The sequence below is a fragment of the Macaca nemestrina genome, chromosome 13 (assembly GCF_043159975.1).
Source record: "Macaca nemestrina isolate mMacNem1 chromosome 13, mMacNem.hap1, whole genome shotgun sequence".
NCBI classification, from domain to species: domain Eukaryota; kingdom Metazoa; phylum Chordata; class Mammalia; order Primates; family Cercopithecidae; genus Macaca; species Macaca nemestrina.
The window spans coordinates 75,220,009-75,280,956 of record NC_092137.1 but is presented as its reverse complement, the minus strand read 5'-3'; the positions used below and the strand labels follow the sequence as shown (position 1 = coordinate 75,280,956).

General features: G+C 41.8%; 1 protein-coding gene across 1 annotated transcript; it reads right to left on the bottom strand.

The window, feature by feature from the left end:
* Positions 1-24,449: 24,449 nt before the first annotated feature.
* Positions 24,450-31,079, bottom strand: LOC105465315 (DNA polymerase epsilon 4, accessory subunit). Its single transcript, XM_011713719.3, has 4 exons — positions 30,829-31,079; positions 30,304-30,388; positions 29,583-29,624; positions 24,450-24,773 (listed from the first exon to the last, which is right to left on the bottom strand). Exons 1-4 carry the CDS (start codon positions 31,039-31,041, stop codon positions 24,760-24,762), a joined length of 354 nt encoding a protein of 117 aa, XP_011712021.2. The 5' UTR covers positions 31,042-31,079; the 3' UTR covers positions 24,450-24,759.
* Between the last annotated feature and the right edge of the window lie 29,869 nt (positions 31,080-60,948).

The window sequence follows — 60,948 nt, the reverse complement described above, 5'->3', positions numbered from 1 at the left end:
TGAAGAGAAGCAAACACTAGTAATTTTCATGAAGCCCGTCTGGGAATCACTGAAATACCTTTGACCAACCAGGAAGCTCCCACACCTTGCCATATCTTGGCTAAAAGCTGCCAGGAGTAAGTGTAGGTGACTTACCAAGGGTCTTGGCTTCAAGCTCAAAAGGGAGCACCCACTCAACTGGAACTCAAGCCTAGTACCAGATCAATTGTAAAGTCCTAACAATATGGGGGGCACTTCTGCATATACATGTATCTGAAAACATCTTCCCCTAGGCAGCATGTTAATCTGCAATTTTTGGCATGGGGTACAGAGCGTAGATTCTGATGGGGAACTTAGGCAATGCTGGCTACAGAAGTTTAAGATGAAGTAGGAGAGGCAGGTACTTCAGATGGCTCAGTGACAGACCCCCAACCAGAGGAAGCCGCAGATGGTCCAAGGAGGGGTGCACCAAAGGCTACAGCAATGGGAAACAGACTGCATCTGCTGTTCATTCTTCTCACCCACAGCCCCACACAGGGGTGATCTCCGTGGTGCCTCACCTGCAGGGTATGGAGTATCCATAAGTCTCCTATGAGTGTGGTTTTTATGAGACTGTCTCTGAATTTCTGGCACACAAAGCAAAGACCCAACCATGGAACTGGAACTGATGCACCTCTGGGGCTCTACCCTGAGCACCTACATTCCTTCCTCCCTCTCTCCTCAACTTCTGTCCTCTTGAATGTCAATACAGAACAGAAAACATTTAAACAACACTTTCCAATCCAATTCACGTTTTAAAAAATATTTTAATCAACCCAGGTTTTTGTCACCTGAAGTTGGGCACAGCTTTATTATTGTTATGCAAATATTCCCAGAAACACATTTCCTCCTTAAACTACCACAGGAAATAAAACATCTAGGAGGCCTTTCATTTGTAACTGTCACTCAACCTTTCTAAGTCCAGCAGGATAAATGGGTTATGGAGAATTTTCTTTGTTTATGTTCTGCACCCTTAGTGTGTGCTCATCTAAAAGAATTTTTGCTCTATGCTTGTAAAACATGAAGAAGGATAAATTTCTGGTTATCTTTTAAAGGGAACTTCTGGTGATGTTCAATATGAAAATCCCTAGAAGAGTAACCCCCCAAATTTTTGACTGGAGCCCTGAGTGACATTTAAAATCACCCTCCATCACCCCTGGTCCTTTATCACTTATCCAACTTTGGTAGAGGCAGGCGCTGTGGCCATTCTTGTCATCGGATTCATAACTCTCTCGTCTATTATTTAAGGGAATGGCCAACAGGATGCACAAAGCTTCATGTGTTATGTGTTTACAGAGTCTGGATTTTTCTATTCTATCAAGTAATTTTGAAGTGGTTTCCTTTTTTTTTTTTTTTTTTTTTTTTTTGAGACAGTCTTGCTCTGTCATCCAGGCTGGAGTGCAGTGGTGCAATCTCAGCTCACTTCAACCTCCACCTCCCAGGTTCAAGCACCACCATGCCCAGTGAAGTTTTGTAATTTAATAGAGACAGGGTTTCACCATGTTGACCAGGCTGGTCTCAAACTCCTGACCTCAAGTGATCCACCAACCTCAGACCCCCAAAGTGCTGGGATTACAAGTGTGAGCCACCATGCCTGGCTGAGGTGGTTTCTTCAAACCAGCTAGAAAGCCGATTCTTTGTGACGGTGACTCAGACAAAAGCCAGCAACAACAGGGAAGCCATGAGAAGGAAGCTCATTCAATCCAAGGCAGGCTTTAATCAGCAGCACTTTACCTGGCCCAGAAGAAAGCAGAAAGAGGCCCTTACTTTGCATCTAAAGAACTCTTAGAAGAAAAGAGAGAGAAGAAAACTCCAAAGAAACCTCTTGGCCTCTACACTCATACTCTCATTGGCCAGAGGGAAGCTTTCTAATGCAACCCTCACTTAAAATCTCTTAGCACAGCCTACAAAGGTGGTTGAACTCATGGAAGTATAAGGCCTTTATTTTGTGTCCAGTCTATTAGGCCTCACCCAAAAGGGAGAAAGAATATCATTTCAACAAGAAAGAATATCTTGTTACATACACATATACCCATGTATAAGTCACAAAAGAAAAAGCTCTGGGAAAATTATACAAGAAATAACCCACAGTGATAAACTCTAGGGGCGAACTGGGGACCAGGATGAGAGGAAATTTTACTTTTCATTTGTTAATTTTGTTTATAATATCATGTATTACTTTTAAAACTAAGCCAATATCTAGTGAATACATTTTAAGATATGGGGGAGATTTATATACAACAAGATCAAAAGACCTCATTGATAGGATGGTAAGTGAAACACCAAACAGTTACAAAGTATATGGGAAGAAATGATCTCATTTACAACAACAACCAAAGAGATAAAATTCAAAACACGGGCAAAATCTACAAGAAGTAAATTTTAAAATTCTACTGAGGGACATAAAAGATAATTGAATAAATGAAAAACCATACCCTGTCTTTGAAAGACTCAGTAATTTAAAGATGTCAATTCTCCCCTAAATTAAACTATAAATTTAATATGATCTCAACAAAAATGCCAATAGATTGAAGGGGGGAACCTATGCAAGCTGATTATAAAGTTTCTATGAAAAAATAAAAATAAAAGATGGGCCAGAAAAACTCTTTTAGCTCCAGCAGAGAGCAGAACATTTTGTACTGTTCTGGTAATTAAAACCATTTGGGGCACTCCTGGGCAAACACAACCATGGAAACTTCATTAAAAGGACAGTGAAATAATAAAAGGGAAAACCAAATATCCAAAGAGAAGGGGAGGGGCAGAGGAAGCTGTAAATGAGCTGCCTTTCTAGCCTTTATTCCTAATTAAGGAAGGCAGTAAGGATGGTGCACCTCACCATCCCTATTGCCTTCCTTAATTCTGCCCACGCCTCCGAAAATTGACTCTTTACTAAAGTCTCCTGAATGGCCTGAGTGCCTGTGTTTCCTGCCAGAACCCTTGTTGATACAAATAACAATTGTGTGACTTTTTAAAACCTTGTACAAACCCACGTTACAGTCTTTAAAAATATTAATGACCTGTTTTCTTTTTAAAATGTCAAAATCATGGGAAACAAAGAATGTCTGAAGATCTGATCTAAATTAAAAAAGACAAAAAAGACATAAGCCCTAAATAAATGGTGTGATCCTGGATTGCAATTGAACCAGAAAAAAAAAAAAAAAAGATTACTATGAAATTACTGTAAAGGACTTTATTCAGAGTAGAAGATGATATAACAATGAGGACAAGATCACATTGCCCCTTCAGATCCCCAGAAAGTATCAGGACAATGTTCCGAGGGAGGCAGGAATGAGGCGAGGAGCTGAAAACAGGGAGACAGGTGGGAAGTCTATTTACAGGGTACTGAGAAACCTTTGTCCCTTCTCCAACTCTGTGAAGTAAATAATGTCCCCAACTCTCCCACTTGATACCATTGATTTATTCTCTGGAGAAACAAAAATGGAAAACTATAATGATTAGCCACCTAGCATCTAGCTTATACCCAGCCAAACTACCAAGCCAACATGAGGCTAGAAGAAAGGAATTTTCAGACATGTAAGGTTCCCAGAATACTGTTCTGGCTAGAAGCTACTGAAGAAGTGCCTCCCAAACTTCCATGAGCACAGGAGTCACCTGAGGATCTTATAAACTGTGCATTCTGATTCCGAAGGTCTGAGATTCCACATTTCTATAGATCTCGGATGATATCGTTGCTGCTAGTCCCTCAGCCACATTTTGAACAGCAAGATACTACAGCAGCAGTTTTCAAAGTGTGGTCCAGAGACTTCTGGAGGCTCAGAGATCCTTTCAGGAGTCAGCGAGGTCTTCACTTTTCCAACTACATATCTGTGTGAGAACAGATTTTCTTCACATACCTTGATTAAAACAATACATCAGGCCGGGCGCGGTGGCTCACGCCTGTAATCCCAGCACTTTGGGAGACCGAGGCGGGCGGATCACAAAGTCAGGAGATCGAGACCACGGTGAAACCCCGTCTCTACTAAAAATACAAAAAATTAGCCGGGCGCGGTTGTGGGCGCCTGTAGTCCCAGCTACTCGGGAGGCTGAGGCAGGAGAATGGCGTGAACCCGGGAGGCGGAGCTTGCAGTGAGCCGAGATCGCGCCACTGCACTCCAGCCTGGGCGACAGAGCGAGACTCCGTCTCAAAAAAAAAAAAAAAAAACAATACATCAGGCCGGGTGCGGTGGCTCACGCCTGTAATCCCAGCACTTAGGGAGGCTGAGGCGGGTGGATCACGAGGTCAGGAGATTAAGACCATCCTGGCTAACACGATGAAACCCCGTCTCTACTAAAAATACAAAAAATTAGCTGGGCGTGGTGGCGGGCGCCTGTAGTCCCAGCTTCTAGGGAGGCTGAGGCAGGAGAATGGCGTGAACCATTGAGACGTGAATCATGGGAGACGGAGCTTGCAGTGAGCCGAGATCACACCACTGCACGCCAGCAAGGGTGACAGAGCGAGATTCTGTCTCAAAAAAAAAAAACAACAACAACAACAATACATCAAACCAGATCTGAGCATCCAGATGTCTTCTTTTTCTTTTCTTTTTTTTTTTAGAATGTGATGTATGCTGAACCCCTACAGCCCTCTTCTAATAAGCCAGACATTAAAGAGATTTGCAAACATGTAAAGCAATGCCTCTCTTCTCAGTAATTTTTTTGTCTTTAAAAATATTGTTGTTTTTCATAAAGAATGTTACTTATGTTAATATGTAATGTGTTTTATTATTATTTTGAAATGAATAAATATTTTAATGATTTCTCAGTTTTAATTTCTAGGATGGCAAATAAATGTCAATAAAGGTAACCTCATCAACAAAAGTTATTTGGGGCCCCAAATAATTTTTAAGAATGTAAAAGGATCCTGAGACCACAATGATTGAGAACAGCCGTACTAGAGAATATGCTCCAGGAGGAAGATAAAGGACCTAGAAAATAGGGACTTCAGTACAGAAAACGGAAGAGAGAAGCCATGACAACAGCTGTACTAGCTTTCTGTGGCTGATGTAACAAATTACCACGTAATGGCTTAAAACAACTCAAGTTTATTACCTCACAGTTTCCACAGCCAAAAACCCAAGCACAGAGTGGCTTAGCTGATTCCCTGTTTCTAGCCTCACACTCTATCAAGATGTTGATAGAGCACATTCCTTTCTGGAGGCTTCCAAGCTCATTCAGGTTGTTGGCAGAATTCAGTTCCATATAGTTGCGGTAAGGTAGGAGATCAGCAAGACTCATCTTCCGAGTAGTGGTCACAAGACCCCACTGAACAAAACAGGAGCTGATTTAAACCAGACAAGACCAGCTAGGACTAGCAATTATAACACATTTGCATAAGACACTCCCACCAGCACCATGGCAGTTTACAAATGCCATAGCAATGACCCGGAAATTACTTTATATGGTTCTAGGAACTCCCTGCCTCTTTTCCAAAAAGGTTGTGAATAATCTGCCCCTTATGTAGCATGCAAGTAAGAGTGGGTATAAATGTAGCTACCAAGCAATCTGCAAGTGCCCCTCTGTGCCACCCTATGAGACAGCCCTGTGCCCTCTATGGAGCAGCCATTTTGCTGTACACTATTGCTCTAATAAATTTGTTTTCTTTCACTGTCGGCTCCCTCTTGAATTCTTTCCTGAGTGAAGCCAAGAATCTTCTCTGGCTGAATCCCAATTTTGGGGTTGGCCTGTGTCAGTAGGATGCAGGTCCCTATTTCCTTGGGCTCAGTCTCAGCAGCTTCTAGAAGCCACCCCAGTCCTTGGCTCATGATTCCCTTCCTCCATCATCAAAGCCAGCAACAGCAGGTCAGGCTTTCTCATGCTTCAAATCTCTCTCACCTCTCCTTCCACCTCATCTTTCCAACTACATCTCCCTGGCTGACTTTTTTGCCTTCCTCTTCTGCTCCTAAGGGCTCATGTGATTACACTTGGCCCACCAGGATAATCTTCCTATGTTAAGGTCAGCTGATTAGTAACCTTTCTAACATCTAGAGAGTGTCCCACAGTAGAAACTAGACCAGTGTCTGACTGAAGAACCAGTATATGGAATCTTAAAGAACATCTTTAGAATTCTGCCTACCACAACAGCAAACTTCCAGATAACAGCAGATAGCAGGTGTAGGGCCCGACCAATCCTGATTGGAGCAGGCTGACAATCCTGATTGGAGCGGGAATATAAAATAAAAGGAACAGATATGTTAGAGCATATGAAAAATATTTCTAGAGAATTTAGATGAGCTTAGCAAGAAGTTTGTAAAAAGCTAGACAAATTAAAAAACAATGTGCTTATTACTCCAGAAAAAAATGAGAAATTTAAAAAGAAAGGAAGCTCAACCATCATGAAGCCCTTGGCTTAAACAATATTTGCAGTCACAACAATGTAAACACTGACTATTGATTTAACAACAACAAAATATGTAACTGTGATGGGAGTAGAGGAAAGGAAAATAGGAGGAGGAAGTCAATTGATAAATTGAAAAATAGCAGTATATTGTTTAGAAATATGCAAGGGCTCAGTAGAACACGATGGAAATGAACTAGAACAGCTGGAGGTGGTTGTCTCTGAGCTACAGGACAGGACTGGGTAGGGGTGGACAGTGTGTTCCTCATTTGATGCTGTTAGCATGGTGCCCAGTGTTGTGGCTTTGCCCTGCACTCCCACTGTCCGTTTCCCCATCCACTCTGCCGTCTCTGCCCTGCCCTGGGCCCCAGGAAGCTGACCTTGCTACTCCGTTGCCCCTGGGGCCTGGCTGAATTCACCCCATAGGAGGCACGGCAGAGATAAAGGGGTAGAAGGAGGGAGAGGGGCTCCTGCGACATCCTGCACTGGGTGGAGCTCCCAGGCAGGGGCTTCATTTCTTCTCCAGACTCCGGATCTCTCCTGACTGTTGTCCTGTGTCCACTCCCCTTACCGCTTCAGGCCTAGAAATGGGATTGGCTTCTGCTGTTGCCCTCCCCTGAGCACCTCACCGTCCCTATTGCATTCCTTAATTCTGCCCACATCTCCTAAAATTATCTCTTTACTAAAGTCTCTTGAATGGCCTGAGTGCCTGTGTTTTCTCCCAGGACCCTGGCGGATAAAAATAACATTGTGTGACTTTTTAAAATATTGTTCAAACTCAAGTTATAGTCTAAAAAAATATTAATGGCCTGTTTTCTTTTTTAAAAAGTCAAAATCATGGGAAACAAAGTCTGAAGATCTGATCTACATTAAAGAAGACAAAAAGAAAAAGACATAAAAACTAAATAAATGGAGTGATCCTGGATTGCAATTGAACCAGAAAAAAAAAAAATGACTATGAAAATTACTGTAAAGGACATTATTCAGACAACTGAGAGAATTTGAATAAATTCCTTAGATTAGATAATAGCACTGTAACAATGATAAATCTCCCGATTTTGATCATGGTACTGTGGTGATGTAAGTGAACGTCCTTGTTCTGAGGAAATAGTTACTACAGTAGGCATAACAGGATACCATGTCAGCAACTTCCTCTTAAATGGTTCAGAATAAAAATTTCAGTAATAATATAGTATAGGTAATAAAGAGAGTGAGAAATTAAGCAAATGTGAATCTAGCTAATAGAAATTCTTTGTACTAATCTTGCAACTCAAGTTTCAAATTATTTCAAAGTACAAAGTTTCAAAAAACATATATTGATTATTTTGACATTAACAGTAAACAGTTTGGTACTAGTCCATGAATAGACAGATCAATGGAAGAGAACAGAGAATCCATGAATACATATATTCAAGCACACAGAGATTTAATACAGTAAAAGAGTGGCATTGCAAAACATCGTGTACCAATGGCAGGGTGGGAATGGATTACTTTTTTTTTTTAATTATACTTTAAATTTTAGGGTACATGTGCACAACGTGCAAGTTTGATACATAGTATATATATGTGTCATGTTGGTGTGCTGCACCCATCAACTGGTCATTTACATTAGGTATTTCTCTTAATGCTATCCACCCTACCAGCCCCTCACCCCCTGACAGGCCCCTGTGTGTGATGTTCCCCGCCCTGTGTCCAAGTGTTCTTATTGTTCAGTTCCCACCTATGAGTGAGAACATGCGGTGTTTGATTTTCTGTCCTTGTGATAGTTTGCTGAGAATGATGGTTTACAGATTCATCCATGTCCCTGCAAAGGACATGAACTCATCCTTTTTTATGGCTGCATAGTATTACATGGTGTATATGTGCCACATTTTCTTAATCCAGTCTATCATTGATGAACATTTGGGTTGGTTCCAAGTCTTTGCTATTGCGAATAGTGCTGCAATAAACATACGTGTGCATGTGTTTTTATAGCAGAATGATTTATAATCCTTTGGGTATATACCCAGTAAGGGGATCGCTGGGTCAAATGGAAGACAGTGTGGCAATTCCTCAAGGATCTAGAACTAGAAACTTGAGGAATCGCCACATTGTCTTCCACAGTGCTTGAACTAATTTACACTCCCAACAACAGTGTAAAAGCCTTCATATTTCTCCACATCCTCTCCAGCATCTGTTGTTTCCTGACTTTTTAATGATCACCATTCTAACTGGCATGGGATGGTATCTCACTGTGATTTTGATTTGCATTTCTCTGATGGCCAGTGGTGATGAGCATTTTTTCATGTGTCTGTTGGCTGCATAAATGTCTTCTTTTGAGAAGTGTCTGTTCATATCCTTTGTCCACTTTTTGATGCAGTTGTTTGTATTTTTATTGTAAATTTGTTTGAGTTATTTGTAGATTCTGGATATCAGCCCTTTGTCAGATGGGTAGATTGCAAAAATTTTCTCCCATTCTGTAGGTTGCCTGTTCACTCTAGGATGGTAGTTTCTTTTGCTGTGCAGAAGTTCTTTAGTTTAATTAGATCCCATTTGTCTATTTTGGCTTTTGTTGCCATTGCTTTGGGTGTTTTAGTCATGAAGTCCTTGCCCATGCCTGTGTCCTGAGTGGTATCGCCTGGGTTTTCTTCTAGGGTTTTTTATGGTTTTAGGTCCAACATTTAAGTCTTTAATCCATCTTGAATTAATTTTTGTATAAGGTGTAAGGAAGGGATCCAGTTTCAGCTTTCTACTTATAGCTAGCCAGTTTTCCCAGCACCGTATATTAAATAGGGAATCCTTTTCCAATCTCTTGTTTTTGTCAGGTTTGTCAAAGATCAGATGGTTGTAGGTGTGGTGTTATTTCTGAGGCCTCTGTTCTGTTCTATTGGTCTATCTCTCTGTTTTGGTACCAGTACCAAAGCTGTTTTGGTTACTGTAGCTTTGTAGCATAGTTTGAAGTTAGGTAGCATGATGCCTCCAGCTTTGTTCTTTTGGCTTAGGATTGTCTTGGCAATGCCGGCTCCTTTTTGGTTCCATATGAACTTTAAAATAGTTTTTTCCAATTCTGTGAAGAAAGTCATTGGTAGATTAATGGGGATGGCATTAAATCTATAAATTACCTTGGGCAGTACAGCCATTTTCATGATATTAATTTTTCCTATCCATGAGCATGGTATGTTCTTCCATTTGTTTGTGTCCTCTTTTATTTCATTGAGCAGTGGTTTGTAGTTCTCCTTGAAGAGGTCCTTCACGTCCCTTGTAAGTTGGATTCCTAGATATTTTATTCTCTTTGTAGCAGTTGTGAATGGGAGTTCATTCATGATTTGGCTTTCTGTTTGTCTGTTATTGGTGTATAGGAATGCTTGTGATTTTTGCACATTGATTTTGTATACTGTGACTTTGCTGAAGTTGCTTATCAGCTTAAGGAGATTTTGGGCTGAGATGATGGGGTTTTCTAAATATATAATCATGTCATCTGCAAACAGGGACAATTTGACTTCCTCTTTTCCTAATTGGATACCCTTTATTTCCTTCTCTTACCTGATTGCCCTGGCCAGAACTTCCAACACTATTTTGAATAGGTGTGGAAAGAGAGGGCATCCTTGTCTTGTGCCAGTTTTCAAAAGGAATGCTTCCAGTTTTTGCCCATTCAGTATGATAATGGCCGTGGGTTTGTCATAAATACTCTTATTATTTTGAGATACGTTCCATCAATATCTAGTTTATTGAGAGTTTTTAGCATGAAGGGCTGTTGAATTTTGTGGAAGGCCTTTTCTGCATCTATTGAGATAATCATGTGGTTTTTGTCACTGGTTCTGTTTATGTAATGGATTATGTTTATTGATTCGCGTATGTTGAACCAGCCTTGCATCCCAGGGATGAAGTCGACTTGATTGTGGTGGATAAGTTTTTTAATGTGCTGCTGGATTCAGTTTGCCAGTATTTTATTGAGGATTTTTGCATCGATGTTCATCAGGAATATTGGTCTAAAATTCTCTCTTTTTTGTTGTGTCTCCACCAGGCTTTGGTATCAGGTTGATGCTGGCCTCATAAAATGAGTTAGGGAGGATTCCCTCTTTTTCTATTGATTGGAACAGTTTCAGAAGGAATGGTACCAGCTCCTCTTTGTATTTTTGGTAGAATTCGGCTGTGAATCTATCTGGTTCTGGACTTTTTTTGGTTGGTAGGCTATTAATTATTGCCTCAATTTCAGAGCCTGTGATTGGTCTATTAGAGATTCAACTTCTTCCTGGTTTAGTCTTGGGAGGGTGTATGTGTCAAGGAATTTAGGGAATGGGTTACTTTTAAAATGGTATATTGAAGCCAGGCCCGGTGGCTCACACTTATAATCCAAGCATTTTGTGAGGCCGAGGCAGGCAGATCACTTGAGGTGAGGAATTCGAGATCAGCCTGATCGTCTCTGCTAAAAAAATACAAAAATTAGCTGGGTGCAGCAGCAGGCACCTGTAATCACGGCTACTCTGGAGGTTGAGACAGGAGAATCACTTGAACCCAGCAAGCAGAGGTCACAGTGAGCTGAGATCACACCACTGCACTTCAGCCTGCACAACAGAGTAAGACTCTCTCTCAAAACAAAACAAAACAAAAGAATAAAAAATAAAATGGCATATGGAAAACTGAATACTCAGAAAATCAGTAAAGCTGGATCCCTATGTCACTCTATGGGCCAAAATTAATCCCAGATGGATCCAAAATTTAAACATTAAAAGAAAACAAAAGAATATTAGAAAAAGAAAAGCTTGGGAGGAAGGAGAATTAGTAGGAGGGATAGGCTGCCTGTCTCCAGGCACCTGTGCGTTCAGCCCCTCTGCAACCGGCTGCAGTCTCCTGCCTAGCCCTGACCAGTCCTCTGACTGGTCCTTCGAGTCAAAAACTAACAGTGCAAAGACCACTGGGTGTCGGGGTGGACTGGACTTCATCATAACACTAGCGGTAGCATCAATCAGCATTTGCTGGTCAGCAGTAAGCTACCCTGCTGGAGACAGTCAGGTGCCCCCTGAGGAGCTCAGGGCTTGCAAGACAGCTGCAGGGTCCTCATGGGACCTGCTCTGTGGGGAAGTGTAGCTGTGCTGCTGGCTGTCCAGCTTCCTGTTCTTCCTGCCCATTTTTCAAATCTGCTTATTTAGCCTTCCTGCTTATTTTATGAGCTAATTTACATTAAATTATTTTTCTGTTTAAAATCAACATGGTTCATTTGTTGCTTACAACTTAGAATGTTAACTACACACACATATTTTTAACATAAATTGGGCGTGTCAACATGTGTATGTGTTTAACTTATGTACCGTTATATGGCTTGCTTTTTGCCTTAAAATTATATATCTATGATTATGAAATTTGCATACAAAAAGGTTGGAAGGTTAACACAGCAAACTCGTAACAGTTGTTACCTATGGGGATGGTGAAATTGACTGTGGAGCGATAATAAAAAGAACTTACATTTTTTAATCTATCTTCTGTGATTTTAATTTTCCATAGTAATCATAGATTTACATACTACTCTTTTAAACCAAAAACATCTTAATGAGATTTTTAAGATCAGTCTTCTATTTGTCTTACAGCAGACCCTGAGTGGGGGCACTGAGGCTGCAATGACAAAGCGGACAGACTCCATCACTCCCTAATGGAGTTGGTGATCCAATGGGAAGCTCAGACTGGGAAACACGCAGTTACTCAACAGTGTGGTGAGCCCTGTGTCGGGAAGAGACAGGGATATGGGATCCCAGAGTAAGGACATCTACCTGCCTCTAGAGGGTGGACAGGAAAACCTTCCTGGCCTCAGACTTAAACAGTGATTAGGAGTTAGGTAGGCAAACAGGGGAGAGGAGAAAAGGCAGAAAGTACACCAGGCAGGGGGAACAGCATCTGTGAAGCTTCAGACCAGGGCTTCCTCGGTAGCTCCAAAGTGGCTGAAGCACAGGGAGGGGAGAGGGGAAAATCATCATAGAAAGGTGGGCAAGGTCCCATCACAAAGACCTTTAGAAGTCTTACTAAGCAGTCTGGACCTTATCCAAGGGCCCGAGGGCAGTCACAGGAGGACTGCATTCCCTTTAGAATGATTCCTTAACTGTCTTTTCTCCACCAGATTTCATCAGCTGTGAAGCAAGCATGCTTTTTCTCAGTGTCTCACAACTGCAAAATTCTCTTTTAAAATACTGGGTAGTGTTTTCCTAGCTTCAACTGAAGGGGGATCCTCCATCCATCTGTCCCTAGCTTTTGAATCCTGGCTCTCAGGGCTAACTTAAATAGATACTTTCCTTCAGGACAGACTATACCATCATTCCTAAACCACCAACTAGATAGAATTGTGAGAATCAGACCCTGGGAGAAATCTCGCCCTTTATAGAAGTTGAGTGCAGTGGAATTCCCTTGTCAAATCCTCCACAGGTCTGTTCAGCGGTAGATCACAAGCTGTCTTGGAAATCTCTCTCCAGTTCAGTTACGTCTGACATTTTTCTCTACTAGGATACTTGTTCTGAATTACAGACCTTCTCACTTTTACAAACTATGTCATGAAATCATTGTAATTCATGTCACTCATGATTATGAGGGATATTAAGAGAAAATGAAAACCCAATTTAGCTTTTGTTTTTAACATGTGCCATGTAGTAACAATGAAAAGAGGAGGAATCTAGAAATTATCCCTAAAATTTTCATCCAGCATTCACCAGATTAGTATTTTATTATTTCTAAACACAGAAGGCACAAAGTTGCTTTTTAGCCGGTAAGACAAATGAGAAATACTGTCACACAACGTTTTGAAATACAGTTTCACAGATGCTTATTCTGAAATGACACATTTATTTAAAATGCATTGTAAGTCTCTAGTGAATTCATTATCTTTACTCATGTAAATTTAAAAGCTAAATGTTGAGCTCTGTTTTGTGACACTGGTGTGACATTCCTGAGATGAGAGCAGATAATTTCTACAGCTGTCACTGCCCTGCAGCATCCTGGTCAGTCTCTGTTTATCTTTTCTAATAAGGTAGAGATGTGCTCATTATCGGCTCATCAAGAAACACCACCAGCTGACCAGCACAGACATCTTTTTAAAAGCATGTCTTTCTCCTTTTGCTATCCTGCACTCTATTAGGGAGTGGGGAGTGCAAGGGACAAGTTGTCTGTCTTTGGCTGTCCAGCTCTCCAGCTGTCTCCAAAGAGCCCTTTCATGGTAACATTAATAATCTCAGTGAATATTTCTCAGGCCAAGAAACCTAGGATTGTCAGCACATCAAATGAACCTTTTTCTCAGAAACAAATTCTTATTAGCCTAGCTCAGTGTCTGATGTACATGTCTGGTGTTTCCCTTATGTGTCTTTGAAATAGCCCTCATTACTTATTTAGAGCTTTTGTTACCATAGGCAACCCACACTCCGAACAGGAAAGTCTGGAAGGCTCAGTATGCATTACTGAAGGCCAAGCTTATAGGTAAGAAAAGCTACGATAGCAATGTCTAATGGTGACTGAACACGGTGTGCCAAGCACTATGCTGAGAGTTTTAGTAGTATTATCTCATGGTGACCCTCACAATAACCTCATGAAATTGTAATGGTTATTATAAAGCAGGCTTAGAAATGCTCATGTGAGCATTCTACACAGTCACACAGTTAAGAGTTGCAAAGATGAGATACTGTGGCTGAGGCTTCTGGATGTCCACTAAAATCTGTCACTTGACCATAATAACAGAGTTGTACCTGGGCACATGGCCTCCTGGCCAGAGATTGTATTCCTTCGCTGTTTTTGAAGTAGGGATTGGCCAGTTAACTAAGTGTGGTCAATGGGATTTGAATTAAAACAATGCATGCAACTTCTGGGTCATTGCCAACTTAAAAACATGCACCTTGCCCTACTAACACTCTCCTTTCTCTTCCTGTGAACTAGAACTAGACTTGGAGACCTCCCACCTTTGATCTAGAGTTGCTCTTTAAAATACAGTAACCACTAGCCACTGCAGCTATTTACATTTAAATTAATTAAAATCAAGTAATATTAAAATTTTAGTTCAATTTTTATTTTGAACTAATCACATTGGTTCAATCACACTAGCCACATTTCAACTGCTCAATAGCCAGATGTAGCTGCTGACTGCCATATTATACATCATGGAGGTAGAACATTTCCATCATCACAGAAAATTTTATCAGACAGTGCTATAGTAAGGAAAGACAAAGCAATAAGATGAAAAGATCCTGGGTCCCAGTAATACGCCATGGAACACAGCTGCCCTGCTAGTCTAGATCAGTTGAAGTGTTACATGGAAGAGAAATAAACTTCCACTTTATTTAAGCTAGTATGTTCTAGGCATATTTGTTACAACAAATTAATCTTTACACTAATACAGAAAACCATGCCTGTCATTGCCAGGTAATTCAGCACAACAGCCAGTGAGTGGCAGCGCTGTCTGTCTTGTGTTGAGACTGGATATTTGTGTTTCAATTATTTCGGACCTGGTCCACGATGCCCCACACCTTCAATGTGGTCAGATCATCTCCTCCTGATTCTACAGCTTTTCCTTTCTCTTTCTTCCTCCACCAACTCATCTGAAACATTGAAACATTTATAGAATTTTCTGAATATGGGCATAATGCAGTCTGCAGTCTCCCAAGTATGAGTGACCAAAATGCCTCAATTCCTTCCTATAGCACTTCCTGTGAGAAATTTTCTTTTAATGTATGTGTTTTCTGGTAGTATAGAATTTTCTAAGAACATATTCCTTGCCCGTATCCCTTGCTTGTCTGTGGCTTGGCGAATCAGCAATCTACAAGTGGAATCACTCACAAGGACTGAAATATTCCAAGTACATATGGCCACCACATCCTCTCATCTCCCTACAGTGAAGCAACAAGGATCGATAAATCATAGCCAGAAATGGCCCCATTCATTCACAAAGAGAAATCAATGTCACAGTGAATGCAAATAGTCCAACTTCCTGTAACAATCACCTTCTCTCCCTATAGAGAGAGCCACGTGGGAAGCCAAGTCAGCATCAAACTGTTGCTTGGGAAAGGTGGGTTCAGAACAAAGGAAGTTGGATATATGATTGCGATGTTTAAAGGTACCTGAATGGGACAGGCTGACATGTCTGTCTTGCCAATGGGACCATAGCACTATACACAGAGGCACTGGCTAAGGCTCTAGTGACCCCATGTAGTACAGAACAAGCCCTACCAACATTTGTCTCTGGGACTCCTTCCTCACTTTCATCACTGACCAGTGTCCCCTACTACTGATGCCTTCTTTTAGATATATTTTATCAGGTCAAGATGAGTCGGAGGCTGAATCGCTTTACTTTAAGGTTCTACTCTCAAGGGATAATCTTCCTACCTCTTGCACCAAATTCTTGGGGAGAGCCCACCACAGCTTACATACTAGAGCATATTATTAGGAGCAGAAGGCTCTTGATTATGGTATTCTGAGCAGATGCTCACGCATTTCCTTTCCACTGCAGGAAATTTCTCAAGCAGGGACAATACATTTCTGAGGTTCATATAACTTGTAGTGAACGATACATGAGAACTCTGTGTATTAAACTCTGTACGTGGCTTGAAGAAAGTCTGGGAGGCTTCTGGGCCAGAATCTGTTGAAAAGTGTAATTGTCGGCCGGGCGCAGTGGCTCAAGCCTGTAATCCCAGCACTTTGGGAGGCTGAGACAGGCGGATCACGAGGTCAGAAGATCGAGACCATCCTGGCTAACACGGTGAAACCCCATCTCTACTAAAAAATACCAAAAACAACTAGCCGGGCGAGGTGGCAGGCACCTGTAGCCCCAGCTACTCGGGAGGCTGAGGCAGGAGAATGGTGTAAACCCAGAAGGCAGAGCTTGCAGTGAGCTGAGATCGCGCCACTGCACTCCAGCCTGGGTGACAGATGGAGACTCCGTCTCAAAAAATAAAAAAAAATAAAAAAAATTTTAAAAAGTGTAATTGTCATTTCTCAGAAAACTCAGGGAAAATTTCTAAAATCATCACAGCCTAACCCTGATTTTGAAATCGCCTTTGCAAAGATTATAACAGTGAGATAAATATGGCATGGTTGACTCCATCTTGCCTCTAGCCTCACAGGCTCTCTCCCAAGCAGCTTTAATTACAGGTGAGTGCCACCATGCCTGGCTAATTTTTGTATTTTTAGTATACATGGGGTTTCACCATGTTGCCCAGGCTGGTCTCGAACTCCTGGCCTCAAGTGATCCACCCGCCTTGGCCTCCCAAAGTGCTGGGATTATAGGTTTGTGCCACTGTGCCCAGTCCATGTGTAATTCTTTTAGTGGATATATGTTTTCATGTCCCTTGAGTAAGTGCCTAAGGCAAATGCTGGTTTACAGGAAAGGTGATGTTTAGTTTTTATTGCAGCAATATTTCAAATGTTGTCTTTAACACATGAAAACATGTACATCACATCCTTGGACAAAGTTAGGTGAGGATGGACAAGACACACAAAGGTATTTACACTTACATGCACACGCTCTTTAAAGAGAATATGTCATTAGCATGATTAATCATTGGTCACTATCCAGTTCTGTGTTTGTGACTCTTCATGGAGAAATGGAGATCTGGGATAATGGGCGGATTTTGTTTTTAGGAAGTCTGACTTCGGAGGGAATGAAATTGAAGGCCTCAAGTGATTTGCTAACTGGGGAGAGAAACCAAGGAGTGGGTATGGCCAGCAGGCTGCTAGCTGCTTCCTCCACTGCCACCAATGAAGGATTGAAGAGATGGTCCAATATTGGCTTGTGGTAAGCCCTCACAGCACCACCCACAGAGTCAGCCCTACTCATGTCTGGAAACGTCATTTTGAGAGCTTTCAGGGATCTTGGAGACCATCACAGTGTAGCTTGCTGAAAATATAAGCCCTGGAATCACATCGACTGGATTCAAATCCCAGCTCGAACCCTAATTGCTATGCAACCTTAGGTCTAAGCCTCAGTTTTCTCATTCGTAAAATGGAGATAATAGCACCTTCTGCACAGAGCTGTCAGGAAACTTAAATGAGATCTTGCACCTCAAGTGCTTAACACAGGGCCCAAAACAATGGATGCTCCAAGCACACCCTCTATCATTATCATGTCTACATCCTCATTTTAGAGAAACAGTGGCCCAGGAAAGCAGAGTGTCCCACCAGTGCTAAACAGCAAGGAAAGAGCAGAGTGAGAGTTAACTTAGGTCTACTGACTCCAATTCCACGCCCCTTCTGCCTCAGCATGCTGCCTTCTTCAATATACCAGACACGAGCCTAGGGGCTCAAAAAGGAAACTTTCCCCAACCTATCTGGGCACAACGCAGTCTGTGCAGACAACCTAGAAGAGATTTGTGGCTGAATGCAGGTCATTCCTAGAGAGTGAGGGGCATGGACTCATAGAATTACAGTTCAGGCTAGGCTCTACCACTTAACACTTGTGAGCATTCAAGCTCACTCTTTTAATATCTCTGAGCCTACTTCCTCTTCCGTGACATGGAAATAATAATGCATCATGAGAATGCCTGGCACATTGTAGCACTCTACAAGTGAGATCCTTGTTGCCTTTGGGGTTCTAACTCCTGTATCGGAACAGGGATCATTGTCCAAGAGGAGCTATGACCTCTCAGGTCCCAGAGAACACAGAGGAAAAAAAGTGTAACCTGGCTTCCAGAAAATTGGGAGATTTTATCGCTCTTGAGAAACCAGTAGGCAACACTGGGACAAGCAATCTCAGGGCCAGCTCAGAGATTCACTGTTTAGTCCCAGCCCAGTGTCACAAAGCTTTTCCAGTCTCCTCCTAGTTCTTCTGGTCCCTCCTCACAACACAACAATGTGCATCATATACTAAATAATGCAGAAAAAAATACAGACGAAGGATTTAAAAAATTGCATCACCTAGAAATAACCATCATTAAGTAAAAATCACTTTATACATTATTCTATGAGAGAAAGATGGGTAGAATGAGCAGACAGGTAAACAGAAATACTTACATAAAATAATACAATATCTGCTATTTTAATTACAAAATACTAAAGTTGCCTTTACGAAAATTTAACAGAAGGAAAAATCTCTAAGTGAAAATGAACTTTATGCTGGACTTCGAATGTTTCTTTGGCATAAGAAAAATTATTTCTAAACACACTCCTTGAAGGTTAAGAGACTATAAAAAATTTAAGAAATTCAAGTTATTTTTAAGGCCAGGTGTGGTGGCTCATGCCTGTAATCCCAGCACTTTGGGAGGCCGAGGCAGGTGGATCACAAGTTCAAGAGATCGAGACCATTCTGGCCCACATGGTGAAATGCCGTCTCTAATAAAAATACAAAAATTAGCCAGGCGTAGTGGTGTGTGCCTGTAATCCCAGCTACTCGGGAGGCTGAGGCAGGAGAATTGCTTAAACCCAGCAGGCAGAGGTGGTAGCGAGCCGAAATCGCACCACTGTACTACAGCCTGATGACAGAGCGAGACTCTATCTCAAAAAAAAAAAGAAAAAGAAAAAGAAATTCAAGCTATTTTTTAAAATCATGTTTCCATTTTAGAGAGTATAAATGGACTTTGGCAATGAAAAGTGATGTCTGCAACCTCCCCTTCATTTCTTTATGTATTAGTTAGCTTTTGGGCTCGTTTCATTGAGTTTATGATGTTACTATTCTGTAATTAAAACACTCAGGAGGAATTTTCTTCTGTACCTTGGACTATGCTTTTTTCTAGACTGGGCTCCTTGCCTTTTGGACACGTTTTGGTTTTGCTGTTGCTTATTATATAGTTCTGCTATTTCTTTTCACTCTGCTCATGTTTGGGCAGTCTTTCCATTTTGCTGTGATATAATAATAACAATATTACCTGACACAACTATATATGGCCTTACTATGTGCCAGTTGCTGTTCTAAGAGCTTTCCATATATTAACTCATTTAATCCTCACAAGAATCCTGAGGTTTTATCACTATTCCCATTTTATAGATGAGAAAGTTTCAGCACAAAGAAATTAAGTAACTTGTTCAAGTAACTTAATCTTTTTTCTTTCTTTCTTTTTTTGACACGGAGTCTCTCTCTGTCGCCCAGGCTGGAGTGCAGTGGCGCGATCTCGGCTCACTGCAAGCTCTGCCTCCCAGGTTCACGCCATTCTCCTGCCTCAGCCTCCCGAGTAGGGGCGACTACAGGCGCCCGCCACCACGCCCGGCTAACTTTTCATATTTTTAGTAGAGATGGGGTTTCACCATATTGGCCCAGGCTGGTCTCAATATCCAGACCTCGTGATCCACCTGCCTCGGCCTCCCAAAGTGCTGGGATTACAGGTGTGAGCCGCCGCGCCCTGCCTAACTTAATCTCTTAATGGTGAAGTGGATATGTCTCACAGAGTCTTCTTTCTCTAATGCCTCTTAAGTAGCAGATAAGAAACTAGGGATTCTGGCTCCAGCATCCATTTTCTTGGCCACTTTACTTTCCACTATACCTAAGGTCAGCTTGTGCTCTCAACTGAGCTACAGTTTGAGGGCGCTTCTACTTATTTCTATATACCTGGCCTGAAGGTTTGGTGAGTGGAGAGGGAGGATTCAGCTTAGAAGGTGTGCCAACTTGGAGGTTTAACACACAGTACTAGGATTTACTCTACCTACTTGGAGCTACATTCCATCCCCTTAGCTGTAAATGCATCCTCTAGCTTAGCCTATAGCCCTCACATCCACTGAAGAGTTCATCTCCACCTGCTTCACCCATTTCTCCCCAGGAGCCCTTTCCACTTCTCCACAGTCAGAAAAGGGAAAAGCTACCAACCCTTTGATTTAATTTCCTCCTGACTGAGCGTATAAAAACTCTCAAGATTTGGGTGACTCACAGTTATGACTTCTGGCAGATGGGTTTAGAAACCTTTCTGTGTCATGCACTTCCTCTCAATTCTAGAATTTTCCATGTCATTCCTTATTCGCTTGTTGAAGTTTGTGGCACTGCAATGTGTCTCATTCCTTGTTTGATTGCTGGAGTTGAATATTTTGCTAATTTGTATGAACTCAGTGTGGGGGGGGAGGGATTGCTCATTTATTAAATTAGCTATTAGAGAGACTGTAAGACATATCTACTTCACCATCCTGATCCAGATACACATACAGCATACCATCCATTGTTCTTGAAGGTTCCAAGTTAGCTAGATATTGTAGATTTGATGAGGGAAACTAGATTCCTACAGGAATCTAGTTATACTTTAAACAGTATAAAAACTACAAGATGGTACTGAGAACATTCTGAGCTAATTAGTTAGGTGAAAAAAAGAAAAATGCTTTAAGTGTTAAGATGTCCAGAGATATAAAGCCTTGAATGAGGAATGAGGGATCCCTGATTCAGATACAACGAAGGAATCAGGAACATATTTTAAATTTCCTATGTCGAGACAATGGCTCATGTCTGTAATCCCAACATTTTGGGATGCCAAGGCAGGTGGATAACTTGAGGTCAGGAGTTTGAGACCAGCCTGGCCAACATTGTGAAACCCTGTCTCTACCAAAAATATAAAAAATTTGCCGAGTGTGGTGGCACCCGCCTGTAATCCTAGGTACTCGGGAGACTGAGGTAGGAGAATCGCTTGAACCCAGGAGGCGGAGGTTGCAGTGAGCTGAGATCGTGCCACTACACTCCAGCCTGGGCGACAGAGCAAGACACCATCTCAAAATAAATAAATAAATAGTACAATTTTCTACTTTTTAGCATCATTTTCTCTGATTCTTTTTGAATATTAGTCCTTAATACTGTTAATATCAGATTTCAATAGCTTGCTTTTCCCCATCTCCAAGCATGATCTATACCATCAGGAAATTCCACTTTAGTGCTCCCAGCCAGATATACTGGGACTGGTCTCTTTCTGATCCATTAGCCCATGACTGACAGACACTAAGGGAGGAGGAGGGCACAGGAGTTGGTGACCACAAAGGAAACCCTGCTTCTCCACAGGGGCTTATACCAAAAGGTAGAAAAGTAAGGAGTCCCCTGTGCCTCATTTGAGTCATCTCACCAACAGAGCTAAGTGCAGCTAAGAACCATTTATAGGATTTTTTTCAAAATTTAATATCTTGTGGAACTGGGAGAAAATATTTACATAATACATATCTGCTAAATACAAATTAAAACCACAATGAAATACCACTACACACCTATTATAATGGCTAAAATTTTTAATACCAACTGCTGACATGGATGCAAAACAACTGAAATTCTTAATCACTGCTGGTATAAGTGCAAAATGGTACAGCCACTTTGGAAAACAGTTGGCATTTTCTTTAATAATTAAACATACACTCACAATAAGATCCAGCAATCCCACTCCTGTATACCCAAGAGACAACAAAAAGTGATGTTCACACAAAAACCTATATGCAAATGTTACAGTAGCATTATTCATAATCACTAAAAACCGGAAGTAACTCAAATGCCCTTCAACTGGCAGATAAACAGATTGTGGTACTTACATCCCATACAACAAAACACTATTCAACAATAAAAAGGAACACACTACTGATAACATGCAACATGGATGAACCTTAAATACCTTATGCCAAATTGAAGCCAGACTCAAAAAGCTACATACTGTGTGATTTGATTTATATGACATTCTGGAGGTGGCAAAATCACAGGGACAATAGATTACTGGTTTCCAGGGACATTGTTGGTGGGATGGGTTGACTATAAAGGCGTGGCATGAGGGAATTTTGTGGTGATGTAACCGTTCTATACCTTGTGATGGTGATTTTAGGTATTTATTAAAGTTAAGAGGTGTACACTAAAACAGGTAAATTTTGCTAAAAAAAAAAATAAAGTTCACAAAAGAAAAATATGTCCTGTGGAAAAAATTTTTAAATAACCCACTTAATTGGTAAGAGAAAGCTCAGGAAGGGTGATTAACATATCATGGGAGGTAATGAGTAGCAGGATGAGAACCAGTATCTCCCGGCCCCCGTCCAGGATCCTTTCCACTACAGCAGAATTTCCGATTTTTTTTTTTACCTTGATTTTCAATAAGAAGTGTATTAGTTTTCTATTGCTGCCATAATAACTTACCACAAATTCAGCAGCTTAGACACTTATTTACCTCAGAGTTCTGCAGGCCAGAGGTCCAGTGTGGCATAACTAGATTCTCTGCTCGGGGTTTCACAAGGCCAAAGCAAATATGTCAGAATGTGTCAGCTGGCCCGGCTGTTATGAGGAGGCTTGAGGGGAAAATCCACATTCAACTGCAGAGACTATTGGCAGAATTCCGTTCCATGCGGTTGTGGGACTGAGGCTGTTTCCTAGCTGTTGATCATCACTCTCAGCATCTAAAGCCTGCCCACATTTCCTGCCTTATGCCCCCTCCATCTTCAAAGCCAGCAACAGGCCTTGTCCTTTTCATGCCTTAAATCTTTCTGACAGCCCCTTCTGCCCTCAGCTGGGGGAAAGCTGTTTTTAAGAGCTCATGTAATTACTCTGGGCCTGCACAAACAATCTAGGATCATCTACTTGAAGGTCAACAGATTAGTAACATAACTTATATCTGCAAAATCGCTTCAGATATGTAATGTAACATATTCATGGGCATAAAACCAGCGGGTGAAGGTGATGGGGGCCTTCCGTCTGCCTACCACATACATTTTACACAATGACCTAATATACACACATGTAAATGAAACAACAATTAGAACACTTACCGTTACTAAATTCAACACTGTTATTTCAAAATGCTAGTGGCAACACACTTTGATTTCACATCCCACTAATGAGCTGCAAACTGTAATCTGAGTTTATCTTGAAAATGGACCATGATATCCTTTTAAATTCCCATTGGCAATAATAGGAGGCCTAAAGAAGGGCCTCTGGGGTCTGTTTCATGCTCAAAATCATATGCAATGTTATAGAATTACAAGAAACACAAGACAATCCCCGATTAGAGAGATCCTAGCGAATACCCAGCTAGCACTACTCCAGTTGTCAAGGTCATGAAAAATGAGGAAAGACTAAGAAACTGCCATAGACCAGTGGAGACTGGGGCAACATGACAAGTAAATATGATATAGTAACATGGACTGGATCTGAGAAAAGGGGTATTAATGAAAAAATGGTGAAATCCAAAGAGACTGTAGTTAAACAGTAACCTATAAATGTCCGTTTCTCAGTTGTGACCAATGTACTTGGTAATGTTAACAATGGGGAAACGAGGTAAGGGGCATATGAGACTTCTCTCTACTACCTTTGCAACTCTTCTGCAAACCTAGTATTACTCCAAAATAAAGCTTATTTTTTAAATGTTACAGTACTGAACATCTGTGCATCATTCTAGGGAGCAAATCCCATGGACTATTTTAAAAATGATCCGTGACCCAATTAACAGCCACTGTCCAAGGCTTCCTGCTGCTTTCCTTAACTGCTACTTTCTAGGTACTCTGCCTCCTTCGTTATGTCACCCACAACTTTCCTCCATACCAAAGCTTAGCCAGGGACTGCAGGATGTAGGGAATGAGGAGTGATTATGTAATGAGTATGACGTTTCAGCTTGGGAAGATTTTTAAAGTTCTGGAGATGGATGATGGTGTTAGTTGCACAACAATGTGAATGTACTTAAAGCCACGGAAATACATGCTTAAAAATTATTACAAAAGTAAATTTTACTTTATGTACAATTTACCACAATTTTTTAAAATGAGGTACTAGTACATGCTATATAGCATAGATAATCCTTAAAAACACTATCAAAGTGAAAAAAGCCAGACACGATAGACCACATTATTACATGATTCCATTCATATGAAAATGTTCTAAAATCGACTGAGGTGACTGGTGTACATATTTGTGAATATACTAAATACCACTGAATTGCATACTTTAAATTGGTGAAATATAGAGTATGTGGATTATATGTCAATAAATAAAACTTAAAAAATTTTAACTGGCTTTCAATCTAGGACCGTCCTATTTATTTGAACTCCTGAGGTCAAGTGGTGTTCCATAAATTCTGGAACCACTTTCTGGTGATGTGCTGGAAAAATAAAAGAACAAAATTAATGAAAGGACTGCAGGTTAGAATGGCTGGCAGGGAAGATCAGGAAGGTCTGTGATCAGGTATGGTGGCTCTCCCATCACAGGGTAAGAACAAAGGTGAGATTATAAAACACACTAGACTGAGGTTGATCAAAAACCTTTATTCTGGTCCTCATCATTCAGGAAGCCACTTATGCAGAACACTTTCTTCATCCCTGCTCTAAGCAGCAGCAGCTGCATCCAGGCTTGATATGGAAGACAGACAGAAGCAGTGGAAGACCTTGCAGAGAAGAGCTCATTGATGAGATCTCTGCTTATCCCGGCATAGGTGAAGGCAGAACAGGAAGAGTGTGTGTAAGTGCAAAGACTCCGTTCTTCAAAGCTGAGGCCTGTGGACAAGGGTGAACTGAAGGCTGCAGATGAAGGCTCACAAAACTGCCCCGCTCAGCAATCAATCCAAAGTACCTAAACATACAAAGAGCAATGAGTATACCAGGGGACCTCAGGAGCTGGATTAGTGTGACAAGCTGGGCTAAGTTAATGCAGAAGAGGCTCCAGTATTGGCAGCAGTTCTCTAAGACCAAAATACTAATTTTGAGGATGATCTATCCAAAATATCCCCAGGGAAAAACATGTCATTACAGATGGTGGGCAGTTAGGAATTAAGCATACTAGTCTGAAGAGTTAGAATTAGAAGTGGGAAAAGAGCTAAGAAGTCGTTGTGTAAGTTAATGAACACTGATGAAGACCATATAAGGAAGGAATAATATAAAATAAATGAGGTAAACTCCCTAATTAAAGAGAAACTTTTGAAAAGTTTCAGTTCCAGATGGGGGACTGGGCCCACAAGTACATATGCCCTCCCATCCAAGATTCCATTCAAAAGGTAAAAAAGTTTAAAAAGTATAAATCTACAACAAATAGGGGCCCACTGGCAATTAATGGATTTCAACAAAAAAACTGAATAACAGAAACCTGATCAAAGTAGGCTTATAAATAGAGCAGAGGGAAAAGGAGCCTAGAATGAACACAGAGGGGCTGCAGCAGAAGAGGAGGCCCATATGCCTAAAAGAACCATGAGGAAGCTCCAGGCTCAAGTCATCAGGAATGGCGATGTGAGATGAAAATTTGGTTAGTGACCAGAGGGTCTGTATGAGAAACAGTTGCCCGTCTCCCCACAACCCTCCCCACAGACAGCACAACCAGAAGACAGGCATTTAAACCTAACTTGGAAGAAAAGAAAAAAAAAGATCACAGGGCTCTCTTCTAAAGAACTATGTTTAAAAAAAAAAAAAAGGCTGGGTGCAGTGGCTCATGCCTGTAATCCCAGCACTTTGGGAGGGGGAGGCGGGCAGATCACTTGAGGTCAGGAGTTCGAGTCCAGCCTGGCCAACACAGTGAAACCCCATCTCTACCAAAAAATGCCAAAATTAGCCAGGCGTGGTGGTGCATGCCTATAGTCCTAGCTACTTGAGAATCTCTTGAACTTGGGAGCAGGGGTTGCAGTGAGCAGAGATCACGCCACTGCCTTCCAGCCTGGATGACAAAGCAAGACTCCATCTCAAAAACAAATAATAAATAAAAATGAAATAAAATATACCAAGCATTGTTATAAATCGATTTTAAAAAGGACAAAAATGCATAACAGAAAAATAGGAGACACCCCTCAAAAAAAAACAGGCATGCATATGAAAAGATGTTCAATATCAGCCACAATCAGGGCAATACGAATTAACACCACAATGCAACTATCACTTACATTCAATAACAGCATGTCAAAAATCAAAAACTCTGGTAATACCATGTGTGGGTAAGAATGAGAAGCAATGGGAATTATCATGCACCGCTGGTAGGAATGTGAATTGGAATACATGAAATTCAGCAGTACCTACCAAAGATGGAGATATGAATACCCTATATATCCTAGGTTCCAGCAGTATATTTTATACACACATACACATCTACCCTAGAGAAACATGTACAAGACTGTTCATAGCAAGTTGTTCGTAATAGCAAAAATAAGGTTTCCCAAATATCAACATTAAAATAGCTCAATTGTGGTACTGTCATATAGCAAGGAATATGAACAAACGAGTTATGTGCAATCACACAGATGAATCTCATAAACGCGTTAACTTAAAGAAAACAGTTGTGTGACAGATGTTGACCAATAAATGCATATGGTTTGGTTCCATTTGCAGAGAGTTCGAAAAAACAAAACTAAACTTTAGTGCTCAGGGATGCATGCTAATATAGTAAACTATAAAGAAAAGGAAGCAATTACCAAAAAAGTTAGGATACAGTAATGTCGGGAAAAGGGATGAGAAGAGATATGATGAAGAATGAATATATGTGGGACTTTTGGGGGCTGACAATACCCTATCTCTTGGCCAAGATGGTGGTTACGAGGGTATTCATTTTATCATTTATTGACTTTACATTTACAGCACACACACTTCACATATGTTATATTTCATAAGACTTAGAAAAAGAATATACATATACACATATAAACATATTTGCATAAAATATCCAGGTTATACAAGAAAACTAGTAACAGTTGTTTGCAGGGAGGGGACCTGAATGAGGAATTAAGGGACAGAGAAAGGGTAGAGAAAGACTGTTTACAGCCCTAGTTTTCAACTTCTACAATCAATGAGGGATAAAGCATGGAAGATTTAATTGTGATAAGATTTAAATGTTATTAGCTTTGACAATGTCAAATTACTAGATAACACAAATTCATAGCTAGATGTGAACTAAAAAGAGAAAAGGGATACGTGCACTAATAGTCATACTTTACAAACTGGGGAGTCAAGAAATGCATTAAAAGTTGGACACAACAACAACCGAAGACATTCCAGTATGTTATATAAACTGTAGAGGTAAAGAAACTAAAACTAGTGATACAACTACCAAAAATAAGAAAGACAAGAGGGGATTTATGGGGTTCTACAGGTTAGCCAAATCTTCATTTATCACAGCAGGAAGTCAATACACACTGTCTACAGCTGACACATCAATGGGTAAGCATATTAATTAGAAATAAACGTAACCACCAGAAAAGCTCAAAACACTAACAAAACAGTGGGCAGACAGCAGCTATACTTCATTATAAGCCATTAGGTAACTATTTGATTTTCAACCATGGATATGTATTGCTCATAAAAAGGAAAAAAAATGTATTTACTTAGACCATACACATCTAAGGACATAAGAACATTTATTTTACCAAGTAAAAAATAATATAATGCAGACTGAATCCACAGGGGCTATGGTGGCTAACATTCAGATCTACCAAAGTAGGTTAGAGCAGCAGGATTCAATTACAGAGATAAATGAGGATGAAAGCAGAGGATGAAAATAAACACAGCAATCATTCAATAAATGGCCATTTATTAAAAATCCAAGCTAAGCACTATGCTGTGATAGAGACTAGAGTGGAAAACTACATAAAACCTCCCCACTTCTACTCCTAGTACCCTCCAGTTTATTTTCCCCAGGACAGCAATGTTGTGTACTTAAAATACAAATCTGATCATATCACTCATGTCTTTGAAAAGCTGGTAATTAAAAATGAAGAGGTAAAGTAGGCTCCAAACATTTTTGACTGCAGAACTTACAGAAAGTCTGTCACAAGGAGTGCCTGCCTTAGGTAGGACTAAAAAAAAGTTAATTTTAAGAAAAATGAGTAGGTGGAAAGAGAGGCTGAAGAAAAATCTGCAAATTAAAAGAATGCTCAATAGTCTAGGCATGAAGCTAGCCATGGTAATGTATCTAATAAGACATTTAAAAAATATCTATCAAAAGGACCAGGGGCCTAGGTTGACATGGAGATGCAGAACAAAGGAGTAAAAAGAGTAGAATAAATCAAGAGATTTCTAAAGGTAATAAGGCTTAGAGGAGGTAATGAGAACACCCCAGGAGAATGAAATGAGGATACACGGCTTTTGCCAAGCTACTCAATCAAAATACAGTCATGTGTCGCTCAACAACAAGGATACATCGTGAGAAATGCATTACATCTTCAGGCGATTTCACCACTGTGTGAACACCATAGAGTGTACTTACACAAAGTTAGATGGTATAGCCTACTATACACTTAGTCTACAGGGTATACCTATTGCTCTCAGGCTACAGACTTGAACAGTATGTTACTGTACTGAATACTGTAGGCAAATGTAACATGGTGATAAGCGTATTTAAATATATCTAAACATAGAAAAGGTAATGTATTTCATTAGGATGTTATGACCACTACCTCACTGGGCAACAGGAATTTTTCAGCTCCATTATAATCTGATGGGACCACCCTCATGTGAGCAGTCCATGGCTGACCAAAATGTTATTATGCAGCACATGACTATATATGTGTAGTGAAGAGTAAGCTGATCAGATTTAAGAATTAAGTAGCGGCCTGGTGCGGTGGCTCACACCTGTAATCCTAACACTTTGGGAGGCCGAGGCGGGCGGATCACAAGGTCAGGAGATCGAGACCATCCTGGCTAACACAGTGAAACCCCATCTCTACTAAAAATGCAAAAAAAAAAAATTAGCCGGGCGTGGCGGCAGGCGCCTGTAGTCCTAGCTACTTGGGGAGGCTGAGGCAGGAGAATGGCGTGAACCTGGGAGGCGGAGCTTGCAGTGAGCCGAGATCGCGCCACCACACTACAGCCTGGGCGACAGAGCGAGACCCCGTCTCAAAAAAAAAAAAAAAAAAAAAAAAATTAAGTAGCAGAAATAGCTCTGAGGCAAGGTAGCTAAAATTAGGTATTTCAAATATTTGCTTTTTTAATGAAAAAATTTAGTTAGTACACAAGTTAATCCATGACTCCTAAAAACACAGACAAGTACAAGTCTTATTGCAGCAAAATAATCACTTCACACAGATTGTTGAAGAAAAAAGAACAAGCGGTCACCCTTTAAATGTTGACAATTGTTTCTGATCTCTAACATGATAAGGGGGGCAAGGCTGATATCTAGGTATGGCGAACAAGATAGGAATCAAACTTCTGAATTCATCTAACTACACTGGGATCTTTACATTCCCTCCTATTTCTTTATGGCTAGCAATTTTCAGGTAGAAGTTTTAATTCCCCAAGGGAGAAAACTGAACCTCATTTAGCAAGTTACTTTTTTCTAACAGCAAGTAAGTACGGAGAAAGAATTATCCCTACACAAACAAGAAGCAGGCATCCGTTTTATGAGGTTTTGAATTTCACATCAACATGCAAAAGACAGGCGGAAATGACTGCCCACTGAGAGAGAACTCACCTTCCAGAAAAGCAAATTCATCCACAGCTTCTATTGCATTATCTGAAACACAAGGCAAAGAGACACCTGACTAACTCCAGCCATGCTGACGTCAGTCAGAAAACAGCACAATCTACAGTGAAGGGCATGAGGCTTTGGGCAAATGAGGGCAATTATAAGATGCGTCCCTTGCTGCCTTGAGATCCGTATCTACTCTACCAGCAACTCTCATATATGTATTAGTTGTCTCCCTAGAAGAGTAAGAAAAGTGTAGGCGAATACCATTCAATGCGGGGGGGGAGGAGGCTCCTAAAATACATCTAAATTATTTATTCGCTTTGCTCTTAAAGTTATCAGAGAAGAATGTGACAATAGACGCAGGGCGCATGAGAACACGGTATATGAAAGCTTACACAGGTGAGGGTTACCAACCAGACAAGAGTCAGAAATCAAATCCCCAGTTGCTAGGTGAAAAAGAATTATCTTTTTCTGGTGCAATTTGGCAGAAGGTATGAAGGGATCCAGTCCGCTTTGGCAACCCCAGACACCACACACTGCTCCACCACCCCAAGCAGAAAGCCTCTACAGGCAGGGCTTCCTGGCACTGTGGCCAACAGAAACCATCCTGGGGAGAGACGCTGTGGGACCTCTCAGATCAGAGTGACGTCTTCTCAACCTGCGCAAGGTAAAACCAGCCCAGCCCTCCCTTCTCTGTCCCCAGACACTGGCAGTGCCACTCTACCCAAGTCTCTCCTCTGAAGAGTTTTCCTTTTTCCCTGCTGAGCACAACAGTAGGCATCTTTTGCAATGGTCTCCACAAACAGTTCCTGTGAAGTAAAAAAGCAAAGTTTTAGTAATGGGTTCTAGCACACTGAGGAGGTGAGGGCTCTGGTTTGTGGAGAAGGCAGGCTCAGGGGCAAGAAAATGTTCTGGAAGCTAAGATTGTCCTGGACTTCATGAACATCCATTCCGCCACCCTCTTCCCAGTATTCTCCTTCATTCACTAAAGTCTCCTACAAGTTCTGTATGAGGCCCTGGAGATACAAATTAAAGTCACTCACTAACCAGGTCCTCAACAAGAGGGAGGAGTGTTAACAAAACACACAACTCGCATAGGTCCCCGGCCCCTTTCCTCCGCCTTCCGGGTCCACACCCACATCTCAAAACCCGGCCCACGCCACCCTAAGCCCCGCCCGCGGAAGGCCCCGAGGCTCCGCCCCGCGCTCCACCTCCCCCACCCCCGCGTGCCCTCGCGCTGCTGCCGCACCGCGGCTCGTGCCAGAATGAAGATGGCTTCCTGTCCGGCTAGCGTCACGTCGGGGTCCGCCTTCACCAAGGCCTTCACTCGCGCCAGAGGCAACCTCGAGAGACGAGCCCCAGGCACACTCGTTGGGGCTTGGGGCTGCAAGGCCGCTGCCTCCCCAGCAGGTCCCTCCTCCTCTCGGGGTGTCCCGCTTCCTGCCGCCGCCGCCGCTGCCATCCCGGCCCTGAGCGTGCTGCGCGCGGCCGCCGACTGTGCGCGCGCATGCGGCGCAGGCCCTTTCCCGCGCGGGCTGGAGGCCACACCCTGTGTAGGCGCGCGACTCCGCCCCTACGCGGCAGGGCGGTGCCGGAAACCGGGTGGGCTGGGACTGGGCTCCGGCTTTTCCCTCGCGCCTGGCCACCCTTGGGCTGTCGTGCCCTTGGTTGACGCTACCGGTGACCCTCTGGCCCGTTGGGCCTGTGGAGCCCAGGCACCTCCCCTTGGTGCCTGTGCCAGGCTGGTAAGGGGAGAAATCTAGACTGGGCTCGCAAGAGAGCCTCCGTCAAAACAATGTTAATACCCCAAGGCTAAGTAGGGCACGTGTCCGAGGGAGGCCCGGCCCTGGAGGTCCCAGCATCGTGGAAGAGGATGCCAGGGAGGCAGCGAAGTCTGGACCAAATTCAGTTATGGATGCTCTTGAAGGAGGAGTAGGGCTTTTGCAGGCAGGTAAGAAGAAATTCAGCCCAGCCAGAGGAAACAAGAAAAAGTCATGGAGGCTGGAAAGGATGAAATTGTGGTTGTAAGGCATCCACGTTTGTTCAAAAACAGGTTGCATCACAGCTTTGGTTCTCAAATTTGACCTCAAGATACCTTTACGGTCTTAAAGATTACTAAAGAGCCCAAGTAGCTTTTGTTTCTGTCAGTTATATCAGTACTTACTGTATTAGAATTAAAGTTTTAAAATACTGATTTAAAATTACTAATGCATTACGAGCTAACAAACAACATTTTTATGACAAGAAACTTTTTTTTAAAAATGAATCTAGTAAGAAAAGTCTCTAATGTCTGATTTCATGTGAGAACGGGATTCTCTAGCTGCTTCTGTTGATAACGTTAGCACTTCTCAGGTAACTCTGAAAAACTACTGCATCTCCTTGAGAGAATGTGAATGAAAAATACAAATAACCTCTTAGTAGTATTAAGAAAATAATTTTGACCTCATGGACTCCTGAAAAGGGTCTCCAGAAAATTCCCACCCCCATGAATCCCCACACCACACTTTGAGGTCTGATAGCATAGAGGAACAGTTTAATATTTACAATAGCTTTAATCTAAGTCAATCATAATAATAGTGAACCCCTTTGAGCATTTAGTATGTGCATGATTCAAAGTGTTTTACATTTATGTAAATCATAACTTCTGTCATTTTCACAATACCCTATATATTTTAACCTTATTTTACAAAATAAGCTTAACCTTATTATTGAAACCTTACTTGAAAACATTGAGGCGCAGAGTGGTTACTGAGTCACACACACACACGACAGAATGTGGTGAAGCCAAGATGAAGCTGAATTAATTGACATCTGAAATCAATTCCAAAATTATGTAGTAAACTCTGACTGGTGTACGGGTGGAAAGGTGTGAAAACTTTCTTTACCCATTTTAAGGGTCACAGCTGACACTCCTATAACACACACAAAAAAGCATAACAAATCTATTCAATCAAAGTTTTACATGACATGAGAGTCCAAAAATGCAAACCACAAGACCTAGAGGAAACTGTCTATTTTTATGCTTAGGTTATATGAAGAGGCGATAGCTGTGTAGAAATGTGATTAGAGGCCTGGTACAATGAGTGACACCTGTAATCCCAGCACTTTGGGAGGCCAAGGCAGGAGGACCGCCTGAGTCCAGGAGTGTGGACCAGCCTGGGCAACAGTTGGAGACCCCATTTCTGCGCGCGCGCACACACACACACACACACACAAGCACATACACATATTAATTAGCTGGGTACTGTGATCCTATAGTCCTAGCTACTTGGGAGGCTGAGGTGGGAGGGTTGCTTGAGCCCAGGAGTTCAAGGTTACAGTAAGCAATGATTTCACCACTGCACTCCAGCCTGGGCGACAGAGACCCTGTGTCTTAAAAAGAAAAAGAAATGTGATTGGACAAAAACAGAATGATAATGAGCTAATGTAATAGATTGAATGGGGAAACCCAGCAAGGCCTGTCTGTTCATATTCTTCTTGGCCTCTCTGTGTAGCATTCCTTCTGGTATTAGGGCAGGACCCTTCTGAAATGAGGGTCTTCAAGGGAGAAGGCAGAAAATAACCTTTCTAGGTTTTACGACTTGCTTGGAGGAAGGGAAGTTCTAGTTTCTATGACCTGCCTTGGGAAACAGGAATTCTGGTTTCCATGACTCACTGCGAAGAGTGGTGGTGTTACAGTGGGTAGCTGGTCAGACACAAACAGGGCAAGATAGGTCCCCCACACTCCACTGGGAATGTCAGACGATCATCAGGTGATGGTCAGACAGTGGTCACACCGCCTCTCTAAAATAGTAATTGCTCACAGCCAGCGCCAGGGAAAGGCAGTTTCCCTATAGATAGAAAAACCCTGAAACTTATGATCAGTAGCTTCCTGATGAGATCTCAGGAGTTGGGCGAGTGGCCTCACACATGCACACTAAGAGGCAAAATGGTGGAATTTAGCTGGTATATGACCTTCTGGGGGCATTCCACCAAAAAAGGGAAGAACGCCTCAGGTGAGCATGCTTACAACTTCAATAAATACACTGCACACGCTCCCCTCCCCAGCACTAGCAGGCTGTTGTGCATTTGGACAACCCACCCCAAGGGAAGAATCAGGGTAAAAGGGTTGCAAGACCCCAGAAGTATGCCGATATATAAAAACCCAAGTCAAAAGGTCAAACCTTGCACTAGTTCTTCAAGTCATCCGCTTGGGCCTCTTCCCAGTGTACTCTCCTTCCTTTCGTTCTTGCTCTAAAGCATTTTAATAAATTTTCACTCCTGCTTTAAAACTTGCCTCAGTCTCTTCTTCTGCCTTATGCCCTTCATTCGACATCTTCTGAGGAGACAAGAATCGAAGTTGCTGCAATTCGCTGCCAGTAGCTGTAGTAACTTCCACTGCTTCCAGTGGAAAACAGGACAGGAGAAGTTCAGGAAGACCTTACTTCTGAGGCCTTTCCAATTTTCTTCAGTTCAAAGTACTCAGCATTCCAAAGTACCATACTTTGGGGTATCATGTAATGAGCCCCAACCCTGAATTAGCACAGAGACACTCTACTATAGCAGAATAAGAGTCTTGGCCCAGAATTAAAATCTGCAGAAGAGGATATGAGTTGCTGAAAATTGAACCAGAGGCCGGGCGCGGTGGCTCAAGCCTGTAATCCCAGCACTTTGGGAGGCTGAGACGGGCGGATCACGAGATCAGGAGATCGAGACCATCCTGGCTGACACGGTGAAACCCCGTCTCTACTAAAAAATACAAAAAAACTAGCCGGGCGAGGTGGCTGGCGCCTGTAGTCCCAGCTACTCGGGAGGCTGAGGCAGGAGAATGGTGTGAACCCGGGAGGCGGAGCTTGCAGTGAGCCAAGATCACGCCACTGCACTCTAGCCTGGGCGGCAGAGCGAGACTCTGTCTCAAAAAAAGAAAAAAAAGAAAATTCAACCAGAGCCACCGTTAGGGCCTCAGTCCTGAGTTCTCTTCAAATTACATTTGTGGACACTCTCGCTCACAGAAAGCTCCACACAAAATTCATAAAAGCGTGGCCAGATTCTTGTGTCACAGTGCACAAGAACACTTCACAAGAGCTGTATTCCAGCAATCGCAAAGTAGTAAAGTACTAAATTGACCTAAATTCTGAATTAACGTAAGACAGTTGACAATGGTGGGGGTGTTACCAGACCCCACCACTTACCCAAAGTTAGCCTTTGGGTCAGGAGTTTCCTTGCTACAGTCCCTTTCGTGGTCACCAGAAAAATGTTACAGGAAAGGGGTCCTGATCCAAACCCCAAGAGAAGGTTCCTGAATCTCACACAAGAAAGAATTCAGGGCAAGTCCATAAAGTAAAGTGAAAGCAAGTTTATTAGGAAAGTAAAGCAATGAAAGAATGCCTACTCCATAGGCAGGGCAGCCCTGAGGGCTGCTGGTTGCCCATTTTTGTGGTTATTTCTTGATTATATGCTAAACAAGGGGTGGATTAATCACACCTCCCCTTTTAAGACCATATAGGATAACTTCCTGATGTTGCCATGGCATTTGTAAACTGTCATGGCACTGATGGGAGTGTAGCAGTGAGGACGACCAGAGGTCACTCTCCTGGCCATCTTGGTTTTGGTGGGTTTTAGCTGGCTTCTTTACTGCAAACTGTTTTATCAGCAAGGTCTTTATGACCTATATTTTGTGCCAACCTCCTATCTCATCCTCTGACTTAGAATGCCCTAACCATCTGGGAATGCAGCCCAGTAGGTCTCAGCCTCATTTTGCCCAGCTCCTCATTTGCCCAACTCCACAGATGGAATTGCTGTGGTTCACATGCCTTTAACAGGGGCAGGAGGAGTTAAGATTTCTTGAAAGGGCTGAGTCAACTTGGCTTTCAGAGGATTCTCATTTCAATCACTTTTTCTTCCCAATTTTGTCTCATTCATAATGTTCCCTGCCTTTCCTCCTTTTCTCCTTTTTTGTTCCCCTTCGTGTTCTTTTTTTTTTTCTTTTTTTTTTTTTCCCCCCTCATCACTTGAATGTCTCACCACCTGGCTCAGTCCCTCCTTCTCTCCCTGGTTTGACTATGACTAACCAAGAGTTTATGGAGACCAGACAGGACTTTTGGCTATGAGTGTTGAACAGCACTAAGGTGTATTAGAAAGGGAAATCACGTTTCACAGTTTTTGAATTTCAGTGGAAAAAAGGCAGAGGAAACAGGAAGACAAAGGTTGAAAAGCTCAAAAAAGCCACACACACACACACACACACACACACACAGTTTACATTCCAGTCCAAATAGAGTGAAGGCTAAAAAATATCTTTAAAATGCTACATGATGAAAATTAGTGCAAAAAAAAAAAGATGTATGTTAAATGAAGTTTGGCCTAAAGCTGTCTCTGTACATAGTTTAAGTTTGCCCTAAAGGTTTCTTCATATGTAGAGAAATGCAAGGTTAACTTGATGTGAAAACAGTCACCTACTCTTGTAAGAAATAGCCAAGTTTCAGCCAATTACAGGCAACCAACTGTTCAAACCAGGTTCAAATAAGGCAAACATCAAGCTATAACCAGTCCAGCTATTTCTGTACCTCGCTTCCATTTTCTGGACATCATTTTCCTTGTTATCCTACCATGCAGCAGGCCTAGAGTCACTCTGAATCTATTCTGGTTCTGGGGGCTGTCTGATTCGAGAATCATTTTTTGCTCAATTAAACTGTAAAATTAAACTTGTCTAAAGTTTTTCTTTTAACCTGTGAAGTATTTTATCTAATAAACTAGAGATTAAACACAGCTTGCCATCTACCATACTGGAGTAAGTGTCCTATCCAGGAGATAAGTATGTGGAGGAACCAGTAACACTTCATTTCTGAATTATTTTAAAAAAAACAATCATATATGTGTTGTATGTACATGTGTGTATTGTTAAAAGATAAACCTAGGCACATTAAAACTTTAAAGAGTTTATTTGAGCAGATAGTGATTCATGAATCAGGTAGTGCCAAACCACATGTGGGTCTGGGCTCCACTGAGGCAGTGGGAGGGGAAATGTTTTATAAAGTATTTGTGGAAGCAAGACAAAGAAGATATTTGACTGGTTAAAGTAGAGCAGCAGCCATAAAGTTCCCAGTTAGAGGTGAGTTGGCAGTGATACAGAATGGCTGGGCTCTCAGTTAAACCCCACCATTAAGCCTGGAACTACAGCCCTAAGTGAAAACAGCTGACCCATTTTTCTACCTGAATGTTGCCTTTTTGGCCTGCCACACCCCTATCCTGTGCTCATAAAAAGACTTTAACTGGCAGAGCAATACAAGTGGCTGAGCATCAGGGACACAAGCAGCTGAGCACTGAGGATATAAGAGGCTGAGCATCAGGGATACAAATGGCTGAGCAGTGCGCAGAGAAGCAACTGAGCATCTGAAACTATGGATAGATGCGACTAACTTCAGACAGTGCAGCTTCAGGCAAAGATCTCCTTCTTCTCGCACCACCCCCTTTCCAAGTCCCCATTCTGCTGACAGCCACTTCCACTTCCATCACCCAGTAAAATCCTCTGCATACACTACCCTTCAGTTCATTCGTGTGACCTAATTCTTCCTGGACACTGGACAAGAACCCAAGTGCCAAGAGGACAAGGGCTGGGACACTGCTACAGGGCCCTGCACAGAGCCTGCTCCCACCAGAGAGGAGCAACCGGCCTGTTCCAGCATTAGTTCACTCTGGTTCCCACACTCTTCTTGCTCACATGCTCCCTCACATGAGGAGTGGCCAGTGGCAGACTGAATGAAATGAGCTACTCCAGTTCCCTCCCACGAAGAAGGTCAAGGTCAAGGAAAAAATTCCATCTCAACAGTTTCTGACTGGTTATGCTTAAGCTTTGTTTTCCTGCAATATGGCTGTTCACGCTGAGTTAGGTTTCAGTTTGGCGATATAGAAACCCAAGACAGTGGAGCCATCTCAGCCTAATGGCCTCCCAATTATTTATTTTAACAGGGCATCATTGTATGTATATTTGTGCATGAATATATATGTGTACATAAATGTATACATGTACAGACACATATTTGGAAGGTTAGTGATTAAATAAATCATAGGGAAAATAGAGGGCATACTAGGGTAACAAAAAAGAAAAAAAAATTACCAGACTGTTTAAAAGGAAAAAATAAAGAGAACAAAAATAAAGTACATAAGTTTGTCCATGGAAATCTTGGGATGCAGGAATTACTTAAGCACTTAAAAACTAATTACAGGACAGGCACGGTGGCTCAAGCCTGTAATCCCAGCATTTTGGGAGGCCGAGGCGGGCGGATCACGAGGTCAGGAGATCGAGACCATCCTGGCTGACACGGTGAAACCCCGTCTCTACTAAAAAATACAAAAAACTAGCCGGGCGAGGTGGCGGGCGCCTGTAGTCCCAGCTACTGGGGAGGCTGAGGCAGGAGAATTGCGTGAACCCGGGAGGCGGAGCCTGCAGTGAGCTGAGATCCGGCCACTGCACTCTAGCCTGGGCGGCAGAGCGAGACTCCGTCTCAAAAAAAAAAAAAAAAAAAAAAAAAAAAACTAATTACAAGGGGAAAGCATGTTGAGAAAAAGAAAAGGGAGAAACAAAAGATACAAAGGAAAAGGTTACTCTTAATCAATTCAGTGTTTAAATAAAATGTTTAGGCAGCAGTTCTCAAACTCGGTCTTGACTTTTTTTTCAGGTTTATTATATAGGTAAATTGCATGTCATGGGGGTTTGGTGTGCAGATTATTTCATCACCCAGGTAATAAGCATAGTACCCAAGAGGTAATTTTTTGATCCTCATGCCGCTCCCACCCTCCACCCTCAAGCAGGCCGCAGTATCTGCTGTTCCCTTCTTTGTGTCCATGTATATTCAATGTTTAGCTCCCACTTGTAAGTGAGAATATGCAGTATTTGGTTTTCTGTTCCTACGTTAGTTCATTTAGGATAATGGCCTCCAGCTCCATCCACGTTATTACAAAAGATATGATCTTGGTCTTTTTATGGCTGCATTAGTATTCCATGGTGCATATGTACCACATTTTTTTAACCCAGTCCACCTGTGATGGACATCTGGGTTGATTCCATTGTGTCCATTCTATTGTGAATAGTGCATGCATGTGTCTTTATGATGAAACAATTTAGATTCCTTTGGGTATATACCCAATAATGGGATTACTGGGTAGAATTGTAATTCTGTTTAAAGTCCTTTGAGAAATCACTACACTGCTTTCCACAGTGGCTGAACTAATTTGCATTCCCACCAGCAGTATGTAAGTGTTCCTTTTTCTCTGCAACCTTACAAACATCTGTTATTTTTTAACTTTTTAATAATAGCTTTTATGAGTGGTATGAGATGGTATCTTCTTGCAGTTTGATTTGCATTTCATTAATGATTAGTGATGTTGGACATTTTTTTCATATGCTTGTTGGCTGTGTGTATGTTTCTTTTGCAAAGTGTCTGTTCATGTTCTTTGCCCACTTTTTAATAAGGTTGTTTGATTTTGAGTTTAAGTTCCTTATAGATTCTGGATATTAGACCTTTGTCAGCTGCATAGTTTGCAGATATTTTCTCCCATGCTGTAGGTTGTCTGTTTGGTTTGTTGATAGTTTCTTAGTTTCTTTCTTTCTCTCTTTTTTTTTTTTTTTTTTTTTTTTTTTTGAGATAAAAGACTTGCTCTGTCACCCAGGCTGGAGTGCAAGGACATGATCTTGACTCACTGCAACTTCTACGTCCTGGGTTCAAGTAATTCTCATGCCCCAGTCACCAGAGTAGCTGGGATTACAGGTGCATGCCACCACACACCGGTTATTTTTTTTTTTTTAGTACAGATGGGGTTCAGGCCGGTCTCGAACTCCTGGCCCCAAGTGTCCACCTGCCTCAGCCTCCCAAAGTGCTGGGATTACAACCATGAGCCACCATGCCTGGCCAGTAGTTTATTTTGCTGTGCAGAAGTTCTTCAGTTTAATTGACCATTGGTCAATTTTTGGCTTTATTGCAACTGCTTTTGGCATCTTCGTCATGAAATCTTTGCCTGGTCCTATGTCTAGAATGATATTCCCTACGTTGTCTCCCAGAGTTTTTATAGATTTAGATTTTACATTTAAGTCTTTAATCCATCTTGAGTTTATTTTTGTATATGATTCTGGTACATTGTCTCTTTCTCATTGGTTTCAAAGAACTTCTTGATTTCTGCCTTAATTTCCTTATTTACCCAAGTCCTTCAGGATCAGGTTGTTCAATTTCCATGCAATTGTATGGTTTTGAGCGAGTTTCTTAATCCTGCATTCTAATTTGGTTGCTCTATGGTCTGAGAGACTGTTATGATTTCAGTTCTTTTGCATTTGCTGAGGAGTGTTTCACTTCCAATTGTGTGGTCGATTTTGGAATAAGTGCCATATGGCACTGAGAGAATGTATATTCTGTTGATTTGGGGTGGAGAGTTCTGTAGACATCTACTAGGTCCACTTGATCCAGAGCTGAGTTCAAGTCCTGAATATCCTTCCTAATTTTCTGTCTCATTGATCTAATACTGACAGTGGGGTGTTAAAGTCTCCCACTATTATTGTGTGGGAGTCTAAGTCTCCTTGAAGGTCACTAAGAACTTGTTTTATGAATCTGGGAGCTCCTGTATTGGGTGTATACATATTTAGAATAGTTATCTCTTCTTGTTGAATTGTTCCCTTTACTGTTATGTAGTGCCCTTTTTTGTCTTTTTTTGTCTTTGGTGGTTTAAGTCTGTTTTGTCTGAGACTAGGATTGCAACCCTGCTTGTTTTTGGTTTTTGTTTTGGTTTTTTGCTTTCCATTTGCTTGGCAAATTTTCCTCCATCTTTTTATTTTGAGCCTATGTGTGTCTTTGCACATAAGATGGGTCTCCTGAATACAACACACCAATGAGTCTTTAGTCTTTATCCAATTTGCCAGTCTATGTCTTTTAATTGGGGCATTTACCCCATTTACATTTAAGGTTGGTATTGTTATGTGTGAATCTGATCCTGTCATCATGATGCTATTTGGTTATTTTGCACACTAGTTGATGCAGTTTCTTCATAGTGTCACTGCTCTTTATATTTTGGTGTGTTTTTGCAGTGCCTAGTACTGGTTTTTCCTTAACATATTTAGGGCTTCCTTCAGGAGCTCTTGCAGGGCAGGCCTGGTGGTAATGAAATCCCTCAACATTTGCTTGTCTGGAAAGGATTTTATTTCTCCTTCACTTACAAAGCTTAGTTTGGCTGGATACGAAATTCTGGGTTGAAAATTCTTTTCTTTAAGAATGTTGAATATTGGCCCCCAGTCTCTTCTGCCTTACAGTTTCTGTTGAAAGGTCTGCTGTTAGTCTGATGGGCTTCCTTTGTAGGTGACCTGACCTTTCTCTCTGGCTGCCTTTAACAGTTTTTCTCTCATTTTGACCTTGGAGAATCTGATAATTATGTGTCTTGGGGTTGATCTTCTCATGGAGTATCTTAATGGTGTTCTCTGTATTTCCTGAATTTGCATGTTGGCATGTCTTGCTAGGTTGGGGGTGTTCTCCTGGATAACATCTTGAAGTGTGGTTTGCCGCTCGTTTCCATTCTCCCCCTCTCCTTCTGGTACTCTGATCAATCACTTGCAGATTCAGTCTTTTTAGGAAGTCCCATATTTCTTGGAGGTTTAGTTCATTCCTTTTCATTCTTTTTTCTCTATTCTTGTCTGCATGCCTTATTTCGGCAAGGCAGTCTTCAAACTCTGATATCCTTTCTTCTGCTTGGTCAATTCAGCTATAGATACTTGTGTATGCTTCATGAAGTTCTCGTGCTGTTTCTTTCAGCTCCATCGGGTCGTTCGTGTTCCTCTCTAAACTGGTTATTCTAGTCACCAATTCCTCTAACCTTTTACCAAGGTTCTTAGCTTCTTTGCATTGAGTTAGAACATGCCCCTTTAGCTCAGCGTAGTTTTTTATTACCCGTCTTCTGAAGCCCACTTCTGTCAATTCATCCATCTGATGCTCCATCCAGTTCTGTGCCCTTGATGGAGAGACATTGTGATCATTTGGAGGAGAAGAGGCACTCTGGCCTTTTGGGTTTTCAGCATTTTTGTTGATTCTTTCTCATCTTCATGAGTTTGTCTAGTTTCAGTCTTTGAGCCCACTGACCCTTGGATGGGGCTTTTGGGGTTCTCAGGGCCTGGGGAGAAGGTAGGAAGTGACTGCCAAAAACACATAATGGAATTTCTTTTTGGAGTAATGGAAATACGCTAGAAGTAGATAGTGGTGATGGTTGCACAACCTTGTGAATGTATTAAAACCACTGAATTGTACACTTCATTTATTTTGGTTATTTTTCATAAACACTAGATGACCAGGGAGAATTGTACAATTTAAAAGGCTGCCGCACCGCACTGTTCTTCCCTCTCTCTGTGAGTCACGCCAGCCTTCTAGTCAATTTTGATGAGAGAACCTGGATACCTTGGTTGACGGTGAAGCATTCACATGCTTATTATGGTTTTTTTCACTGGGAGCCTCGAACACTGCTGTTTCTAGTTGGCCATCTTGGCCCCACCCCCAGGGGGATTACATTTCAACATGAGATTTAAGTAGGGCAAATATCTAAACTATAACAAAAATCAATATGCAAAAATCAATTTTATTCCTATACAATGGCAATGAACAAGCCAAAAATCACATTAATAAAATAATTCCACTTATAATCACATCCAAAAAATGAAATACACTTATGGTCAATTGACTTTCAACAAGGGCACCAAAACAATTCAATGGGAAAAGAAGAGTCCTTTCAACAAATTGTGCTAGGGCAACTTAATAGCCACATGCAAAAGAATAAAGTTGAACTTGCTATCTCACACCGTATATAAAAATTAACTCAAAATGGATCAAAAACCTACAACTAAGGGCAACAATTATAAAACTCAGAAGAAAACACAGAGGTAAATCTTCATGACCTTGGATTGGCAAAGAATCTTTAGATATGACATCCAAAACATGAGCAACAAAAGAAAAAAAACAGATAAATTGAACTTCATTTAAAAATTTTTGTTAATAGAGATAAGGTCTCACTATGTTGCACAAGCTGGTCTTGAACTCCTGGCGTCAAGCAATCCTTCTACTTTGGTCTCCCAAAGTGCTGGGATTACAGGCGTGAGCCACAACACTCAGCCAAACTTTATCAAAATATTTAAATTAATTGTGTCAAAGGACACACTATCAAGAAAGTAAAAAGACAAAGTATTTGCAAATCATACACCTGATAACCAGAATTGTACCTAGAATATATAAAGAACCTTTACAACCCAATAATAGAAAGACAAATGACCCAATTTAATAATGAGCAAAGAATTTGAATATACATTTCTCCAAAGAAGATATGCAAATGAAAAATAAGCATATGGAAAGTTGCACATCAATATTTGTTAGAAAAATAGAAATACAAAACAAAATAACAATGAAATACCACTTCCCACTAGGATGGCAAAAATCAAAACAGCAAAACAAATGTGGGCAAGATGTGGAGAAACTGGAAACTTCATACACTGCTGGTCAGAATGTAAATGATGCAGCCACTTTGGAAAACAGTTTGGCAGTTCCTCAAAAAAATTTAAACATATAGTTACCATTGACCCAGAAATTCTACCCATAGGTACATATCCAAAAGAATTGAAAATATATGTCCACATAAAAACTTGTACACGCATGTTCGTAGTAGCAAAAGTCATGGTCTCCAAAAAGCCAAGACAACAAAAATATCCATTGACTAATGAATGGATAAACAAAATGTGATCTATTCATATGATACAATATTATTTGCCCGTAAAAAAGAATGAAGTGCTGATACACGCTGCCATGTGGCATATATACTAAGTGAAAGAAGTGAGACAAAAAAGGCTACATATGGTATGATTCCATTTATATGAAGTGTCTAGATTAGACAAACCCATTGAGACAGAAAGATTAGCTAAGCCACTCCCAAATTCCTGACCCACAGAAACTGTAAGGTAATAAATGTATATTGTTTTAAGCTGCTAAATTTTGGGGTAATTTGTTATGCAGCAAGAAGATAACTAACACTTATAATCAGAAATAGCAGTTGGTCACTCATAAAGAATTTGTGGAAAACCCACACATTCAGGCACTGTATTAGCCACTGGGATCCCTAGAAAATAAAAGTACTTACAATTCCTGGCCTTATATAGCTTAAAATATAGGATATATGACAGACATTAACCAAATAAATGCATACATATGTCATTATAAATTATTAAAGGTAACAAAAGAAAACTATGGGTTATTATAAGAACATAGACTAGGAAAACCTCAGATCTCAACTTGTATTCTTATTTTGGAAGATATTATTCAAAGCCTCTCCATTTTCCAGTTCACCTTTGTTCCCCACATCACTCGCCAATAGAGTCAGGGAGAATGTATTGAACGGGTCCTACACCTGTAGTACTGCTGCTGCTTATTGAACAGATAATGCACTTGCACTATCACCCTATTGTTGCATCCAGAGGAGTCCATTCCACAGCATCTGTGGCGTGTTTCTGTTTATCAGAGAACTCCCACCCTGTAGCTGACCAGTACACGGAGGAACTACAGGTAGCTAAAAGCATCAGGTGATCACCCTCTGGCATTCCAAGACTTACACTGATCACCACTAAGCACTGGGGAGAGCAGATGCTCTTTTCCTATGTGAATGTAATACCCATTCATAAAATTGGAAAGTGGCTATCTGAGGCCCCATGAAGTCACAAATGCCATTAATCCCTGGCATTCTCACTCTAATGATATTTGTCTATTTGGATTCACTTTGCTTTTCACCCTTCCTAGATTAACCCTGACCAAGACCTGGCTCTCCATGCCATACATGTGTTTACAACAATCAAGAAAGAACTGAAATAAACAATGAGAGAGAGAGTAGAAAAAGTGCTGGCCTCCCACTGGCACTCCAACATTTGGTTGCAATGGAAAGTCACAGTCCTGAAAAGCAGTCATGGAATCTTGTTTTCTACCTCAGGAAAACCCTAGAGTACATCTGAACTTACACCTGAGACAACCAGGGAAGTCCCCAGAACAAACTCTTTTAGGAAAAGAGGTCTGGTGCATGGGTGATGTCTTTCATTCAGACAGCCCATCCACCAGCCACACACAATTGTAGGCAAATTTACTGGGACCTTCACAGCGACACACAGGCGCGCACACACACACACACACACACACACACACACAGAGATTTGTTCCAGTCACACATACATTTCACCTCAGTTCTATGAACCTAAATTTCCGGTTTTCTACACCTACACCAATATCTACTTTTACTCTATTAAGTTTTATCAACACTTAGAACTCTCTCCTGGTTTTCTTAGAACTCATATATCCTAATATCAGATATCCCCAAGGAAACAATCAGCTTTCAAAATAAAACAAAATTCACCAAGATTGTGACTGAGTAGTAGTTATCCACATTCAGAGGATGAACTGGCCCATAAATATCTAACTCATCCCCAATTTCTTTCCCTGTCTTTCATTAATTGCTTCCATTACCCCAACCCCAGCCTGAAGAGGTGTTATGGCCCAGTTAGCCTGAGACAGAAAAGACATAAAAGCTTCCCATTAATTCTCTGTCACAGATTTCTAAAGCTTGAATAATGTTTAAAAGAGAAAAAGCTCCCATAAAATCCTACTGTTGCTGTACATTATTTTTATTGTGTTACTTTAAAATGAACAGATATAAAACTAGATATAAATTTCCCATACACATAGCTCTTAAATTACTTTAAAACTCAAGCAAAGCTGCAAATTAAAAACAAACAAACATACAAATGTCACTAGAGTTCATATAGAAAACATCAGTGTGATAAATGATGTTTTGCTGGAACTAAATTGCTGGCATTGGATTTAATAGACCTACTATTTGTATGTTTTATGCTTCACTTTCTGTCCACTTGATTCTTTTGACTTTGAGCAATACTGGATATCTTAAGTCTTTCTTGAAGTTATTGTAGGATTAATCATTTTTGGTAAATAAGCTTGTTTTAACTACTAATCCATTAGTTTGAGGGGCTGATAAATTTAATAGTGCACCACAGTAAGTACATAAAAATAAAAAATACTGAAGACTAACATTAAAAATACTACTGAATAAACCAGGCACAGTGGCTCATGCCTGTAATCCCAGCACTTTGGGAGGCCAAGGAGGGTGGATCACGAGGTCAGGAGATCGAGACCATCCTGGCTAACATGGTGAAACCCCGTCTCTACTAAAAATACAAAAAAAAAAAAATTTGCCAGACGTGGTGGCGTGCGCCTGTAGTCCCAGCTACTCAGGAGGCTGAGGCAGAAGAATGGCGTGAACCCAGGTGGCAGATGTTGCAGTGAGCCAAGATCGCGCCACTGCACTCCAGCCTGGTTGACAGAGTGAGACTCTGTCTCAAAATTAAATAAATAAATAAATAAAATAAATAAATAAATATATATATATGGAATAAAAATAACTGTATTCTGTCCTGCTATTGAATGACAGTTTAAGTTGGTATGTCTCACAATAACTCTGTTCTCAACATGATATGCCACTTCTATGACAGGTCTTTTGAACTAAGGATGTCTGTACTACTTTTGGGCCACAAAATTGATCAATTTTCCCACATCTTTCTCTATTCAAACTTAATACAAAATCGACATTTCCGTAGCATGCCATGATGTTATTTGTTCTTCGTTTGGCACCAAACTCAGCCTTTAGCACTAAAAATAATGTAGTAGAACATTTTGATTTTATTTTTTTACGATTATCTTCAAAATAAAAGCAGAAAATTTGAAAATGCTCATGAAACACTCGCTCCCTCAAGAACACACCTACAGACCTACTTTGAGAAACAGAGCTTTAATAGCACAAAATGCGTTACAGAGGAAATATTTAAATTGTATTTTACTAATGCCTTAGGAGATATTAAGTGGTGAGAGAACCCTATCGGTCCATCTTTATCCTGGAGCCCCCAATGGGGCTATCTTTCAGCCTCACCTCAAGTCAGACCTCTTAGGCAAGTCAAGACCCAGAACAGACAGCGCTCCCTCTGCTGCTAGCCTGAGGACTGTCTTCCATCCCTTTTCCCATGAGGGGACTCATTACATATGGTCCCTGGGCTGGCTTCCTCCCACGGTTCACTCTTGTCTCATTACCTGGGGTAAGAACCCTCTTGCCAGCTTTAATTATGAGCAAGTTTATAGCCTTCCTAGACCATTAGCTCAAGGATCACAAATAGGATTGCCTCCACTAATTGACAGATACAATGGTTCCAGTCCACTAGACCTTCCTCCCACAACCCTGGGGATACCCTTGTTTTCTACCCTCCTCAGACCCCTCCCTTCACCCCCACGCCCCACCACCTGCCCAGGCCAACCAAAACAAAGATGCTGCAGGAAGTACTGGTAGTTCAGATATCTCCTTGGTCAATGTAGATATTATTTTCATAGGCCTGAGGATCTACTGAATAACAAAGTCAAGGGGTTTTTGTGGAAGAAAATTCAACTTTGAGAAAAATGGGTGAATTAGTTGGGTTGCCGAAAAGGCCTCTTCAGGGAAAAGGTTTCCTCTTTATTTGGCCAAGGGCCCTCTTCGCAATCTTCCCATTTGTGGCTCCACTTTGCTGTCCCCTTACATAGTCGTGGTCAAAGCCAGATAAAATATTATGTGGAAATAAATGAAGTTAGTAAAAGGAGCTTACTGAAAATAAAATTATGCCATTATCACAACAATAAGATAAAACAGCAGAAAAGAGAATAAGAAGCATGAACACCAAGAATAAATAATATAAAATATGAAAAATCAAAAACCAGAAGTTTAAAAGACAAAATAGGCAAATAATAATACTAACTAAATGAATTTACTAGAAAGACAAAAAAAAGAGTCATGCACTAAATGGAAGGAAAAATTAAATGCCAAAAACAGTGTGCAAAGATTGACATCCTCCAATAGGGCAAACTGGGTGAGTCCTTTGAGCTGTGTGTACTGCAAACTTCCCACTTGACTGACTTACCAGGGTCAAGCATCATCGCTGAAGGCAGTCCTGAGGGGAGGGTCTTTTCTTAGGGGAGATCTCCTCAAGTCAGCAAACTTCAGCACAGAGAAGGTCAGGGCAATGAAGATCTCACCATTCAGCTCAAACCTCCAGGCACTTTGAGGTAGCTTTCATTCCATAATTAAGAAGCTTTGCAATAGACATTATATTGTTCTGGTTGAATTTCCAACCTAGCCCCTCTGCAAAACCATGGCCTAATTGGATGGTTTCTCCATAATCAGAAAGTGTGCCTTCCGGTATCTATTAATTGTATATTTTATCCTGGGAGGCCACGCTAGAAAGAAACAGGGTCTTGGCGACATCCTTGTTTATTGCCTCTGCAGCCCACCCTGTTCCGGGCTGGTTCACGTTCGACTGCGGCTGCTTAGCTAATTCACAAAGTAGTGGATTCCAGGCCTCTGGTCAAAATACAGGCTTCTGTTGTTTTACTCTAGTAATAGCAAACATTTGTTTCAGTTTGGCACTTAATATATGCCAAAATCCTCACCGCCCGCCTGCCCCGGTCTAGGGAGAACTGGCAGAGCCAAAGCCCGCGGAAGCAGCCGTCCCTGGTTGGAAGCCGTGGGAGGAGCTTTCACCACTTTGGCTCTATTTTTACATTTTCAGGGTAATATGTTCTCAAGACCATTAAGACAGTGCTGAAAAGGCTATTTTTTGAGACAGAGTCTCCCTCTGTCACCCAGGCTGGAGTGCAGTGGCGCGATCTTGGCTCACTGCAACCTCCGCCTCCTGGATTGAAGCGATTCTCCTGCCTCAGCCTCCTGAGTAGCTGGGATTACAGGTGCATGCCACCACGCCCAGAGAGTTTCTTGTGTTTTTAGTAGAGACACGGTATCTCCATGTTGACCAGGCTGGTTTCAAACTCCTGACCTCAAGTGATTCACCCACCTTGGCCTCCCAAAGTGCTGGAATTACAGGCACAAGCCACTGCGCCCACCTGGAACAATTTCTTAACAACTCTTTCTAACATTTTGGTTACGGCTCCTGCCTGGGTCATCTATGGCTGGTTACCCTCCATAGACTGACCTTCACCTGCCCAGCCAACACTGCGGCTTCTGCCGAAACTCTTGCCCTCACCTGTCTTTCCTCCCAACTTACATCCCCTGCTGACCTGCCTCACTTCTCTGCTTTTTTAAGACATCAGACTTTAATAAGGGAAATCAAACTAATGTAATTAAGGATAAACACATAAATAACTGGTGGACAGGAATGAAATTAGCTGCTCTTTTTCCTTCGTGTCATATTTCCACTGGCTTCTCCTAGCCAGGTGACTTTCCATTCTCTTTCTATTTTTGGAGATCCTAATGGACTGCAAAGTCCTAGTTTGTTCCTCAATTGCTTTGTGTATACTACTCAGGTTTTCCCCAAAACACTAAATTCCCTGAGGCAGAGATGATGTCCTACTTCTTTTGTGCTCCCACAGCACCTAACAGATAGATGACTCCAAAGGGGTTGCTTAATAAATGCTTACTGGTTGGTCAGTTGATTAATTTAGAATTCAACTATTGTTTAGTCTTTAAGCATGCCCATGGAAAGTGTAAGTTCAGCATTTAAATACCAGTAAGATGTGCAGAAAAAAAAAAACAGTGATATGAACGGGGAGGATTATTTATCAAATTGAAGCAGGGGTTTTTTTTATTTGTTTTGTTTTGTTGTTGTTGTTGTTGTTGTTTACCATAGTTGAGGGATGTCTTTTTACCTAAGAAGAGAGAGCAAACAAAATTGAGTACATTCATACTTTACATGAAACTCTAGGATATTACAGCTCAATAGACACTAAAGATTTTCCTAACCCAACTCTACCTCCCTGATTTGAAGTGAGAAAGCAGAAACCTAGGGAGGTGAAGGAATTACCCAATTTTCCAAGAGAGAATTATCTCCCAGGTTCTCAAATTTTACTTTTTAGTAAATATTGCTTAATTTTTATTCTTACCACTACATTTACAAACCACTTATTATAATACATTATATTCTTTCGTTTAACTTTTTAATATGAAAAATGTCAAACATAGAGAAAAGTTGCAAGAATAGTAAAATAAGGGGAGGGAGAGCATTAGGGCAAATACCTAATGCATGCAAGGCTTAAAACCTAGATGACAGGTTAATAGGTGCAGCAAACCACCATGGCACATGTATACCTATGTAACAAACCTGCATGGTCTGCACATGTATTACAGAACTTAAAGTAAAATTTTAAAAAAAATAGTAAAATAAATATTCATTTACTCTCCACCTAGATTTGACATGGCTAATATTTTGCCATGTTTGCTTCTCTCTGTGTAGATAGGTAGACATTGTTTGTTAGTTTTGGGCTGAATCATCTGACACTGAGTTTCAGACATTGTAACTCTTCAGCGCTAAACACCCTGCCTACATCTCTGGAGCACAGACAGTCCCCTACATTACCATTATTACACCAAATAAAATTAGCAATTGTTCATAATACCACTGAATAACAAGTTCATATTTGAATTTCCACCTTTTTCCCAACAATATCTCTTATAGTTGCATTTATATTATTAACCTGAACCCAATCACATTTCATGCATTATACTTCATTATGGTGACTCTTTTAACAGAACGGTCCAGCCATTCTTTCTTGATATTAACATTTTGAAATATCCAACTGAGTTATCTTGTAGAATGTCCTAGGTTATGGATCACATTACCGTTTACTCTTGAACAACATGGGTTTGAACTGCATGGGTTCATTTATACATGGATTTTCTTCTTCCTCTGCTGGCCCTGAGACAGCAAGAACAACCTCTCCTCTTCCTCCTCCTCCTCAGTCTACTCAATGTGAAGACAATGAGGATGAAGATCTTTGTGATTATCTACTTCCACTTAATGAATAGTAAACATATTTTTTCTTCCTTATGATTTTCTTAATAAGTTTCTTTTCTCTAGCTTATTTTACTGTAAGAGTACAGTATATAGTACATATAGCATACAAAATTATGTGTTAATGAACTCTGTTGTCAGCAAGGCTTCTGGGCAACAGTAGACTACTGGTAGTTAAGTTTTGGAGCAGTCAAAAGTTATACATGGGTTTTCAACTGCATGGGGGGGATCAAAACCAATGGACAAAGTCATCTGAAACAGAATGTGTCTGACAGTTTAGCAAGTAAAAAGACTAAAAGAGTCAGTCAAAGCAGGGTTAGTCAGCCATGAAAAGCATAAAAACAGGAGCATGAGGATGGTGAACATCAGCAGAGCCCATGTAAGAAATGCCCACTGGAGACGGTGCCTCAGCCAACAGCTTTGAATAATCCAACACCTTTGGAAAGGCTGTTCCTACAGTAAATGTGGCAGTATCGGCTCTCCCAGTTTAATGCAGTTAAACGTTTGAATCATCTAACTAGCTCACTCTTTTGAATTCCACGCTCACTAAGCAACCTCCTGATAACTTGCCTTCCTTGGAGGTCTGACTTCATTGAAAGAATGTGCAAGCTGTATGGAGACGAGTGTTCCAGACACAGTGGCGGTTTTATTCCTCTTGTGAATCAATAAATTGACATACTGGTTTCATGCAACAGCTCTCTGAGCTTAATTAATTAGAGTTGAAGCTGAGAAATGGATCCACACTCAGTGTGCTGACAAATCCAGTTGCTAAACCTGCAGGGCATAGACCAGACCCTGGACTAAAGCAATGCCACCCTGTGAGGTCTCTCAGGAGACAGCAAATGCTCATCCTCTCATATCCCCATATTGCCTTTGGCAATTAAATTCCTCTAAGCTTTGCATCTGTCTACTGACTCTGAAGGCATTGATTTATAGGGAGTGAACCAGATGTGGATTGGCAAATCTCTAATCCCTTTTACAGAGAGGACACTAGAGTGAAATTGGAACAAATATGACCCTTCTCATGGATCAGCTAAAGCAATCTTTAGTGTAGTTTGTGTCTGAAGATGTTATTTGATCCTGGCCCACTTTCAGCTAACTTCGGTTAAGGAAATGCCATCTGTGTCCCTAGGTTGTGAGTATTAAGCATCCTTTCATATCTGTCAATTTTCTCCACTTTAAACTGAGGATAATAATATCTATTATGTTATTGATTACTAATCCTTCATTCAACAAATATTTATTGACTGCCTGCCATGTGAAAGCTACCATGCCAGGTACTGGTGGTATTTGGGAAATAGAGATGCTTGGTTTCTGCATTCCAATGGGGGAAATATAATTTAAATAAATTTCATTAGTCCAGTTGGGCTGCTATAACAAAATACCAGAGACTGGGTGGCTTAAACAGAAATTAATTCCTCACAGTTCTGGAGGGGGAAGTCCGAGATCGAGGTGTCAGCCAATTTGATGAGGGTTGTTTTCCAGGCTTGTAGATGGCCACCTTCTGGCTCCATGCTCACATGACCTCTTCTTTGTGCATGTGCAAAAAGGAAGAGAGGAGAGAGAGAGCAGGAGTTCTCTGTCGTCTTTTCTTATAAGAACACTAACCCTGTGGGATGAATGCCCTACCTATATACCCTCATTTAACCTTAATTACTTCTGTAAAGACCCTATCTCCAAATACAGTCATATTGGGGGTTAAGGCTTCCACACATAAATTTAGGGCAGGGGGAGGGTACACAAATATCAACAAAGGCGAGTGATTGATTGATTGATTAATATTACAATATGGTCAGAGTTGCAAAGAAGCTGCGATAAGAAAAACCCTTTTGGCCAGGCGAGGTGGCTCAAGCCTGTAATCCCAGCACTTTGGGAGGCCGAGATGGGCAGATCACTAGGTCAGGAGATTGAGACCATCCTGGCTAACACGGTGAAACCCCATCTCTACTAAAAATACAAAAAAAAAATTAGCTGGGCAAGGTGGCGGGCGCCTGTAATCCCAGCTACTCGGGAGGCTGAGGCAGGAGAATGGCGTGAACCCAGGAGGTGGAGCTTGTAGTGAACTGAGATCCGGCCACTGCACTCCAGCCTGGACAACAGAGTGAGACTCCATCTCAAAAAAAAAAAAAGAAAAAAGAAAAACCCTTTTGGGAGGATTAAATGAGTCACCTACCTGATTCTTTACCCCCTCTATTTCTTTCTTCCTATCTATATAAACTTATTTGATCTTTGTCTATGATCAAAGACTAGAGGACGAATGGCACAGTCTCTCACCAACTTGTCCAACGTGTCTCTCCTCATTTTCTTTCTTTGCTATGGAATCTAATCCCCCAACCTATAAACAGTGCTCCCCATTGGGATAAAAATTTAAAGCTGCGAGGATTGAAAAAAACATGCAGCATGAGCATCAGCAGAAGATGCTGGGTCTTTCTGACTCCAGAATCCACTATGCCTCTACTGCTGCCCCCCCTGGCCCCTGAAAAGGGTAACCTGGGCAACCTTGGCCACTGGAGTTTATATACCCACTGTTCTTGCTGCTGCTGGAAGCTGGCAGAGCACATCTCCTTCAGTGATACGTCCGTTTTTGTTTTTATCTTTCTCTTGTCTTGGGACCTTAGAATAAATTCACTCAGTACTTGCACTGGATGAACTTCAGCTCTTTTCTACCCTAAAAGGAGTTCTTTATCTACTCAGAAGACGCCCCTCACCCCAGATGAAGGAGGAGGCTTGGCTCACCCCTTGTTCTCGGGAATATTAATTCTAGTTTTTATGAGTTGAATGTTGTCTCCGCAAAAATTCATGCTGTAGTTCTGTCAGTACCTCAGAATGTGAGCTTATTTAGATACACGGTCTTTAGAGAGATCATTAAGTTAAAATGAAGTAATTAAGGAGTGAGCCTTAATCCAGTATGACCGGTGTCCTTATAGAAAGAAGAAATATGGAGACAGATACACATACAGCAGGAATATGATATAAACAAGGAGATAACCACCGATAAGCCACGGAGAGAAGCCTGGAACGGATCCTTCCCTCACTGCCCTCAGAAGAAACCAACCCTGCCAACACCGTGATTTCAGAAGCCTAAGCTCCAGAGCTGAGATAACAAATGTCATTGTTTAATCTCCCAGTTGTGGTATTTTGTTATGGCGGCTCTAGCAAATTAATACACTAGTGTTTAGGGCCCGGCCTCAGTCTTAATGTCCTCTCTACCTATTTTATTTATGTCAACAAGACTCCTAAAGACCTGCCCTGATATGCCAGGACCTTGAAGTCCTCATATAGATCAGTCTTTCCCTCCCCCATGGCTGTCACTTCACTGAGAATGTACCCCCTTAGTGTCTCCTATATATGAAAGTCACTTCTTCAGCAACTAAGGATTAAATATGAGTAAGATTCAAAGTTTTGAAAGTCTAATGAAAACTTTTGTTGCTTTTCTTTATTCCTGGACCTGAGGTGGTGCCAGGGTAAAGAGTGGGAGAGTGGTCACAGCCCTATCCACAGAGCAGGCCCTCAGCTGGCCTTTGCCTGTCTTTCATTCCAGGTCCCAGGCCTAAGGAGCAGCCATACTGTGGGACATGCCCTTCTCATGGCAGAGAGCAGAAGCTCAAGAGGAGCAAACCAAAATATGCCTTGTCTCATAACCTTGTGCTTAGAACTGGCGCTTTGTTGCTTCCACCATGTTCCACGGATCAAAGCAACAATTAAAGCCAAGCCCCACATAAGTGGAGCAGGAGTGCACATGGTCCCTTCAGGGCGTATGGGCAAGTCACACCATGGGCAGGGCTGTGTCACCCTATTACAGGGGAAACTAGGAGTTGGGAACAACAGTTCTCTCTACCACAGATTTAGAGTGTACTCTTTTGAGGAACTGGATTGTAAAAGTAAACAGAGCAGTAACTAAAGGAAGATAAGAAGCCAACTATGGCTTCCATTTTGTTTTATTTTTCAGGTAGGAGACATTTAAATAAGTTTACATATTACTGGGGAAGGAGACAGAAAGTAGGAGCAATAAAAATACAGAAATGAAAAGAAAGAAGTGATGAACATCACTTGGACAATTCTTCACTTTCAAAACCCCAACTGTATCAACCAGGGTCCAATTAAGACACAGAAACCATACTATAATTTGGTTGGGGAAAGTTCTATGTAAAAAAAATTGGCTGCTAAGCAGCAACAAAAGAGAATTGGCTGCTAATATGGCAACAAGAAATCTAAAGAATAGAGGACTGACATGTACAGAAAGTGGCCACTATCCCCAGGGCTGAGGCAGAGCACACAAGGATGGAATGACTATGGAAGAGCAGCCCCCGCTACTCGAGCTTAGAGCCAGACCTCGATGGGAAGTACACAGCCATGACTTACTGAGCAGTGCAGTCACTGAGGGGCCTGCTGGCAGGACTCACTGGCAATTCACCTTCTGGGGTCCTGGGAGAAGATGCCTATGGAAACACATGCTGCTGGTCACTGGCCACTGGGCACTACAAAAGCCTGCCTAGATTAAAAAAAAAAAACACTAAACTAGGAAATACTGTTCATCCTCCGGTGTCCCCTACTGATGAAGCATATAACATCATACTAGCTAACCAAGGGGAAAGGTTCCAATATCACAAGCATGCAACGAAGGTGGATTTGGAGCTGAGAGGCCAGAGGTCATAACCAGTGCCCCAATCCTGGTGAAATCAAATTCTATGCCTATTCCACACTGGCCCCTGTGCAGCTATATGCAGGTAGAGAAAACAACAATATCAACAACCACCACCCAACTGATTGGTCCAACTGGTCTTGTCATTAGGTCTCAAATGGTCATTAGTGTGGCCAGCAATCCTATCACATTTTCATGCTGCTTACTAACCTGCTGACCTGGATGATTATTTGACACCTTCTCCTCACTCCTCAAACATAAAATACCTTTTCCCCAACCCACTCACTCTCTCCATGATGAACTTGGTTCCTATTTCACAAAGAAAATAGAAGCATTGGGAACTTTTGCAAGCTCGCACCACCACACCTGCACACCTACCAATATCTGCACCCACATCCTTTTCCTTCCCACTGAGTGACAGATATCAGGGCTCCTCTCTAAGGACATCCCCTCTGCTTCTCCCATCAGACTCCCATCCCCTCTTGCCTGCTCAAGAAAATCACTCTGCTTCTCTCTCTTTCTCTTTCTCTCTCTCTCTCTGTCTCTCTCTCTCTCTCCTTTCCCGACAGCATCAATTTCTCCCCTCCACTGGACCATTCCTAACAGAATACATAAAATACATCTAAAAAATGCACACACTCTTTACCCCCCACCCCTCCAACTTCTGCCTCATTTCTTTGCTCTTATTTATAGAAAAAGTCTTTTTTATTAACTTGTCTATATTCATTGTCTGCAATTTTTCTCTTCTAACTCCCCTTGCACTTACTCCAGTGAGGTATTTATCACCACCAGACCACTGAGACAGTATTTTCAAGGTCACCAGTAACCAGGGCCACCCCTAGTATACAAAGCCCTGAAAAAATATTTTATAGGACCCTTGTCCATCTAAACAATTTAATTTAAAAAGGTATTTCAAAATGTGCAGGCCTATGTGAGGTGTTGACATTTGTCAATGAAGATCTAGAATAATCCATAGAGAAGAGGTACTTACAAATGTGTTTATTGTTCTATCACTGCACGTGAAGATTCTTCATAGAGTTCAGACAACAAATATTCCTGTTCAGATCCAGGAAATATCTGCCCATGCTCTTTTGGTTAATGTTTTATTTCCTATTGTGAGAAAGAGGCAGCAACATTGTTGTCACTCACAATATCATGGCTTTTGGAACCTGTTTGTATTGAAACAATATAGTTTTGGGTTTGGGTTTTGGTTTTTTGCCTCTGTGGTTCTCTGATACCATTTGTGTAATGTTGGTTGCATCTTTACTGATGATGCTGCATCATTCATCATGGCACCTGCAAATACTGGCATCCAACCACTCTCTCAGAGGTTGTTTCTGTACTTCATTAATAATGACCAAAATGCAAGCCTTGTCCAGAATATTCAGAAAAGTATGAACGATAATTTATTTTTCATTTGGAGTTTTATAGTGTTAACATAAAGTGACACATCTTCCAACCATGTATTCTCTTGAATTCTTCAGGCCATTATAACTACATTGTTAGAATGTGATCCCTTTCAACATTTCCTGCACCTCCGCTTCCGCACACCACCACCAAAAGAGAGGAAAGGCAAGGAGACGTGACTGGAGCAAGAAAAACAGTGTTTTTCATACAAGGATGTCCATTCCTTGTTGGGAATGGCTTAAGATCGAACTGAGAAAGCAAAACATCGCCATATCATTTGGAGGCAAGGCACTGGTTGGAAGAGCCTGTTGGTGTGGCAAAGCCAAGGTCTTTAAAGTCCTCAGAGAAGGCAGGCACAGCCACCACTGGAGGACTTCCTGATGTGTGGTACAGAGACTGATGAGAGCATGGGGTGAAAACCTTAGGTGCCAGCAGCAAGGGGATGGATATACAGGGTGAAGGAGGCTTGCTGCCATCCTATGCCTTTGAACGCTGCAAATCAGAGATGGTATCATGGAGGAACATGGACAGGTGAGAGCTGAGGCATGGGCCCCCACACACAGCCCAAGCCCGTGTGCTAACAGTTGACCATCAGTAGCCCAGTGCCCTGAATTCATCCTGTGCCTAATGTGAGGATCACCCAAAAGCAGTGTATCAGCACCATTCTGGTGGCTCAATGTCACACAACGGCACCAGCCATCAGGAACAATCCAATTGCCAGGCTGCCCTCCTGGACAGGGCTGAAGCCACAGAGCCCTCAGACAACTCCACTGATGCAATCTTAGAGTTCCTCAAGGTAACAGGTCAACCCTGCACATGGAGTGGAGATTCAGAAAGGCCCCAGAAAGGAAAAAAACAAGGATCAGGGTCCATGTATGTCCCTGTATGGGGCTGCCATTTGTCCTAACCACCCTGGGTCTGCCACAGCTGAGCCAGCCTTACTGGAAGAGGATTGTATTCTTTTGCCACTTACTGTGTTGCCCTAGCTTCCTTCCAGGGGGTCTTCATTTTGTCCTGGGCTCAACCTTACCTTTGATCACTTTAGAACCCAGGCACAAGATTTCACATTGCTAGGAATCCATTTTCAGTCTTTGAAAAGACCCAGTGATTCTTCAGGAAGCTTGTTATCCCAAAGATGCAGCAGAGACAGAGTTTCCCAGCTTGAAGGGATTTGAAACATCCGTAAAGTTATAGAAATTCATATCCGGAGGAGCCTTAACAGTCATTCAGACCAACGCTTTCTCAGATACCTATACCATCCAATGCCCTAGTTTCCCTGCTGTCTTTTTTGGTCTCTCCTTTTCAGTCTCCTTTGCAGGCTACCCTTTACAGGGCTCAGTCTCCACACTCTTTTGTTCTCTCTAGATTTTCCCCAGGTGACCTCACCCAGGTCTATGGCTTTAAATACCATCCATATGTTGATAATTCCCAAATTTATATTTCCAGTCCCAAGCTCTCCACTGAGTTTCAGGCTCATATATCCAAATGTCTACTTCTTGCCATCAGTATATCTTACAAACCTCTCAAGTTTGATGTGCCTAAAACAGGACTCTGGATTTTACCTTTTGTGCGTATCAGTGAGTTCCTCTCTTAGTCTTCCAATCACAGGAAAGGGCTCCACCGTCAAGACAGACACGAGCCTAAAACCCAAGAATTCTTCTTGTTTCCTGCCTTCCTTTCCTTCTCTCACATTCGGTCTCTTGGTAGATGTGTTCATTTACTTCCACCATTTCTATCTACTTCTCTTCATCTCCAGTGCCAACGTTCTTGTCCAAGCCATCACTATCTCTCCCCGAACCATCCAACAGCATCCTAACTGGTTTTCCCTATTCTTATCTCACCTCAATCCATTCTCTGCATATTAGCTTGAGTGATCCTTTCAAGAAGTGAATACAAACCTTAAATCTTTCAACAGTCCTCACTGCATCCAGAATAAAATCCAAGCTCCTATAACTGCCTAATATGGCTTCTGTCCACCTCTAACCTCAAATCTTACCTTCTGCCCTTGCTGTGCTCAAGCCTCTCTGGCCTTTCATTTCCTTAAACACACCAAGCCTTTCCAGCCTCAGAGACTTTACAATTCTTCCTAGAGTGCTCTTCCACTAATTTCTTTAGGTCGTAGTTTGTGGTCATTTGAAAACATGTCCACAAACTCTTTTCTATCCTACAAAAAGGGGGAATCCAATTCCCCTCCCCTTGAACATGCACTAGCCTCAGTGGCTTGCTACTAATGAATTAAATGGTACAGAAGTGACTGTGTAACTTCTTAGACTAGGTAACCAATGATGGCACAGCCTCTACCTGGTTCTCTGTCTTGTGAGGCTCACCCTTGGAACCCAGCCACCATGCTGTGGCAAAGCCATGCAGACAGTCGCCTTGTCTGTTGTTGAGTAAACCAGTGCCTCCTCTTGTGCCTGCGATGCCTGCCAGCACATGTCTTTCTCAGAGGTGGGAATATTGTCTCTTTGGGAAACAATGGGTAGAGGGATTGAAGCAGGAGAATTTTCAGGGAATCACTCTTGCAAAAGATGCTGCACTCTGGCAGACTTGATAATGACAAATATGTCAAGCAACTGAGTTTTAGCAGCAGGGTTCCTTGGGGCCCTGTTCACCAACTTGTGGTTTCCGTAGTGACAGGACAGCTGCCGGGTAGATGGGGGCTTTGGGGCCACCTGCCTGGCTCTGACAATAACTGGCTTTGACAGCTTTGATTGGAATGAAAAGATTTAGGGTCCCTGTGGCTTTCTTAAATTAAACCCTCTCTCCTGGAGTTAGTTTGTTTATCAACATTGTCTTAGATTAGGGGACTTTCCTGTGATGAGGGAGTTCTTTTACCATGATGGTTGACTTGTCGGGGCCACTGGCAGGGTTTCTGAGATCAGGCTCCTCAGAACAGCACAGCAAGGTAAGCCTACACTCTGATGTGCTTCTCAGGCAATGCCTCCAAGGGGCATGTTAACAGTCAGGTCTAATTAGGAAAGAAAGCAGGAAACAGACCTGTATTTTAACAGAAAGAATTTAATCTAGGCAACTGAGTAAGCAGGTATTAGAGACTGAAAGGCAAAAAGGAAGTATCAAGATAAACATAGGGATGGTAACTGCCAGAGGCAGCTCTACCTCTGGGGCTGAAGAACGCAGGGAAGATACTGGGGTTGCAATAATTTAGAAGCTTGGAAGAGGAGACCTGCGGAGCTGGGACCTAGGCTTCCAAGGAGGGGTGACTGCATAGTATCTCTGAGGCTGGAGTTGAGGGTCCAGAAAATGTTGGAGACTGGAACCCATTGCTATTGAGGTAAACTGAAAGGTGAAAAGTCATTGTTGGGGTGATGCTCACAGGGACAAGCAGTGAGGAGGAGGCAAGTCCTTGCTCCCTCCTGCCAATTTACCATCCCTCCTTACTGACAGAGCCCCACATGGAGCCAGCTGGCCACAGAGCAGTGTGGTTTGCCAAGTCCCAGCCCCAGAATCACAGAGTAGAGTACAGACAGGTGAGTCTCACCTTACAGACATCAGCTTCATAACCAGCACAGAGAGTGTGAACAAGATGACAGTGGTAGGCCCTGAGATAGAACAGCCAGGCCCAAAATACCCACACTTACCCTCCACTGGTAGAAATCTCCTAATGCGGCCAGGAGTGGTGGCTCACGCCTATAATCCCAGCACTTTGGGAGACCAAGGCAGGCGGATCACCTGAGGTTGGGAGTTCAAGACTAGCCTGACCAACATGGAGAAACCCCATCTCTACAAAAAATAAAATTAAAAAAAAAAATACAGGGCCAGGCGCGGTGGCTCAAACCTGTAATTCCAGCACTTTGGGAGGCTGAGGCCTCAATCTCATGAGGTCAGGAGATTCAGACCATCTTGGTCAACACAGTGAAACCCCATCTCTACTAAAAATACAAAAAATTAGCCAGGTGTGGTGGCGGGCGCCTGTAGTCCCAGCTACTCGGAAGACTGAAGCAAGAGAATCGCTTGAACCCGGGAGGCAGAGGTTGCAGCAAGCCAAGATCGTGCCACTGCACTCTAGCCTGGGCAACAGAGCTAGACTCTATCTCAAAAAAAAAAAAAAAAATACAAAATTAGCTAGGCGTGCTGACACATGCCTGTAATCCTAGCAACTGGGGACGCTGAGGCAGGGGAATCGTTTGAACCTGGGAGGCGGAGGTTGCAGTGTGCCGAGATTGCACCATTGCCCTCCAGCCTGGGCAACAAGAGCGAAATTCTGTCTCAAAAAAAAAAAAAAAAAAAAGGAAAATAAAAAGAAAGAAAGAAAAGGAAAGAAATCACCTAATGTGTGCTCAGTTCTTTACACTTTACAAAGAGCTTCTTATGTTATCTTATTTAAAGGCAGAAAACCGCCTATGTGTGCTGGCACTGACCACCACATGAGAACAAGACACCGTCCCAAGCGCCCAGCATTGGTGTCTTTTGCTTTTACTTTGTCCCTGAGCGCC

Coding starts and splice junctions, on each gene's coding strand:
- LOC105465315 (XM_011713719.3), bottom strand. CDS start 31,041: ATGGCAGCGGCGGCGGCGGCAGGAAGCGGGACACCCCGAGAGGAGGAG. Junction 30,389..30,828: donor TCATTCTGGCACGAGCCGCG/GTGCGGCAGCAG, acceptor TTTACTTCACAG/GAACTGTTTGTGGAGACCAT. Junction 29,625..30,303: donor TCTTCAGAGGAGAGACTTGG/GTAGAGTGGCAC, acceptor CTTGTGTTTCAG/ATAATGCAATAGAAGCTGTG.